Source organism: Salmo salar, chromosome ssa11 (assembly GCF_905237065.1).
Source record: "Salmo salar chromosome ssa11, Ssal_v3.1, whole genome shotgun sequence".
Lineage (NCBI taxonomy): Eukaryota > Metazoa > Chordata > Actinopteri > Salmoniformes > Salmonidae > Salmo > Salmo salar.
Genome location: NC_059452.1, coordinates 10,673,612 through 10,745,700, shown reverse-complemented (window position 1 = coordinate 10,745,700; position 72,089 = coordinate 10,673,612).

The following is a 72,089-nucleotide window of genomic DNA, read 5'->3' as shown; positions in this document are numbered from 1 at the left end:
TGGAGGATTCTAAATTGTTTGCCTTCATTAGACAACTTTGTTGCAATATTTCTGTAAATCAGTGATATTTATTCCCATAGTAATTCATTATAGATCCATAACTAAATCAACATCTGCATTTTGAAAGAGTATTTTTTATCTTTATTTTATTAATGAAATATGGTTATTTGTTTATTAGGCTACTGTGCAGTCTACAATACATACTGTAGTTAACATGGGAAAGTGCCTAATTCCTTACATAAGAGAGAGCAGGCCATGTCTGTACTACAGAATGCAGGGCATGCGAGAGACCGGAGTTATTTCATAGTTTGATGTCTTCACTATTATTCTACAATGTAGAATATAGTAAAAATAAAGAAAAATCCTGGAATGAGTAGGTGTGTCCAAACTTTTGACTGGTACTTGCGTAATTCATTTGAGTAATATTACGGTGTTTCTATTCCATGAAAAATGAAAAACCCTCTGGGTTTCCGTTAGGATGGAACAGAAAATATGGCGCTGTACAATGTGATGCTCATAAATTCAGGGCATTGTGAGATTGTCAGTTTGTAAATTCAGACCGTTTCGCTCTCAGAGCACACACTGGATGTTCAGGCCGAAGAGTAGGGTTGATTTGAGTGTTCTGGCCTTACAACAGCAGTCAAGCACCCAAGCAAAAGTTGGCTAACTACTTCCAGGCACAAATGAGACCACTCTGACCATTTTATTCACCCTAGCTTATCTGGCATAGCTGGTAAGGCAGTTTTCGTGTTAACCAGAGCGTTGGTGACTGTAAATGTGCTGCTGGAAACAATTTAATTCCACTTTTTTCCCGACATTTACTGACACTGGCCATATTCATTGGGTGTTGAGCGCTTGTAAAGTAATTATTCTGCGCTCTGGTACACACAGACAAGAGTGCTCTGTAATCCGTGTAGATACAGTTGAAGTTGGAAGTTTACATACACTTAGGTTGGAGTCATTAAAACTTTATTTTTCAACCACTCCACAAATTTCTTGTTAACAAACTATAGTTTTGGCAAGTCGGTTAGGACATCTACTTTGTGCATGACACAAGTAATATTTCCAACAACTGTTTACAGACAGATTATTTCACTTATAATTCACTGCAACACAATTACAGTGGGTCAGAAGTGTACATACACGAAGTTGACTGTGCCTTTAAACAGCTTGGAAAATTCCAGAAAATGATGTCATGGCTTTAGAAGCTTCTAATACGCTAATTGACATCATTTGAGTCAATTGGAGGTGTACCTGTGGATGTATTTCAAGGCCTACCTTCAAACTCAGTGCCTCTTTGCTTGACATCATGGGAAAATCAAAAGAAATCAGCCAAGACCTCAGAAAAAAATTGTAGACCTCCACAAGTCTGGTTCATCCTTGGGAGCAATTTCCAAACGCCTGAAGGTACCACGTTCATCTGTACAAACAATAGCATGCAATAAACACCATGGGACCACACAGCTGTCATACCGCTCCGGAAGGAGACACATTCTGTCTCCTAGAGATAAACGTACTTTGGTGCAAAAAGTGCAAATCAATCCCAGAACAACAGCAAAGGACCTTGTGAAGATAATGGAGGAAACAGGTACAAAAGTATCTATAGCCACATTAAAACGAGTCCTATATCGACATAACCTGAAAGTTCCCTCAGCAAAGAAGAAGCCACTGCTCCAAAACCAGCATAAAAAAGCCAGACAACGGTTTGCAACTGCACGTGGTCACAAAGATTGTACTTTTTGGAGAAATGTCCTCTGGTCTGATGAAACAAAAATAGAACTGTTTGGCCATAATGACCATCGTTATGTTTGGAGGAAAAGGGGGGAGGCTTGCAAGCCGAAAGAAAACACCATCCCAACGGTGAAGCACGGGGGTGGCAGCATCATGTTGTGGGGGTGCTTTGCTGCAGGAGGGACTGGTGCACTTCACAAAATAGATGGCATCATGAGCCAGGAAAATTATGTGGCTATATTGAAGCAACATCTCAAGACATCAGTCAGGAAGTTAAAGCTTGGTAGCAAATGGGTCTTCCTAATGGACAATGACCCCAAGCATACTTCCTAAGTTGTTGCAAAATGGCTTAACCTCTCTAGGGTAGGTGGCACCAAATCGTCCCACCTACGTAACAGCCAGTGGAATCCCGTGGCGCGTTATTCAAAAACCTCAAAAATGCAAAAACTTAAATTTTTCAAACATATGGCTATTTTACACCATCTTAAAGACAAGACTCTCGTTAATCTAACCACACTGTCCGATTTCAAAAAGGCTTTACAACGAAAGCAAAACATTAGATTATGTCAGCAGAGTACCCAGCCAGAAATAATCAGACACCCATTTTTCAAGCTAGCATATAATGTCACATAAACCCAAACCACAGCTAAATGTAGCACTAACCTTTGATGATCTTCATCAGATGACAACCCTAGGACATTATGTTATACAATACATGCATGTTTTGTTCAATCAAGTTCATATTTATATCAAAAAACAGCTTTTTACATTAGCATGTGACGTTCAGAACTAGCATACCCCCCGCAAACTTCCGGTGAATTTACTAAATTACTCACGATAAACGTTCACAAAAAGCATAACAATTATTTTAAGAATTATAGATACAGAACTCCTCTATGCACTCGATATGTCCGATTTTATAATAGCTTTTCGGTGAAAGCACATTTTGCAATATTCTCAGTAGATAGCCCGGCATCACAGGGCTAGCTATTTAGACACCCAGCAAGTTTAGCACTCACCAAAGTCAGATTTACTATAAGAAAAATGTTATTACCTTTGGTGTTCTTCGTCAGAATGCACTCCCAGGACTTCTACTTCAATAACAAATGTTGGTTTGGTCCCAAATATTCCATAGTTATATCCAAATAGCGGCGTTTTGTTCGTGCGTTCAAGACACTATCCGAAAGGGTAAATAAGGGTGACGAGCATGGCGCAATTCGTGACAAAATTTTTCTAAATATTCCATTACCGTACTTCGAAGCATGTCAACCGCTGTTTAAAATCAATTTTTATGCCATTTTTCTCATAAAAAGAAAATAAAGCATGGGGTCGACTCGGGCACGCGCCTAACCCCATAGTACTCTGATCGGCCACTTGCCAAAAGCGAATAATGTGTTTCAGCCAGAGGCTGCCTCGATATCGTTCAGCTTTTTCCCGGGCTCTGAGAGCCTATGGGAGCCGTAGGAAGTGTCACGTTAGAGCAAAGATCCTCAGTCTTCAATAAAAAGAGCCAAGATGAAACACAACTTGTCAGACAGGACACTTCCTGCATGGAATCTTCTCAGGTTTTGGCCTGCCATATGAGTTCTGTAATACTCATAGACACCATTCAAACAGTTTTAGAAACTTTACGGTGTTTTCTATCCAAAGCCAATAATTATATGCATATTCTAGTTACTGGGCAGGAGTAGTAACCAGATTAAATCGGGTACGTTTTTTATCCGGCCGTGTCAATACTGCCCCCTAGCCCTAACAGGTTAAGGACAACAAAGTCAAGGTATTGGAGTGGCCATCACAAAGCCCTGACCTCCATCCTATAGAAAATCTGTGGGCAGAACTGAAAAAGCCTCTGCGAGCAAGGAGGCCTACAAACCTGATTCAGTTACAGCAGCTCTATCAGGAGGAATGGGCCAAAATTCACCCAACTTATTGTGGGAAGCTTGTGGAAGGCTACCCGAAATATTTGACCCAAGTTAAACAATTTAAAGGCAATGCCACCAAATACTAATTGAGTGTATGTAAACTTCTGACCCACTGGGAATGTGATGAAAGAAATCAAAGATGAAATAAATAATTCTCTCTACTATTATTCTGACATTTCACATTCATAAAAATGAAGTGGTGATCCTAACGGACCTAGGACAGGGAATTTTTACTAAGATTAAATGTCAGGAATTGCGAAAAACTGAGTTTAAATGTATTTGGCTAAGATGTATGTAGACTTCCGACTTCAAATGTAGTAGGCTGGACACATTACATTTTTAACAATGTTCTTTTCTGATAAAAACTAGTTCATTGCACCCGCTGTGGAGCCCAGTTTCATAATATGACGATATTTCCCAGTTGCTTGAGAAATAGTAATCGCGAAAAAATAGGCCTTATCTTAGTGCATTTTTCACCCTACCAGCTCCTATTAGTTCTATTGAGCACCGTGGCACCAACTCGACTTCCAAATGTTCTTTTCCCTGCTTATTGTTCAACGTCACACTGCCTGCTTTGCTATTGTTGGCAATGAGACCTGCTCACCTTGTTTTATAGTTAAAATGTAATCAACAAAAATATTATTATCTTTCCTATGGGGGAATATAGGGATGTCTGTCTATTTCGCCAAATATCTTGCAATGTGTATATTTATATATTTTTCAAGTTGGACGCCATTTTAATCCTGAGAATCTCCTCTTTCTAATTATGTAAGCCTGGGCAGCGAGCTCAGTTGTCATCGATCGATGGACCAGAAATAGTCCGAAGTTTTTATGTTTTCCCTACTTTTTCTTTACGCAGACATAAGCACAGTTGACACCATCGAGGTGTGGATGTTCACTTTCTACACAAGTTGTTTTTTCCAGTTTCATCCAACGAACAGATTGTAATGGTATAATAAAAAGGGATACATTTTTAATGGAATTCTAAGCATCACTCCAGTCAAAACAGGCTCTGCGAACATTCGATTCCATTACTTTGCTATGGGTTCGCGCTAGTGATCCAGTCTAGATAACGTTCTAAAGCCGTTTTCAGCTTTGGGTGAATTTTGACTCGTTCTATTGTCCAGCCTATAGATAGCCAGAGCGGGCTGCAGACCGTCGTGGAAGACTCTGGGCTGGGGAGCGCCGCTGGGGGCTCCAGACTGAGAGCGTCGCTGGAGGCTCCGGACTGGAGGGCGTCGCTGGAGGCTCCGGACTAAGAAGCGTCGCTGGAGGCTCCAAACTAAGAAGCATCGCTGGAGGCTCCGGACTGAGAAGCGTCGCCGGAGGCTCCGGACTGGGGAGCGTCACCGGAGGCTCCGGGCTGAGGAGTGTCGCTGGAGGCTCCGGACTAAGAAGCATCGCCGGAGGCTCCGGACTGAGAAGCGTCATTGTAGGTTCCGGACTAGGGACTGTTGTTGCAGGCTCCATGCCTTGGATCATCAATACAGGTTCCGTGCCCTGGATTATCACTGGAGGCTTTGTGCCATGGATCATCTCTACAGGTGCCAGGCCATGGATTATCCCTACAGGCTTCGTGCCATGGATTATCCCTACAGGCTTCGTGCCATGGATTATCCCTACAGGCTCCGGACCATGGATAATCCCTACATGCTTCTTGCCATGGATTATCTCTACAGGCTCCGGGCCATGGATTACCTCTGGAGGCTTCGTGCCATGGAACATCCCTACAGGCTCCGGGCCATGGATCATCACTAGAGGCTTCGTGCCATGGATCATCTCTACAGGCTTCGGACCATCGATTATCACTGGAGGCTTTATACGTGGAGCTAGAACAGGTCTCACCGGACTGGGGAGACGCACTGAGGACCGAGTGCTCAAAGCAGGCACCGGCCGTACTGGGCTATGGAGGCGTACTGGAGGAAGAGTGCGAGGAGCAGGCACAGGACGTACTGGGCTAGGGAGGCGCACTGGAGGGAGAGGGCGCGGGGCAGGCACAGGACGTACTGGGCTATGAAGCGTACGATCACACCCGTGATCGTATGCTTCAGGGACCACTGTAGAACGATCATACCCGTGTGATGGTATGTGTGAAAGGGTTAATGTTTTAGGGACTCCTGAGAAAACCAGTAAACCAGGCTGTCGTCTTGTGAAACAGTGGATTTAAAGACTCTAGCTAGCTAAAGCATTTACTGCAAACACCCGTCTGATTAGAACGCACATTTAGAACGCTTATTTAGAACGGCCAGTTTCGAATGACATAACAATCAGCATTTGAGCTGGACACACTATTTTCAGAAACTGTTTACACAAACACAGTCCTTACAAAGTTGTGTCCAGAATGTGAGCAGGAGTTCTGAGTACAGGAGTTCTGTGGTAGCTGGAAGGCTGCCAGCCATTTCACCCCTCCTGGCCCTGCTGTTTGCCTTGATGAGTCCCAGTCTGGAGTGCAACGGCCCTTGCCATGTCCATCTGAGACAGAGTGCTTCAAGTTGTTTCTGACACAGGAGCTGGTGGGAGACATAGTAGAGACCAATCGCTATGCCTTGGAGCTACAGGAGAAGAGAGAGCCAGGAGACGGAGGGACAACCACAATTAGTGAAATGTTACCTTCCTGGTGACAGTCCTTCTCATGGGGATAGTAAAGAAGAACTCCCTAAGAGAATACTGGAGCAGAGATCCTATGTTTGCAACTCCCTTCTTTGCCACCCTCTTTTCCCAAGACTCCTTCCTAGTTCTGCTGCTATGACTGCATTTCATCAACAACGCTACTGCCATCCTAAATGACCTGTTATACAAAATAAGAAATGTCAACAGCTGGCAGTAAGGTGCCATGACAAGCGAGACGTCCATGTCCTCTCCACTGTCCATACAACAACCATGTCGGCCACAGGGAAGGTGGACCACCTGACGCGAGAGAGAAACATCAAACCAGACTGCGTGCTTGACTATAACCTCAAAATGGGGGCAGTGGATAAGGCGGACATGATAAACAGCTTCGTGGAATGCACTCAGAAAACAACCAAGTGGTATAAGATAATTTTCCAGGGTAGCTTCAAAATACAACAAGCCAATACTTCTGATGCAACTAGCATTGTTTTACAGAGCTAATAGAAGAATATAACTAGCTATATAAGCACGATTTAATATAACACCATAAAGGTTATGAAATGAGTAACGTTACCTTGCGTGTCCGGGGTTAAAAGGAATATACACAAATATATTATTATATAATATATAATAAGAACTAATATATTATATTAGAACGCCGCAGCCCGTCTGGTGTTCAACCTTCCCAAGTTCTCTCACGTCACCCCGCTCCTCCGCTCTCTCCACTGGCTTCCAGTTGAAGCTCGCATCCGCTACAAGACCATGGTGATTGCCTACGGAGCTGTGAAGGGAACGGCACCTCCATACCTTCAGGCTCTGATCAGGCCCTACACCCAAACAAGGGCACTGCGTTCATCCACCACTGGCCTGCTGGCCCCCCTACCTCTGAGGAAGCACAGTTCCCGCTCAGCCCAGTCAAAACTGTTCGCTGCTCTGGCACCCCAATGGTGGAACAAGCTCCCTCACGACGCCAGGACAGCGGAGTCAATCACCACCTTCCGGAGACACCTGAAACCCCACCTCTTTAAGGAATACCTAGGATAGGATAAAGTAATCCTTCTAACCCCCCCCCCCTTAAAAGATTTAGATGCACTATTGTAAAGTGGTTGTTCCACTGGATATCATAAGGTGAATGCACCATTTTGTAAGTCGCTCTGGATAAGAGCGTCTGCTAAATGACTTAAATGTAATGTAAATGTAATATTATGCTCCATACACACAGTGAGTTACAGTAGAAACGGTATAACACGACACACAGAAACTATTATAACGTAATAAGGCACTTACTTTGATAGAAACGCAGTCTGGATTTGAACATGGGTGTCTGCAGTGACGCCTCTAGCACTGAGACGCTGTGCCAGTTGGGAGTCATACCCAGGGTAGCTTCAAAATACAACACATGCTAATACTTCTCTGATGCAATTAGCATTGTTTTCCAGAGCTAATAGAAGAATGTAGCTAGCTACCTAAGCATTGAGTATAACACCATAAATGTTATGAAATGAGTAACGTTACATCGCGTGTCCGCGGTTACAAGGAATATACACAAAAACATTATGCTACAGTAGAAATGACATAACACGACATGCAGAAACTATTATAACGTAATAAGACACTTTGATAGAAACGCACACATTTCCAAAGTTATTATTGGTAACGAAAACAACTTTGATTGCGATGCAGGCAACAGACGGAAAATACGAACACATGTATGCAAGACGGGAGATGAGCAAATGTCTGCAGAGAGGAACTGCACAAACAATTGGGAAGTGTTTGGGGAATTTTGTCCAGGTCAGAAATGTCAAAAAATTAATTGGTCAAGAAAAAAGAAAAAATGACTACTTTTATGTGAATGAATGAGGCTGAACACACCTCAATTCAAAATGTTATTATAAAATAAAAAACAGGTTAGAAAATAATTTAAAATTGACAAGTTGAAATAAGCCTATAAACAAAAACAGGCTGTGTGCTTTGGAGAGAACGTTCTAAAATCGCATGCATAGAAAAACTCACGCTGGGGCGACCGTTAGAGTTATTTGGAACTCACGCATGAAAGGGTTAAACAACACGAATTACAAATTCATTCTCCTAACACTAGCTAGCTGGCTAATGTTAGCTAGTCAGATAACTTGCTAAATAGTGATTTTTTGTAAATTAACTTTATGACCAAAAAATATGCACAAACGTGTCTCTACATTAACTAACATATTCCTCTCAATTGTACATGTTTTGCTTGATTCGTTATGTCGTTAAAACTACTTAAATTTGGTTCCACCGTAATGTTTTGTCAGCCATCTTTGTTGAAGAACGCCACCAGGCAAGGGTGGCTCGCGTCAAAATCCGTCATTGGAACCACTTGAAATGATTGGTCATATAAAAACCTTGGGACCCAAATGCATAATGAGTGCTCTAATTCCCCCTTGTGGTGGTCTGGAGCAATGAAGCCATGACTCTGGGTACTTCTAAGTCCTGCGGTGCAAGCTCGCAACTTTTAAAGGAGGAACCACTGTACGTCCCACTTTTCATGTGTCCAGAATTAAACCTACTGTATGTCTCACAGCTCTTTGTCTCCTGTTTCCAGGCCCACCCCTCTCCCCTGTCTCATTGACAGCCAACTGGCGTACACGGTGAGGTGCCTCCTGAAGGTTCGACCTCGGGGCAGGGGATTCCAGTACCTGGTTGAATGGGAGGGTTATGGCCCGGAGGAGAGGTGCTGGGTCCCCGCTAGGGACATCCTGGACCCAGCCCTCTTTGCTGAGTTCCACCGCCGGCACCCCGGTCAACCAGATATGTGCCCAGGTAGGACGCCAGGTGGCATCCCTGGGGGTGGGGGGTGTACTGTCTTACACTGATCTGTTTCACCTGTCTTTGTGCTCGTCTCCAGCCCCCTCCAAGTGTCGCCCATCTTTCTATTATCCCCTGTTTATTTATGCATGTGTTCTCTGTTTGTCTGTTGCCAGTTTGTCAAGTCGTACCAGTGTGCTTTCCCACCTTTATTTCAAGTTCTGTTACCTAGTTTTCTCTGTTCTGACTATTCTGCCTGCCTGCCGTCCTGTACCTGCCTAACTCTGACCTGATCACGAACCCCTGCCTGTCCTCGGGTCATATCCTGAGTCGTTATACATTATGATTTCCCTGTTAAGTGGTGTGTTTTCTGTTGTCCTTTGCTGAAGTTTGAATTGGTTACCGTGTGCGTTTGTTTCCTGAGTGAGTTTTCGAGACTTAGTGTTTGTTGTTTTTCAAGTGTACTGTGATCCTGTTGCTACAGTTTCTCAGTAAAGTATTATGTTTATCCTTAACCACTGATTCCTCATCTGGTCTCTTCTCTGCACCTGGGTCCAACCTCAACACATCACACTTTCTAACGCCGCCCGTAACTTTTGGACTTTATCGCACTTCCAGAAGGCATGAATTTTTTTGGCATTGTTAGTTTTACACTTAAGACATGACTCTGCCGTTGGGCTGTAGAATTTGGGAATTTTGTTTCTCGTATAATACATTTTATACATTAGATTATGCTGGACTAAGCGTAGATTTTAGTTAAACTTCTTAAGGCTAGGGGGCAGTATTTTGACGTACGGATGAAAAGCATGCCCCAAGTAAACTGCCTGTTACTCAGGCCCAGAAGCTAGGATATGCATATAATATATAGAAAAACTGTTAAAATTATCTCTGTGAGTATAACAGAACTGATTTGGCAGGCGAAACCCCGAGGACAAACCATCCGGGGGGGAAAAAAAATTGAGGTCATAGGATTTTCTATGGGAAAACCTATTTATTAGGAACCTGGTTGCAGTTCCTATGGCTTCCACTAGATGTCAACAGTCTTTAGAAATTGGTCGATGGTTTTCTTTTGAGAAATGAAGAAGTAGTGCTGTTCTTTGTATGTGTCACTCTGAAGGTCCCTAGTCTTTTGTTGCACGTAAACAGGAGCGCGCTCTGTGTTATTTTTCTTCGGTATTGGAAACAGATTATTCTGTCTTAAATTTTATCGATTATTTACATTTTAGGATACCTGAGGTTGGATTAGGAACGTTGTTTGAAATGTTTGGACCAATTTTTCAGGTAACTTATTAGATACTTTGTAGTCATGTTGGGCGAGTCGGAACCGGTGGATTTGTGAATCAAACGCGCCAAATAAATGGACATTTTGGGGATATAAAGAAGGAATTTATCAAACAAAACGATCATTCATTGTGTCACTGAGACATTTGGGATTGCAAAAGGAAGAAGATCTTCAAAGGTAAGACAATTAATATATTGTTATTTCTGACTTTTGTGTCGCACCTGCCTGGTTGAAAAATTATTTTCATGTGTTTTTATGCGGGGCGCTGTCCTCAGATAATTGCATGGAGTGCTTTCGCCGTAAAGCCTTTTTTTAATCTGACACAGCGGCTGGATTAATAAGAAGTTAAGCTTTATTTTGATGTATTACACTTATATGTTCGTGAATGTTGAATATTGATATTTCTGTAGTTTGAATTTGGCACTCTACAATTTCACTGGATGTTGTCAAATCTATCCCGCTAATGGGATTGGCGCGTGAAGGGATCACTAAGAGGTTAACTATAATTTCGTTAGTTATGTTTCAACACTCTCTCCATCTTGTGCCAATAGCAGTTATTTTTAAGTCTTGTTTCCAATAGTTTATACATTTTGGTTCCAATAGGTTAAATTTTTTTCTAAGAGATTGTCAGTTGGCAAGGCTCTCTGCAAGGTTTTGTATATTTTATGCAGCAAAGAAGGGGGTATAGTGATAAATGGCAGATATGTGAGAGCAGAACTAATAAACGGGCTCTGCCCTCTCACTAAAATGGCCACCCTGATCAGAACTACAGATCACAAAATGGCCGACCACCAAAAGGGTAAAAGATAAGTCAGGACATAACTCCTCTATTCACTCGATATGTCCGATTTTAAAATAGCTTTTTGGTGAAAGCACATTTTGCAATATTCTGAGTACATAGCCCAGCCATCACGGGCTAGCTATTTAGACACCCACCAAGTTTAGCCCTGACCAATATCAGATTTACTATTATAAAAGTTTGATTACCTTTTGTTGTCTTCGTCAGAATGCACTCCCACGACTGCTACTTCAATAACAAATGTTGGTTTGGTCCAAAATAATCCATCGTTATATCCGAATAGCGGCGTTTTGTTCGTGCGTCCCAGACACTATCCGAATGGTAAAGAAGGGTCGCGCGCATGGCGCAATTCGTGACAAAAAAAATCTAAATATTCCATTACCGTACTTCGAAGCATGTCAACCGCTGTTTAAAATCCATTTTTATGCCATTTTTCTCGTAAAAAAGCGATAATATTCCGACCGGGAATGTCCATTTAGCTAAACAGAGGAATGAAAACAAACCTTTCGGTCGACGCGGGCACGAGCCTGAGTCTCACAGTACTGTAACCAGCCACTACCCAAACGCGCTACTTTGTTTCAGCCAGAGCCTGCAAAGCCACGATTCCGCTTTTTGCCGCCTTCTGAGAACCTATGGCAGCCGTAGGAAGTGTCACGGGACAGCTAAGATCCTCACTCTTCAATAAACAGAGACAAGAAGAATGACACCTTGTCAGACAGGCCACTTCCTGCATGAAATGTTCTCAGGTTTTTGCCTGCCATATGAGTTCTGTTATACTCACAGACACCATTCAAACAGTTTTAGAAACTTTAGGGTGTTTTCTATCCAAAGCCAATAATTATATGCATATTCTAGTTACTGGGCAGGAGTAGTAACCAGATTAAATCGGGTACGTTTTTTATCCAGCCGTGAAAATACTGCCCCCTAGCCATAACAGGTTAAAAGTGGAACGATGCGACACTAAACTTCGAGGGGTCACTCAGACTACCTCGCCTCTCACATTGAGAGTCATGCTGAAACTACACTTCCAGGACGTATCGCTCGTTCACCCTGTGTATGTTACCAGCCTCGAAACTGTAACCCTGCTACTTGGAGCAGACTTGATGGATCGGAAAACCAACCAGGTATGGTCACAGGCCACAGTGCCTTCTCCACTGACCACACCGTCTCCCCCTAACGCTAGCTGCAACGCAGTCCTTCACGAGGGGTATCTGTCGAAAGCACCCCTTGAGGAAAAGACGTTTAGAAACCTCTTGGTACAAAATCCGATCCACGGAGATAGTACGATATCTCGACACATTCCATCAGCCAACCTGATTGACCATTCTTTTCATGATTTCGAGCCAGCTGTCTCTGTGAATAAGCAACTTCCCTCCTCCTTGCAGTCATGTAATACGGTAGTTGAGATGAACTTTTCTTTCCCTTTGGACACTTCTGCAAGCACTGCGGCCGTCCCAGCAAGAAAAACATTGATGCGCAGAGTATACTCTGCTTCCGATGATACACCTTCCGCTTTGTTGGGGACTGTCACCCCTTACAATGACACTAATGGCGTCAGTCCAGCAACTGACCCGATGACTCCCACTTGTGAAACACTTTGCGATATCACAGACCGATATCCTCGTCTCAGTTCGCAGGTAATGAAGAGGTTGCCACACGCGGACGCGGTGGTGACTGACATGCCTCGACAGCCACTGAGCGTGTTGAAGCACAAACACCAGGAGATTTGGTTGAAAGGTTACAGCCACTCTCATAAAAACGCGGCCGCTGACAACTCGTACATAGGGTCCGACCTTTTCATTTGCGCATCGGACACCAACAACACCCGCTGGTGGGGGGGTCCCGAGGCACAAAGGGGGGGAATAGTAGCCCAGACCCATGATGAGCCTCATTGAGGCCGGTGGGGGGTTCAAGACTACGGACAACACCGAACGAGGCCGCCAGAGCATAAATCAAATCTAGTTGTAAACTCTCCTATGAGAACAGTGAGGAGCAGACAGGCCCCTAGACGGGGATTATCTTAGAAGACATCTAAGATAGTACTGAGGTGTACCACACTGGTCGTAAAGGAAGTCCAGTGGACTTGTCCACCTCCAAAACTAATGGCATCAATAATCATTCTTTGCCATGCGTAGGTTCAACTACAATACAACTAGTAAAATGCTCCAATCATGTGTTCCGGTAGATAATATTTCAGAATAAATCGGTAGGATAACTGGTCCCCTTGAGTACCAGTACCAATACTAGCAACAGTCAGTCCAGCTACAATCAGTAAGAAGGTTAGAGACTTAACCAATCAAATTACCATTGACAACAGCGACATAGGAGTCACTCAGAGTGCAGCACGTGGAGGGGAATCTCCAGTGCACTCTTCCAATGGTTAACACACGTCACTAATAAATAGGACCCTCGATTCAGGAGTAAAATTATTAGAAGTCATGAACCATGATCACACCACGTATGACTGGTCCAATACTTAAAGAGTACTTCCGTCGTGAGGTTAGCTCCTCCGTGGATAACATAGCTATGAAATAGACTTCATACCTATCGCCACTACAATAGTGGAAGACAGTGACTTGTAGAAAAACTACTACAGACTCCCTTGACACCAATTCTGACTGACCTCCAGGCATTGACCTGAAAATTACCTGACTACGTCAGACTCATTCTGAACAAGTTGTAATCTGCCCGGATACTTGGTTTTCTTCCCTTGACATGCGCGCTTGTGTAAGCATAAGCGCACATGCACAACGGAACATCCAATTAGGATTTATGCTAGGACCAATTAAGGGCCCAAGCAATATACCAGCCTTAGTAAAGTTGAACATTTACTTCTAGGGCTTTGACTCTACAGCACTCACCAGTTTTCTTCCCAGAAGTCCGTAGGTCATACCTGTAGACTGCCCAAAACTGGTGCATTACAGCTGTAGACTTATCATACAGTTATAAACTTAGGATAGCGCCTAAGCAACACACCAAGTAGGAAAAACCCTAGATATGGCATTAGAGACAATGCCATGATAATCATTTTGCCAGAACATTGGACGTATATAGAATACAGTCCAATTAGATGATTTTTTTGTGTGAACTATATTTTGTATATTTTTGTTTTGTTTATGCTTTCATTCCTTTTCGGTTCCTTTGACACTTAGGAAGTGATAGAGCCATAAACAAAGTCCCCATACAACCATCACTTAGTGCCACAACGCCGCTCATTGGGGAATGAATGTAATTATATATATTTCATGAGTGTGTGTGCGTTGTTAACATCTGCCTAAGTTACTGCCCAGATCTTCCAGTCTGGATGACGGGTCCGGAACGGCGACCCCAAATCCGGACACCCACAGCCTATCCTTGTGGCGGCATGCCCGCTGTCAGAGAGACTACCAAGGTAAACCACCAGAGGGGGGGACTGCAACGGCGATCACCAACCAGGACATCCCCTGGCCCTTCCTGGGGTACTTTACAGCTTCCAGGGAACCTACCAAGGTACACCAATTGAGGAGACCGCAACGGCGATCACCAACCGGACATCAACTGCCCATCCTTGTGGTGGACGGCTCCGCTTTCAGAGAGCCTACCAAGTTCAACCACCAGAGAGGACTGCAACGATGATCTACCAATGGGACATCACGTGGTCATGATTTTATGTTGATTTGTAACTTGCAGGATAAACAAGATCCAAACCACCAGGGGGGGTATGTCATGACGTTGGCCTCTTTTGGTACAGGGAGGACAGTTGACCCCCTCCCTTTTGCCCCTACCTTCCCCCCCAATCCACCCTGTGTGTAAAGGGTCGTAAAAACTCTAAAATTCCAGGAGAGTCTCTGGCCACATGGCCCATAGAGAGACACAGGAAATTCTTCCAACTCATAGAATTGGAGAGCCAAGCGACATTTTGTGTTCTAGAGAAGGTATGGAAGATTGGTGAAGAATCCAGCTACGAACTGATCCTCTTGGTACAATTTTGTGATACTCAGAAGAGACAATAGAGCCATATTACCATAAAACTGTTTATATAATAGCATCATAATGGTTGTATAGAATGTATTAATAAGGATAAAGCTTTTGTAAGACATTGAGATGCTATGTACTGATGTAATGTGATAGAATTGTATTTCTGTAACCAAATCTAACTCAGTCATAGGCACGCCCCCAGGGACCCATACAGGACCAGGCGTCATTTGACAAGCCTGTTCTATGGGCACTATAAAACACCCCTTTATTTACATTTCCCCAGACCAGGCCTCCACTCATGGCTAATAGGTTTTACCTTCCAATTCCTCTACTGAAAGTGAACCATACCACGTGGTTAACTTTTAGACTATTGATACCGACAGAATAAGAACAAGTCTTTGATATTAATTCTTAGTCTGCAGCTAAGTAAATTATATCATCGAACGCGAAGACCAACGAAACAACCATTCTATGACGACATTAATGAATGACGCTTTGAAAGATCCATTCTAACCGAGAGAGAGACTCTCCAACAGAACCGAACTCTCCAACAAAGAACGTCGACACACTGAGCGTAAATATATATTGATTGCAATTGTTCCCGAATGAGTGAGCCTTCAATTGTCAATTGTTAATATTAATGAACTCTGTGTAACTTCTCAGCAGACCGTTTATGACCCATTGTTCAACAGGCCGACCTGCCTGTTTAGCCCACAAGGGCACATTCCTCTACCAATCCTTTGTGACGATAATTACTGTTTGTATGTTTTTCTGTTAATTACTTAGTGTAGTAAATAAATGATTTTAAGACAATTGATGTATGGATGATTTTAGTAAAGACTGGGTTCGTGCAGATACAACAATTTACGACGTTTGGAATGAGACTGGACTAGAGGTAAAATACACCATTTAAACCAGAAGATAATCGGCCTATACTATCATAGAATATAATATTATAGTACAGGAAAGTTATATTAGGAAAATTATAGCTTTGTAATCTGAATATTCTCCTTGGTGCCCCGATCTCCTAGTTAATTACAATTAAACGATTAATCAATTTAATCGCGTGATAATAATTACAGGGAGCTAATTGATAAACATATCTAAAGTTTAATGGTACCCCCAAAGACACGACACTTCCATTTTTCAAACATATGACTATTTTACAGCATTTTAAAGACAAGACTCTCGTTAATCTAACCACACTGTCCGATTTCAAAAAGGCTTTACAGCGAAAGCAAAACATTAGATTATGTCAGCAGAGTACCCAGCCAGAAATAATCAGACACCCATTTTTCAAGCTAGCAGATAATGTCACAAAAAACAAAACCACAGCTAAATGCAGCACTAACCTTTGATTACCTTTGTTGTCTTCGTCAGAATGCACTCCCAGGACTGCTGGGAGCCACGATTCAGCTTTTTGCCGCCTTCTGAAATCCCATGGGAGCCATAGGAAGTGTCACGTAACAGCAGAGATCCCCTGTAATGGATAGAGATAATCAAGAAGGGCAAGAAATGGTCAGACAGGGTACTTCCTGTTTGGAATCTTCTCAGGTTTTGGCCTGCCAAATGAGTTCTGTTATACTCACAGACACCATTCAAACAGTTTTAGAAACTTTGGAGTGTTTTCTATCCAAAGCTAGTAATTATATGCATATTCTAGTTTCTGGGCAGGAGTAATAATCAGATTAAATCGGGTACGTTTTTTATCTGGCCGTGAAAATACTGCCCCCTTGCCATAACAGGTTAACAATGTTTTGATCTCCAAAAGATAAAAACATTGACATTTTGTGATATGAAACTTTTAAGTTGCATGTATTTGAAAATATCTACATTGGTCAGTCCAAAAATAACTTTTTAATTCTATCATGGAAATAATTGTATTTCCTATTCATTCAAGTCATTCTATGCCTTTAGTTTTCTATGTGGACTAATTTAGGATTGCTCCATGGTGGTGTGTCTTTTTGGAAGTGATATTGTTTTTTGTAGAATCCGTTTCATTTTATTCCATATTGTTTGAGTGTTCTTAACTATGAAGTTATTTATGTTGTTAGCTTTATCCTTCGAAAACGGACATGTGAAAATATTTGTGGGATGAGCATGTGCATCTTCAATATGTACCCATATGTCTCAAGTAAACTCGCGTTGGCTGGAGAATTGATACAATTCCTAGTCTGGAAGGTTAAACCAACCCTCAGGCGTAGGGAGATTTAAACTTTCCCTTTTATTGTATGAGTTTTATTTGCCCATATAAAGTCTGTTGTGGCAGAGTACAGATTTTTAAAGAATGTCTTCGGTGGGGTTATTGGTATTACTGGAGATAAATATAAAAACTTTCCGGGCCATACCATTCTGAAGATGTTTAGTCTACCTGTAAGATTTATGGGATGATGGTTCCATTTAATTAGATCTGCTTTCATATTGTTGAGTAATGGGATAAAGTTATCTATACAAATGTGTTTGTCACTTAAGCATCCTATATATTTTTTATTATATAATTTACGTATTTGTGACCCACCACCTGGATTCGGTCCTATGTAGTTACATTTGGAATGGTGTTTTCTTTTACATTGGATAAAAGTAGAGACTCAGAGCTAGAAAATTGTATATCATACACTGCAATTGAGGAACGATGGCAAAGTATGAACTTGTAACCCCACTTTTGAGAAAATGGCCTATGCTATGAATGTTTTGGTACAGATACTGGATGCTCTTCTTTGTCTACACCCACTCAGCATCGTTCACACCCTTTAAAGCCTTAGCCCCACCCATGTCTTTCAGGATTCACATGTGAGGCCATGTGCTAAACAGTGAATAGGGTAGTGTAGTAAGCAACCAAAGATTTTCAAGACTAAAAGTGTTGAAAGTAGAAGCAAAAATACACTTAATCTAGTCCTTGGCCTATATCCCAATCTGACGTTGGTGTAAGTCATGTTGTTGTTCACATTACCGTCTCAGATAAACACACACTATATCAAATAAAATACAGAAGGTGTAAATAGTATAGTCAAATGGTTACTTGCATAGTGGACTTTTGTTTAGACGTGTAGCTCATACTACCATGCACCATGCATGAATCTGCAGGTAGCTAAAGCTAACCTACTAGGTTCATTATTAGCTAGCTAGTTAACATTAGGCTATAACTAGCAATGCAAATGGATTTCTGAGATACAAATAATATTACTACACAGACTAAACACGTAACGTTAGCTAGTGAGCCAGCCAGTTAACGCTAGCTAACTAGCGAACAGTACATTTTAACTTGCAATGAAAACAACTTTCTAACAGAATTAGAAACCTATAATATCTGAAAATATAGCTAGACTCTTACCGATATACATGGATGAACACTTCTCCCTCTCTGTCAAGGATGCAATGGTTGCCCTTAGTTTGAAGATGTAATCCGGAGACAGGTGTTTTATATAACAGCCTTCTGTGTTCTATTTTTGACTCTCTCCGCATTTGGCAATCGTCTCTCTGCTTCCACCGGGCATTCCACTGATTTCAACTTCTACCAAGACAACAACACTGTTGATCGCCGTTTGTTCCCCATCCCTGTCATCAGAAGATTCTACAATATCTGGTTCAATGTTTTTACATTATTCAGGGATTTCATCATCGTCTGATACATCTTCAGAGTCAAAGAGAAGGGGCCGTGACTGGGAGACCCATGGGGCGGCTCACAATTGGCCCAGCGTCATCTAGGTTAGGGGAGGGTTTGTCGCGCAGGGATGTCCTTGTCCCATCACGCACTAGCGACTCCTGTGGCAGTCCGGATGCAGTGCACGCTGTCACGGTCGCCAGGTGCACGGTGTCCGACACATTGGTGCGGCTGGCTTCAGGGTTAAGTGGGCATTGTGTCAAGAAGCAGTGTGGCTTGGTTGGGTTGTGTTTCGCAGGAAGCACGGCTCTCGACCTTCGCCTCTCCCGAGTCCATACGGGAGTTGCAGCGATGAGACAAGACTGAAACTACCAATTGGATACCACGAAATTGGGGAGAAAACGGGGTATAAAAAAAGATAAGGATGGCATGATCGTCCTCCAAAAAGTAGTCCATCACTGAATTTTCCCACTGATCTTTGTCAATAGTGCCTATTAACATGGCAGACCAATCTGAACTCATCTCTCGGCATATCCAGCCTATCCATTATTTCAGCGGGAAGGATATTGTGTTTTTCCATGGCTTGACCAACTAGGCTCATTATTTAAATGTTGTATTCGTATTTACAGATGTCATACACGTTTGTTATTAAGGCACATGAAAGGTCAGATGTTCCAAAAGGTAGGAGGTGAGGGCTCTCGGAGTGTGGTGTCAGGAAAATAACCTCACACTCAATGTCAACAAAACAAAAGAGATGATTGTGGACTTCAGGAAACAGCAGAGGGAGCAGCCCCCTATCTACATTGACGGGACAGTAGTGGAGAGGGTGGAGAGTTTTAAATTCCTCGGCGTACACATCACGGACAAACTGAAATGGTCCACCCACACAGACAGTGTGGTGAAGAAGGCGCAGCAGCGCCTCTTCAACCCCAGGAGGCTGAAGAAATTCGGCTTGTCACCAAAAACACTCACAAACTTTTACAGATGCACAATCGAGAGCATCCTGTCGGGCTGTATCACCGCCTGGTACGGCAGCTGCTCCGCCCATAACCGGAAGGCTCTCCAGAGGGTAGTGAGGTCTGCACAACGCATCACCGGGGGCAAACTACCTACCCTCCAGGACACCTACACCACCCGATGTCACAGGAAGGCCAAAAAGATCATCAAGGACAGCAACCACCGAGCCACTGCCTGTTCACCCCGCTAACATCCAGAAGGCGAGGTCAGTACAGGTGCATCAAAGCTGGAACCGAGAGACTGAAAAACAGCTTCTATCTCAAGGCCATCAGACTGTTAAACAGCCATCACTAACATTGAGTGTCTGCTGCCAACATACTGACTTAACTCAAGCCACTTTAACTTCTTACATCTAGACGTTCCGCTAGTGGAACACCGCTCCAATATCCAATGATAGGGCGTGGCGCGAAATACAAACTCCTCGAAAATCCGAAAACTTCCATTTTTCAAACATATGACTATTTTACACCATTTTAAAGACAAGACTCTTCTTTATCTAACCACACTGTCCGATTTCAAAAAGGCTTTACAACGAAAGCAAAACATTAGATTATGTCAGGAGAGTACCCAGCCAGAAATAAATCAGACACCCATTTTTCAAGCTAGCATATAATGTCACAAAAAACAAAACCACAGCTAAATGCAGCACTAACCTTTGATGATCTTCATCAGATGACACTCCTAGGACATTATGTTATACAATACATGCATGTTTTGTTCAATCAAGTTCATATTTATATCAAAAAACAGCTTTTTACATTAGCATGTGACGTTCAGAACTAGCATTCCCACCGAACACTTCCGGTGAATTTACTAAATTACTCACGATAAACGTTCACAAAAAACATAACAATTATTTTAAGAATTATAGATACAGAACTCCTTTATGCAATTGCGGTGTCCGATTTTAAAATAGCTTTTCGGTGAAAGCACATTTTGCAATATTCTGAGTAGATAGCCCGGCCATCACAGGCTAGCTATTTTGACACCCACCAAGTTTGGCACTCACCAAACTCAGATTTACTATAAGAAAAATTGGATTACCTTTGCTGTTCTTCATCAGAATGCACTCCCAGGACTTCTACTTCAACAACAAATGTTGGTTTGGTTCCAAATAATCCATAGTTATATCCAAATAGCGGCGTTTTGTTCGTGCGTTCAAGACACTATCTGAAGGGTAGCGAAGGGTGACGCGCGGACGCGTATCGTGACAAAAAATTTCAAAATATTCCATTACCGTACTTCGAAGCATGTCAAACGCTGTTTAAAATCAATTTTTATACAATTTTTCTCATAAAATAGCGATAATATTCCGACTGGGAGTCGTTGTTTTCGTTCAAAGACTGAAAATGCTAAATGGACTCTTCACGTGCACGCACGCACCCGTCTCATTGTTCTCAGATCAACCACTATCCAAATGCGCTACTGTTTTTCAGCCAGAGACTGCAGAGTCATCATTCAATGGTCTGGCGCCTTCTGAGAGCCTATGGGAGCCTTAGAAAGTGTCACGTTACAGCAGAGATCCTCTGTTTTCAATAAAGAGAATAAAGAAGGCCAAGAAATGGTCAGAGAGGGCACTTCCTGTTTGGAATCTTCTCAGGTTTTGGCCTGCCATATGGGTTCTGTTATACTCACAGACACGATTCAAACAGTTTTAGAAACTTTAGGGTGTTTTCTATCCAAATCAAACAATTATATGCATATTCTAGTTTCTGGGCAGGAGTAATAAACAGATTAAATCGGGTACATTTTTTATCAGGCCGTGAAAATACTGCCCCCTATCCATAACAGGTTAATAATGGGAAAATGTATGTAATCAATTTATCACTAGCCACTTTATATTATTTATATTATATAATGTTTACATAACCTACATTATTCATCTCATATGTATATACTGTACGCTATACCATCTACTGCATCTTGTCATCTTGATGTAATTAGATGTATCACTAGCCACTTTAAACAATGTCACTTTATATAATGTTTTCATAACCTACATTGCTCATCTCATATGTATATACTGTACTCTATACCATCTACTGCATCTTTCCATCCTGATGTAATGTATCACTAGCCACCTTAAACAACGCCGCTTTATATGTTTTCATACCCTACATTACTCATCTCATATGTATATACTGTACTCCATACCATCTACTGCATCTTGCCTATGCCGTCCGGCCATCACTCATTTATATATTTTTATGTACATATTCGTATTCATTCCTTTACACTTGTTTGTACAAGGTGGTAGTTGTGGAATTGTTAGGTTATATTACTTGTTAGATATTACTGCATGGTCGGAACTAGAAGCACAAGCATTTCGCTACACTTGCATTAACACCTGCTAACCATGTGTATGTGACAAATACATTTGATTTGATTTCCGCCCCCCAAAAAACACATTTTACATTCAAATGCCTCTCTTCTGCCCAAAAAAACATTCAGATGCCTCTCTTGTGAAGTAGTGGTGTGTGACAAACACCTAGCTTCTTGAAATGGGTTACATTTAATACATTCCAGGTCTTGAAGATGCGCCTTGTTCAGTCTCTATATTATGTCGCTAAGTGTATTTTCTGTTGGTGTAATTAAGCATGATACAGGAGAACGATCCGATATCCATATGTCATGGATTTGTGAACCCAGTAATAAATGAAAAAAAGAAAATGTAGTCAATTCTTGAATATATTTTTTTTGTAGTTGGGAGTAGTAATCTCCAGGTGTCCTGTAAATTGTTTGTAGATATGACATTTTTATGGAGGCTGCTTAAATTTGCCTTTTTTATTGATGTGTCTGTCTAACTTGTCGAATGGTCACCTGCTAAAATAATAGTTCCTGTCTAGATTTGATCTAATATAGCCTGAATTCTATCTAAAAACACCAGATTTGCCCCTGGGGGTATAAACAATAAAATCAATGTATATTTTTCACCATGTAAGGTACAATTCAATATTTGAAAACGGCCTTCTTGGTCCTTGTGCTGGGATATAAGGGAAAAGGGTGTATTCTTATTTATCAGGATGCCTACACCTCTTCTGTTACTACAGTGGGTGGCAGCATAGGCCTCTCCAACCCAGCTCTTCATTAAATATTATATTTCCAATTTTTTTAAATGTAACTCTTTGCACGAAAACTTAATCTGCTGACAATCTCTTTAAAAACGTTATGCTTTTTTTGAGAACATGGAGCCGTGCCCATTCCATGTAATAAATTGGATTTTGTTGGTTTTTACTTGTACAGGATCAAAGTTAACCTTGTCTGTTCTGTCTATCGTTGAAGAACCAGCTAAAACATTTTAGCAGACATGTCATGTGAAGGCCGTGGACACTCCATGGAAAGGGAGAGTCATAGTATTATATTATTATATTACATATATAAAACTTGCGAACATGTTGGTTGAGCAGACATTTAACAGAGAACACGCAAACATAAAGAAAATAACTTCTTTGTACTTTGAAGCGCTATGCCTTTTTAAGGCTTTTAATAATAAAGAAATAAAATAGTCTAGATAAATGCTTCCTTGCCTCTCTCCCAGTCCAAACGTATGCCTCTCCTTGCCCACCCTTAATGGCACTGCATGGTCAGTTTGACATCTGAAGTGGCCATACAGCATTTACTGCGATGCAGCCTCCGCAGACGAATGGGCTTTCATACTTCTTGCACTTAGCAGAGCAGAACTATTGTTAAGAAAGTTGTCAAGGAAGTGAGTTTGTGTTTATACTGGACCTCCCGCCCCCACCTGCCGTTAAGCAATCATGTCAATGCGGAGGTATACGGAGCCCTCCGCATTGTCACAGAATTTTAGAGGTGCACGGCGATGCGGTACGGAGCTTGATTTGGACTCTGCATGCCTCCGGGGGCTCTGAAATTGTGTCACTCTATATGAAGCCTCCGACCACATTTTCGGATCAAGCAAAAATTGGCTTTTACCCAACCAAACCAAGTTTGTCCCAACCTCCCGTGTTTTTACCACCCTCCCTTCCTCTGACACACCTACACCCATCCATCCACTGACTTACTCATCCACTCTCATTATATTCCCACACAACATATACCCTATGTATCCACACATGCATTTTCTCATTTTCTCCCACCCTCCTACACATATTCATACTCACACTCCCATTCATATACACAGACACACACACACACTGGTTTAGCCTTTAACTGTTTATTACTCTCGTTTGCATCTCCAAGTTGCTCCTTGTCTTTCCTCTGGGGGAAGCCATGGCTTGTTGGATTTGTGTCCCTGCGCCGCTTTACCAATTGATTGATTCACTGTTGTACATAACTGATCGCTCACAGTCTCCCAGTTCCTTAGGGTTATGCTGATTTATCAATTTTAGAGGCTTGATTTAAACTTTGTTGTCTAGTTTCTACATATAACATATTCATCCTATCGTTACGCACATGAGCCTCCCATTCCAAAGGTCACATCCCAAAACATACAGTATATTGACCTTCTCTGTCATTCTGTTGTAACGGATATTGCAGTTGCACAAGCAGGACGCAGTCCTTACACTTTGGAGAAAAAACAATCAGCGTTTTGTGTGATGATGTAGGCTTATCTTTATAGTTGCTAACATATCGTAGTTCCTGAAAAAATAACACTACTTGACTGTCTGCCTGCCTGTCTGCCTCTTGGGCAACATCGCTAATGTTTGCAATGATGATGAAAAAATAACATTAAATAGCTAATTAGACTGCATGTCTGTGTCTTGCTGCGTTCCACCTCTGGGCAGCCGAACGTTCTTGGCAGCCGAGCTTGTATTCAGACCGGTGAAAAGAGTCTGTCAATGGGTGAGTTTGTTTTGCCATAGTTATGCCATACAGTTCCTTCAGAAAGTATTCATAGCACTTGACTTGTTCAACATTTTGTTTTGTTACAGCCTGAATTCAAAATGGACTCAATATTTTTTCTCTCTCTCACCCATCTACACACAATACCCCATAATGACGAAGTGAAAAGCAAAGTTATTGATCATGAAATACAGAAATATCTAATTTACATAAGTATTCACACCCCTAAGGCAATACTTTGTAGAAGCACTTTTGGCAACGATTACAGCTGTGAATCTTTCTGTGTAATTCTCTAAGAGCTTTCCACACCTGGATTGTGCAACATTTGCCCATTTTTCTTTTCAAAATTATTCAAGCTCTGTCAAATTGCTTGTTGTTCATTGCTAGACAACCATTTTCAGCTCTTGCCATAGATTTTCAAGCAGATTTAAATCAAAACTGTAACTCGTGCCATTCAGGAACATTCACTGTCTTCTTAGTAAACTATTCCAGTGTAGATTTGGGCCTGTGTTCTACATTTTTGTCCTGCTGAAAGGTGATTTAATTTCCCAATGTCAGGTGGAAAGTAGACTGAACCAGGATTTCCTCTAGGATTTTGCTTGTACTTAGCTCCATTCTGATGATGTTTTATTTGAAAAAAGATCCCCAGTCCTTAACGAATACAAGCATAACCATAACATGATGCAGCCACCACTATGCTTGAAAATATGGTGAGTGGTGCTCAGTACTTTGCAGTATTACTTTAGTGCCTTGTTGCAAACAGGATGCATGTTTTGGAAATATTTTTTATTCTGTACATCCTTCTTTTTTTCACTCTGTCAATTAGGCTAATATTGTGGAGTATCTACAATGTTGTAGATCCAGCCTCTGTTTTCTCCTATCACAGCCATTAAACTCTGTACCTATTTTAAAGTCGCCATTGGCATCATGGTGAAATCTCTGAGCGGTTTGCATCCTCTCCGGCAACTAAGTTAGGAAGGATGCCTGTATCTTGGTAGTGACTGGGTGTATTGATACACCATCCAAAGTGCAATTAATAGCTTTACCATGCTCAAAGGGATATTCAATGTCACTTTTATTTTCACCCAACTATCAATAGGTGCCCTTCTTTGCGAGGCATTGGAAAACCTCCCTGGTCTTTGTGGTTGAATATGATTTTGAAATTCACTGCTCGACTGAGGGACCTTACATATAATTGTATGTGTGGGGTACAGAGATGAGGCAGTCACTCAGAAATCATGTTAAACACTATTATTGCAGACAGAGTTCTTATGTGATTTGTTAAGCAATTTTTTTACTCCTGAACTTATTTAGGCTTGTCATAACAAAAGGGTTGAAAACTTTGTAAAAAATAAAACATAATTCCACTTTGACATTATGGACTATTGTGTGTAGGCCAGTGACACAAAATCAAAAATCTCTGAATTCAGGCTGTAACACAATAAAATTTGGAAAAAGTCAAGGGGTGTGAATACTTGCTGAATGCACTGTATATGATGATATTGTGCTGAGAGTAAATAGCTGCATCTGTCTAGGCAATCTATGAAGAACATGACATTTCTAGACTGCCTGTTTGTGTCATGCTTATGTTTGCAATACTGACAACAAAGTTTGTACAAACATGCCGATAAAGTATTTTGGGTAAAACATGTTAATAGCTGAATGTACCCTAACTAGCCTTCTGAAAAATAACATCAAATCAAGCTCATGCTTAATAACCTACTGAGGCATAGAATGCAATAGTTTGAACAGTGTTGTGTACAACAAGACGTTTTTAGGCTACAGCATTGATCAGACAAAGGCGGTCTAGGAGGGGGGAGTGGCAGCAGCGCACTCAGCAAAGCAACTACTGTAGGCAACTGAGTGGGCACTCAGCTACCTAAAAGAAAATCCTGCACATGCACAGAAATATCCAGATTTTTAGCCCGGACAACATTGAATACAGAAACTTCGTATCCATAGCTACTCCGTAAGATATATTACTATACACTACCGGTCAAAAGTTTTAGAACACCTACTCAAGGGTTTTTCTTTATTTTTACGATTTTTTACATTGTAGAATAATAGTGAAGACATCAAAACTGTTAAATAACACATATGGAATTATGTAGTAACCAAAAAAGTGTTAAACAAATCAAAATATATTTTATATTTGAGATTCTTCAAATAGCCACCCTTTGCCTTGATGACAGCTTTGCACACTTGGCATTCTTTCAACCAGCTTCACCTGGAATGCTTATCCAACAGTCTTGAAGGAGTTATCACATATGCTGAGCACTTCTTGGCTGCTTTTGTTTCACTCTGCGGTCCGACTCATCCCAAACCATCTCAATTTGGTTGAGGTCGGGGAATTGTGGAGGCCAGGTCATCTGATGCAGCACTCCATCCCTCTCCCGAGCTGACAAGGTAAAAATCAGTTGTTCTGCCCCTGAGCAAGGCAGTTATCCCACTGTTCCCTGGGCGCCGAAGACGTGGATGATGATTATGGCAGCCCCCGCACCTCTCTGATTCAGAGGGGTTGGGTTAAATGCGGAAGACACATTTCAGTTCAACAACTGACTAGGTATCCCCCTTCCCCTTTCCCTTTCCTTCTTGGTAAAATAGCCCTTACACATCCTGGAGGTTTGTTGGGTCATTGTTCTGTTGAAAACAAATGACAGTCCCACTAAGCCCAAACCTGATGTCATGGCATATCGCTGCAGAATGCTGTGGTTGGTTAAGTGTGCCTTGAATTCGAAATAAATCACAGACAGTGTCACCAGCAAAGCACCCCCACACCATAACATCTCCTCCTCCATGCTTTACATTGGGAACCACAAATGCAGAGATCATCCGTTCACCCACACCGTGTCTCACAAAGACACGGCGGTTGGAACCAAAAATCTCCAATTTGGACTCCAGACCAAAGGACAAATTTCCATCGGTTTAATGTCCATTGCTCGTGCTTCTTGGCCCAAGCAAGTCTCTTCTTCTTTTTGGTGTCCTTTAGTAGTGGTTTCTTTGCAGCAATTCAACCATGAAGGCCTGATGATTCACACAGTCTCCTCTGAACAGTTGATGCTAGGATGTGTCTGTTACTAGAACTCTGTGAAGCATTTATTTGGGCTGCAATTTCTGAGGTGCAGTTAACTCTAATGGACGTATCCTCTGCAGCAGAGGTAACTCTGGGTCTTCCTTTCCTGTGGCGATCCTCATGAGAGCCAGTTTCATCATAGCGCTAGATGGTTTTTGCGACTGCACTTGAAGAAACGTTCAAAGTAATGGTGGACTGTTGATTTTCTTTGCTTATTTGAGCTGTTCTTGCCATAATATGGTCTTGGTCTTTTACCAAATAGGGCTATCTTCTGTATACCACCCCTACCTTGTCACAACACAACTGATTGGCTCAAACGCATTAAGAAGGAAAGAAATTCCACAAATTAACTTTTAAGAGGGCACACCTGTTAATTGAAATGCATTCCAGGTGACTATCTCATGAAGCTGGTTGAGAGAATGCCAAGAGTGTGCAAAGTTGTCATCAAGGCAAAGGGTGGCTTTTTGAAAATGTCAAATATGTTTTTATTTGTTAAACACTTTTTTGGTTACTACATGATTCCATATGTGTTATTTCATAGTTTTGATGTCTTCACTATTATTCTACAATGTAGAAAATAGTAAAAATAAAGAAAAACCCTTGAATGAGTGGGTGTTCTAAAACTTTTGACCGGTAGTGTAGGTGTTATGTTAAAGCAAAAGTTGTACTTGCAGTGTCAAGTCATGAACATAAGTTACACACATATTTTAGCAGAGATTCTATACTGTAACTATTCAAGGTGATAGGAAAGTTGAGACAGTGACGAGGTTATAATTGGAAAGAGATATCACCTTTTTGTCCCACTTACACCTTGTCATAAGTCTATCTGTATGCCCTTCCATTATGGGCACCTTTATGCTCTCAAATGACACCCAGATTAACTGTCTCACTGAAAATGTCTCTTTCCTGTATGTCATCAACTTTCTCCCAGTACTACTCATAAGAAAATGACATTCTGACCACATAGACACACGCCCCTCTCGAACAATGAAAAGTGGATGTCCTTGAATAATCAGCTTGAAAATGCATAGCAAGATGTGCAAATTCAAACACAAGCAAGGCAAAGAAAGACCTTTTATTTATCCACTTTTTATTTAACTAGTGCCTGTCTCTCTTGTCCCTCCGTATTTGCGCTGTGTTTAGATGCATAGCGCGGTTTTTCTTTCATCTTCTTTCTCTTATTCCCCCGGATTACCTATGTGGCCAGCTGTGTCGGATCAAAGCGCTCACCAGGCACACAGACTGAGGACCATTAATGTCTCTACCAGATATAATATTGTGCTCATCAGGCTCGTCAGCTGTGACACACAGGCCATGCCAAAGCCAATGGACGGTAGATGAAAGGACAGTGGGAGAGGGGTGCAGGAGAGGAGAACCCTCCCTGGGTGTTTAAAGAGGGATGAGTTTATCATCCTTCGCTATGGTCTCTCAGTCAATGCGCCATTCAATCCCTCTACTTTAATTTCAGTGTGTGGCTCCTTTACCTCTATTAGACGCCCACACCTGAAAGTGTCATAGGCAGGAGAAGGAAACTGAAGAAAACAGATGATGATTATTTATCTATGTAGTGAACTTGTTTTATACTATTTGTTGCCGTGCAATTATTGAACAATATCCTGAAACTGGCCCAACATAGGGTTGACATTCTGAACCACAACAAACCCAAGCTTCTGTTTAAGTTGATATTCTATTTCTTCTTCTTTGTTTTATAGATTATTTGCAATCTGTTCGCTGCTAGCATCCACAACCACACTTAATTGAAAGACATCTGGGGTTGTCATACTGCAGAGATGCACAGCCATTGAAAATGGCATGTTTATGCCTAATAATTTTACAGTTGCTTGAGTTTGCGACTTACTCATAACACTATGGATAATATCCACACACACAAAAAAAAATGATGTTAAGAAACAGTATATGGAGGAAACGTTGTATGCAGACAGTCTGCACACTGTCTCGTTTGCTCTGCCAGCATCAACGCCTTAGTCACAAGAGGGGATTCAAAGTAATAAATAAAGATCCTTGACTGAAAGTGAGAGTCTTGAGAGTATGTAAAGTCACAATTACCAAAAGATATGACAGATTGGCATGTTTCGGCCCTCCCACTCATGTCAGAATTGAAACCAATGAAAAGGTAAACAAAATAATTGGAATGAATAATGGTGGAGCAGAAGGGGAAAGAAAAGGAGAACTCGATATAAAGGTTTGTAGACAGCTATTACCCACATGCATCGCTACAATGGCATAGAGAATGGAAGGCTTCTATTATTGTAGATGCATCTAAATGCTCTCCATTCATCTTAAGGATTTAAATGACCTACCAATGTCAGGATAACTCTCTCTTTATTTGTTGGAGAAAAAAGAGAATGTAAGAGGCAGAGTGGGTTTCTTGCCAAGTGTAATATCCATATGTGTAAACATACTGAATTATAATTGGATGCATTGTACCGTCGTATCATACTGTGCTATGATTGGTTAAGACCACCCAGAAGGTTAGGTCATGGTCAGTTGATCATGGTTGGAGATACGTGAACATGCCAGTTGTAGCTAGCTAATAAAGAGCTACGTTAAGAAATATCCTGTAGTACTGCATTTTATTATTTTGTACAAAGCGTGCAAAACAAGACATGGTGTCAGAGTAAAAGGTGGATTTTTCTGGAGTTCCTTCACCTCGAATGGACTGAGAGTCTACAAACTTACCCGATGCATGGCGTAAGTACAAACAGCATGTGGAGCTAATGTTCACGGGTCCTCTGAAGGAAAGATGAGAAGAGGAAAAGTGCAGCTACCTGCTCCTCTGGATCGGAGAAAAAGTGAGAGATTACAACACATGGACACTTACCGAGGCTGAATCAAAGGTACTGAAAACATACTACGATCGTTTTGAAGCATGTTGTGACCAAGACCAATACGATTTTCGCTAGGTACAAATTCCATGAGAAAGTACAGGGAGCTAGCGAGTCTTTTGAACAGTTTGTGACTGAGCTGCGTCTGCTTATGAAAGACTGTGATTATGCAAACAAGGGACCGTATTTTATTTGGAATACACTCATCGCGAGTGAGAGAGAAACTTTTGAATGTTGGGTCTGAGCTAACGCTGGACAAAGCTATCGACATAGCCAGATCTCACGAGCTAGCACAGGCTCAGATGAAAACCATTTCGCACGGCAGCACGAGGGCATCACGTGAACAAGCAGTGCACGCAGTTAGGCAGACATCAAAACACACCTCCGGTGCCCAGGGAGCGCGTTTTAGAACGGAGAGAGACATAACTCCAAAACAGAGCGACAGACTCAAAACGCCCCAAAACAAGTGGATATTGTGGATACAAAGTGCATGGCGAACAAAGAAATTGCCCAGCTAAAGGCAAACAGTGTACTAAATGTGGTAAATGGAATCACTTTGCAAAAGTGTGCAGAGCTTACCGTGGAAAAACAGTACACGCAGTGAGTGAAGATGAAATGTCAATCAGAGTCAAACGATGATGAACTGTTTATTGATTCAGTGACACAGAAAAGTCAAATAACAGAGACAGAGCAAGCCTTTGCTGACATTGAGACAGGAACACAAGGCACAGAGCTAAAGTTCAAACTAGACACTAGTGCACAAGTAAACATTATTCCTCTGAATAAGTACCGCAGCTTGACATCTGAGTGCGAGCTACAGCCCACCATACGCAGACTGACTGGTTATGGTGGTGAACAGCTCCCAGTAAAAGGCACATGCACTTTCAAATGCAAATACAAGGAAAGTGACATGATGTTGGACTTTTACGTTGTTGACACTAGAGCACCTGCAGTGCTAGGTCTTAAAGCATGTTTAGACATGGACCTCATCAAGCTAGTTTTATCAGTGACAGCACCAGTAGAGGCAGAAAATGTACTGGAGGAGTTTGCTGATTTTTTTACAGGAATAGGATTATTCCCAGGAGAATCTACCATTCACCTTGACCCAGACGCAACCCCTGTAGTCTACCCACTGAGAAAGATTCCCCTTGCTCTCCGTGCCCGTCTGAAGAAAGAGTTGGAGAGCATGGAGCAATCTGACATAGTCACCAAGGTTACAGAACCAACTGACTGGGTAAACGCGTTAGTGGTCTGTGGAGAAACCACGCACAGGCAAGCTCCGAATATGTCTCGACCCAAGAGACTTGAACAAGGCTATCAAACGCCCCCATTACCCTTTACCGATGCTAGATGGCATCACACACAAGCTAGAGGGAGCACACTACTTCAGTGTCATGGACGCTAGATCAGGCTACTGGGCTATCAAGCTCACAGAAGAGTCATCTAAGCTCACAACATTCAACACACCGTTTGGACACTACAGGTTCCGTCGCCTGCCTTTTGGGATTATCTCAGCCCAAGACAAGGTTCAACAAAAGATCGACGAAGTATACGAAGGCCTTGACGGAGTTGTGGCAATTGTGGACGACATCCTTGTCTATGGTCGAACCAAAGAGGAGCACGACCGAAACCTCCGCGCGATGGCTTCAAAGGTCCCGCGAGAGAGGAGTCCGGCTCAACCCCGAGAAGAGCACAGTCTGCGCTAAAGAGGTCAGCTACTTCGGATATCTTCTCACTGTGAATCGAATCAAGCCAGATCCACAGAAGATCTCAGCCATAAAAGAAATGGAGCCACCAAAGAACCGCGCAGAGCTGGAAACAGTGCTTGGCATGGTCAACTACTTAGCCAAGTTCGCACCCAGCCTCTCCAATGCTAATGCACCCCTGCGTCAACTGCTAAAGCAGTCCAGTGAGTTTCTCTGGGACAAGCAACACGACATTGCTTTCCAGAATGTGAAAGACTTGATCACGAGAGAACCAGGATCAATCCTTGCCTACAACGACCCCAACAAAGAGCTCAGACTCCAAGTGGACGCTTCGAAGTATGGACTAGGTGCAGTGCTACTGCAAGAAGGAAAGCCCATCGGCTACGCTTCCAAATCTCTCACAGACTGTGAAATCAACTACGCTCAAATTGAAAAGGAGCTCTATGCCATTCTGTTCGGATGTAAACATTTTCATCAGTACGTATATGGACGACGAGTCATTGTGGAATCCGACCACAAGCCCCTCGAGTCAATCATGAGGAAACCACTAGCCGCAGCCCCGCCAAGGCTACAGAGAATGATCCTTCAACTACAAAAATACGACTTCACTATCACTCACCATCCAGGCAAAGACATCCCTGTCGCAGACACACTCATCAGGAAGTCTCTTACCTACAAGCAGCCTCAGTGAAGGCATGGACATGCAAGTGCACACTGTATACAGCAACTTACTAGTTAGTGACACAAAACTGAAGGAGATCCAAGCAGAAACAGAAAAGGACTCACAACTCACACAGCTGAGGAAAGTCATACAAGATGGATGGCCTGAGGAGAGGAGAAAATGCCCTCGGAGCGTCTCAGAATTCTGGAACCATCGTGATGAACTATCACAGATCAACGGAATCATTTTCAAAGGAGAGAAAATCATTATTCCTACCAGTCTCAGAGAAGAGATTTTGAAAAAGATCCATGCTGGACACATGGGCATGGAAAAGTGCAAACAGAGAGCACGGGACATTTTGTTTTGGCTCGGAATGTGCAAACAAATAGAGGACATTGTTGGTAGATGCACCATCTGTCTTCAACGACGCACCTCAAACACCAAAGAGCCAATGTTACCTCACTGTAACGTGGGTCGTATAAAGGGGACCAAGGCGCAGCGTGTAGAGTGCTCATACTTTACTTTAATGAAAACACTCAAACAAAAAATAACAAAACGACAGCCAACAGTTCCGTCAGGTAACGAACAAAACGGAAAACAACTACCCACACCAACACAGGAAAACCAGGCTGCCTAGGTATGGCTTCCAATCAGAGACAACGATAGACAGCTGCCTCTGATTGGAAACCATACCTGGCCAAAACATAGAAAACAAAAACATAGATTGCCCACCCACCTATCACACCCTGACCTAACTAAACAGAGAAAACACAGCTCTCCTAGGTCAGAGCGTGACAGTACCCCCCCTCCCCCATAGGTGCGGACTCCCGGCCGCAAACCTGAACCTATTGGGGAGGGTCCGGGTGGGCATCCATATTTGGCGGGGGCTCTGGTTCCGGGCGTAGAAACCCCCCGCCCACTGATCCCCCCGCTTCTGTGTGTCCGGAGGAACCAGACCGTGGGTCACCGCCGAAGGCTCTGAAACGCCAACCGCCGCTGAAGACTCTGAGCTGAAGGCCACCGCTGAAGATTCTGGGCTGCAGACCGCCGTTGAAGACTCTGGGCTGCAGACCGCCGTTGAAGACTCTGGGCTGCAGACCGCCGTTGAAGACTCTGGGCTGCGTACTGAGGAGCGTCGCTGGGGGCTCCGTACTGAGGAGCGTCGCTGGGGGCTCCGGACTGAGGAGCGTCGCTGGGGGCTCCGGACTGGGGAGCGTGCTGGAGGCTCCGGACTGAGGAGCGTCGCTGGAGGCTCCGGACTGAGGAGCGTCGCTGGAGGCTCCGGACTGAGGAACGTCGCTGGAGGCTCCGGACTGAGGAGCATCGCCGGAGGCTCCGGACTGGGAAGCGTCATTATAGGTTCCGGACTAGTGACCGTTGCTGCTGGCTCCATGCCATGGATCATCTCTACAGGTTCCGTGCCATGGTTCATCACTGGAGGCTTCGTACCATGGATTATCTCTACAGGTGCCGGGCCATGGATTATTCCTACAGGCTTTGTGCCATGGTTTATCCCTACAGGCCCTGGACCATTTATAATCCCTACAGGCTTTTTGCCAAGGATTATCTCTACAGGTTCCGGGCCATGGATTACCTCTGGAGGCTTTGTGCCATGGAACATCCCTACAGGCTCCGGGCCATGGATCATCACTACATGCTTCGGACCATCGATTATCACTGGAGGCTTTATTCATGGAGCTGGAACAGGTCTCCCTAGACTGGGGAGACGCACTGAGGACCGAGTGCTCAAAGCAGGCACCGGCCGTACTGGGCTATGGAGGCGCACTGGAGAGAGAGTGCGAGAGGCAGGCACATGCTCACCACAATAAGCACGGGGAGTAGGCTCAGGTCTCACCCCTGGCCCAGCCAAACTACCCGTGTGCCCCCCCAAACATTATTTTTGGGGGACTGCCTCTCGTTCTTCCCCGGTAGGCTCCCATATCTCTCTATTACCTGGCCCCAAGTCCAGTTTCTCCTTTCCGTCCACTCCTTATGTGACCAGGTGTCCATTTCTGCCTGGGCACGCCGCTTGATCCAATCATGGTGGGTAGTTCTGTAACGCGGGTCGTATAAAGGGGACCAAGGCGCAGCGTGTAGAGTGCTCATACTTTACTTTATTGAAAACACTTAAACAAAAAACAACAACACGACAGCCAACAGTTCCATCAGGTAACTAACAAAACGGAAAACAACTACCCACACCAACACAGGAAAACCAGGCTACCTAAGTGTGCCTTCCAATCAGAGACAATGATAGACAGCTGTATCTGATTGGAAACCATACCTGGCCAAAACATAGAAAACAAAAACATAGAATGCCCACCCACCTATCACACCCTGACCTAACTAAACAGAGAAAACACAGCTCTCCTAGGTCAGAGCGTGACACTCACTGTATCCCAGACCGACCCTGGCAGGTTGTGGCAACCGATCTGTTCACCTGGAACAACGAGGACTACATCGTAACAGTGGACTACTACAGCAGATACTTCGAACTCGACAAGCTTCACAGCACCACATCTGCAGCTGTGATACACAAGCTGAAAGCAGCCTTTGCCAGACATGGCATTGTAGAGACTTTAATATCTGACAATGGGCCCTGTTACAAAACAAATTAGTTTGAATCCTTCACAAAAGCATGGGAGTTCACACATGTCACCACAAGCCCACATTACCCTCAAAGTAATGGCCTTGCTGAAAAATCTGTGCAGATTGCTAAATCACTCATGGACAAAGCAAAAGCAGACAAGAGAGACCCCTACCTCAGTCTCCTTGAATACCTGCAACACCACAAGAACTGTTGACTGACACAGAAGCATGCTCAGCATCATATCGCACAAGGTCAGGAAGAGAGGTCAAGCCCAGAGCTGTCCTACACCTGTGAAATGTCAAAGGGTGTAGGCGGATCACTGCCCTAAAAGAGTTCCAGGCTGTAAACTTGTTATTGAAAGTTCACTTGAAATGCTTTGGTATTGTATTTGTTTGAAATGTTAAGATGTCATTTCTACAGTGAAAGCTGAGTTGCTGAGAATCCCTTGTTCAAAAAGTAACAGTATGTTGTAACAGTAACATACTGAATTATAATTGGATGCATTTTACCGCCGTATCATACTGTGCTATGATTGGTTAAGACCACCCAGAGGGTTAGGTCATGGTCAGTTGATCATGGTTGGAGATACGTGAACATGCCAGTTGTAGCTAGCTAATAAAGAGCTATGTTAAGAAATATCCTGTAGTACTGCATTTTATTATTTTGTACAAAGCGTGCAAAACAAGACACCAAGTGTGTTTCATCTGACCCTGACCACTGTACTGCCAGCTGAGCAGCTCAGCTTGCCTCTATTTATAAGGGTAGTAAGCTGTAATATATGCCATTTAGCAGACACCTTTATCCAAATCAACTTCAAACAGTCAAACATGCATACATTTTACATATGGGTGGTCCCAGGAATTGAACCCACTACCCTGGCGTTACAAGCACCATGCTCAACAAACTGCCCTACAAAGGACCACAAGATGTGATGCCATAGCCAACCAACCCATCTTAGCTCTCTCACTCTAATCACCTCAGCCATGGACAAACCTACCGCCGGAACTGCATAGCTCACGTGCCAGACCCAGCCTCCTTTATTTGGAAGGCCCTCACTGTCCAAACTGAATTTGTCAGGCTATTGTTGCATCTCACTAAGGATATTTCCCTCCCTTTCCATCTGCCCATGGGTGCATAGTTAGCTCTGGGACACATAGCACCTTGTATCTACAACCTAAACGGTTCTTCGGCTGTCCCCATAGGAGAACCCTTTGAATAACTATTTTTGGTTCCAGGTAGAACCCTTTGGAGTTCAATGTAGAACCCTTGCCACAGAGGGTTCTACATGGAACCCAAAACAGTTCTACCTGGAACCGAAAAGGTTTTTTACCTGGAATCAAAAATAGTTATCCTATGGGGACAGCCGAAGAACCCTTTTGGAACCCTTTTTCTAAGAGTGTAGAGCTATTCCTTCTCAGGAAAGGGTTCTCCTTGGAACTCAAAAGCGTTCTACCAGTGTTAAACCTGCAGTTAACTAAATGTATTCTGAAGAATCATAGACACCACATACACATTATTCAACAATCTGCAGAATGGGTTTATTCTTTCTTTGGGGCAGTTATATCTGCCTGATGCAATATTCAGAACTTTTGCACAACACAATTTGAATGCACTTGTTTTTAGCTTTCAGTGCAAATCCATTGAGTCCAATTAGTTTTGGACTATGTTGAAATGCTTTAGTTGGGTCAATGTGAAAACAATTATTATATAGTGCCAAAGCTGATGTGTCAGCCCTGATAAGCACAGTGTGTATGTGATGTCTATGACTCTTCAGCATGCATTTAATTCACTGCAGGTTTGATACCGATATGCGTGGAGATTGCCTTGCTGCACATCAGCCGACATTGAAAAATCTGCCATTAACCCATAATATACATGAGTGAAGTTCTGATCAGCACTTTAGAATGTAAATCAATGCACATCAATCATGTCAGCCTCTCACTGTTGTTTTTTCCAATATATCTTACTTTAATATTGGTCCTTGTATGATATATGACTGTATCAGATCTGGGCTTTCATAGATTCTAGTATATTTGTAGATCACTCTTCCTATTGTCGTTCTTCCTGAGCACTGAGTCTGATGTCCTAGTAGGAACAGGGAGGTATTAGGGGATTTCCAGAGCAGGGAGAAACATATGGTTGGAGGTGTTCTGTTTTGGGCATTATACTGAGCTGATCCTGTAAGCTGCTTTCATCGTGGCCGAGGCTCAGCTGGAAGAAGCATCAGTGCTTCTCTAATGCGTGGTGTGCCCACAAAGGTGCCCGTCTTGTCTCAGCACAACTGCTGCTGGGCGCACAGGACTTAGGACGGAGTCGAGCTGGACAGGAACCATAGCTGGCATTTAACTAAATGAAATGAGGGTTGTTGCCAGTGTCTGTATTTACTGAACAGGCTATTAAGTCCACTTGAGTCTTGAGGTGCTGTTGATTAAGGTAAGAAGGAGCCATGACAACTAGTCTACTCATTGGCCATTTGGTGTGTGAAACATGGAGGCTTTGTCACCCACTAAATGTCAGTCAGTACCAATTCAATTACTGCACATACATGATTGGAATATCTTGGCGATTAAATGCAATAATAATCACTAGATTAATATTCATTGATAGTTGCTGTTTACGTACGATTCCATCAATCCATCTTTTGAATCCTCATTGAAGAAGTTTACAGTCTAAAAATGAAATGCTGATGTCTGACAGTGAGTGTCATTTCTGACAACCAGGCAACTGGCATAAATACTTCCTCTCCCCATAGAAGCTGTTAAAGAAAGACAACAGGGAGCAGATCCTTTCTGATCAAAGGGCAGAGACAGCATTCCATCAAGCTTTCCACCTCCACATTCACCTTCCACTGTCTTCTCCATCATAGCAGTGAAAGCAAAAAGAAGCTGTTCCAGATACTGTACAGGTATTACCCTTCCCTTATTACCCTTCCCTTCCAAATGATCAATACTTCCAGATAAAATATACAACTCATTTCTCTCAATATAAAGCTGCCAGTATGCACTTCCACCTATTCCTTACCATTGCATTATTCAACATTGATTGTTCCCGCACATGTCCATTTGTTGGCAATGGACACACACATCAATACAATAGTTTATCCAGGTAATTCCACCCACCTAAACTTTGATGAGTTTAGGCCATAAGAATGTCCTTCACTGTATGAGGGAGGTAACATTGCACAGCATGTGTACAATGTACAGTTTGGAGAACTGTAAGGTTACCTACAGGAAGTGATATTTCATTGCAGCCTCATATGTCAGATATTGACCTCGTTCAACAAATATCGTCATATTTCAACAAAAATACAAACCAAGGTAGAAAACTAATGGAATAATAAAAACTATTGCGCATGGCAGGTGCTTCTCACACAGCATTATTTTGTGAAATAAGAACACATCTTGCCATTTAATCAACACTAAGCTGCCTATTAAACATAACACGGTTGTTCTTTCCCCACACTGCTGAGAGAAACACGAGAAAGCCTGATTGAACCTTGAATGCAAAAACCCACCTAAACAAGCCTAAATCCTGGGGAAATTATCAGTGCTATGTTCACCGACAATCAAATGAAGCATTAAAAGAAAATGACACCTTCCCAACAATCAAACATGAGGGAGGTTTGATAATGCTGTGAGATTGTTTTGCTGCCTTTGGTACTGGGGGCCTTGAACGTGTAGAAGGCATCATGAAATCAGCAGATTATCAGTGTATTTTGAAGTCCAATATTCAACCCAGTGTCAAAAAACTGGGTCTCTGTTAAAGGTCATGGTTCTTCAAGTAGGACAACGACCCCAAATATGCGTCAAAAAGCACCCAGGAATGGTTCAAGGAGAAACACTGGACTGTTCTGGAGTGGCCAGCAATGAGTCCAGGTCTGAATCCCATCAAAAACCTACTGTATGACGAAGAGTGATTGAGGCACCCTTAGAGAGTGAGCGAGAGCAAATTGCCAGTAGAAAGGTGCAGCAAGCTCATTGTCTGCAGTTATCTTGGCCAAAGGCTCAGCAAACCAAGTACTAACTCCAGGCTGCCAATAATGTTGTCAATACCATTGTTTTGATTTTCTAAATCGTTTTGTTTTACTTAAGTTTCCCCCATATTAAGTTTCAATAACAAGATGTGGAGATCTTTCAAAAAGTGCAAGGGTGACAATATATTTGGCCGTTACTGTTTTTGATGTCAAACAGGGAGAGATATACACTATAATAATTATATAGAATAAATTAAGGCAATTTAGCTGACAGAAAAATGAATCCCCTCTTAACGAGATATAATCAATCCCCCGTATAGACTCAAGATCCAAATGCAAATTATGTTTTTTTCTATTGTACTTCAACCTATTAACTAGAATATATATAGATAACTAGAAAGTAGAGGGGGAAAACAAATATACAAGACAGGCAGACACATCATACATTTTATTTTATTACCAGTATTTAGTCAAATGAAATCATCAACACTTATACAGACTGTGCCTTGTTTCACTTATTTTTTTTGGTGTGGGAATGTTGGTTCAAAGCTGTCTGTTTTCATTTGTTAGATGTGTTAGTGACCCTCTGTATCTACAGAGTGGTCTTCCCTACCCTGAACTCAAGATTGATTCTCAGCCTGACTAACCAGAGGTGTGATTCCTGAGGAGTTGTGGTAATTGCTCCTCCTCCATTTATCAGATGACCTCTCCCTGTCTCTAGCTGCTCCTCTGTGGTTCACTGCTCCACCCAGCCATGCCTGCTCTCACTTCTCTGGCTGTCTGCTCACCTTTGATATCCCCCCGCCACCTCACTCCTGTGTTCACAGGCATCAAAGCTTCCACGTCGTTGCCCAGCTGTGACGGAACCTCTCAGAAGTGGGACCTGGTGCCATGGTCCTGGAGCCACAGGCACTGCAGCCCCAGAGCAGAACAACCCAAACACCCACAACCCTCTCTGTCTCTGTGCTGTAGCTGAACGAATCTGTGACTCACTGACACTGAAGAACAACGACAGAAAAGTTTCTGGAGTAAACAATTCCTGCAAAGTTTCTATAAAGAGGATCAAAATGGCTGTCATTGTGGGAGGGGAATGCTGTATTACCCTGTGAGGAATAGAGGCACAAAAACATTTAAATCAGATTCAGAATAAAATAGACAATTTGTTTACAGTCACATCACACACCACATCCTTAGTCCAATGAAAGGATAATTAATTTGGGTTTTGGAGTATTTTGTTAATCAGTGACTCAGGCGTAGCCACATTGCCAGTGACATTTATGTTGCAATGTGGAATGAGACCACCTTAGCTATAACTAATTAGCGTTTCAAAGTAGTCAGAGGATACACTGTGCTTCCAAAAGGCAAAGGCCTTATTATCATCTTGTTTATTCTCAGTGGGACTTTGCAATTGACTTCTTGTCTTTCTCTATCACTCCACATAGATAGCAGTGCCTTCATTGGAAAATTACATGCCAACAGACAACCATGTCACAAATGTATCAGATGCAATCCAATCAATATATGTATATATAATCACAAGGAAACCATCTCAACGAAATGCTGGGTTCACGACAGAGCTGTTGCTGTGTTTATGAGATGTAATTATCACCCTATGTTGCTGGTTAAATTCGTTGAAACGGTTCCCAGACCTTTTTTTCCTCTAGATAATGTGCTGTTTATTTCCTGAGCGTATAATGAACCTGTTTCTCTTCTCTCACCACAATATATTCTCTTCCCCAGCACAGTGCTGTGAACTCTGTCTGGTATCAGCAGTGGTGAAGGCTGGGGTGAGCCCCATGACTGGTCTGAATCTATCAGCGGGCATCTCCTTCACAGGGGACCAATGGGGCCTGTGCCCAGGCACTCCCGCCGGTCCCTCTGTCACCTTTCCACCTGACTGGTCTCTTTAGTAAATATACTGCCAGAGTTGGGCTCTGCCAATATATTTACACAACTGGGTGGTAGATCACCTAGTGCCTTGTTCAATTTATTTTCTTTCTCCCAACAATGGCGATGCAGTGTCTTTGTGATTTGCCTAGTGTGGACATGGGCATTATTGATGCTCTGCGCTTTGTGGGGGTCTTACAGCCCACAAAGTCATAATGCTGTCAGTGGTGTTGTCCTTGGTGGGACGTTAAGAGTTAATCTGGGATCCAGGATCAGGCCCCTGTGACAACAGCCATCCTTTACAGTACATCACACAGGGAGGCAGTATTAGATACTGGTTACTGGGGCTCTATACATATCACTATTGAAGCTTACGGAATAGTAAAAGATGACAGGAAAAGTCCAGTGTTTTAAAACTTGATCCCCAAAAAGATGAGTTAATATACAGATTGATCTCAAATAGGCTAAAATAAAGAGTACAGGGATTCTTCCAGTTCATTTTAATCAATCTCCGTCTTCAATCCATCTTCAGAAATGTATCAGAGGTTATAGCTAACCAAAGGGGTATTATGCAAGTTTCCAGCTAGTGGTTCTGATTCAACTTTGCTTGTCTCTCAGGAGACCTAACTGAAAACCTAGCTATCACTCATTCTACCTGGGAAATAAACACCATAGGTTCCACATGTTCATCATCATTTGATGTATAAATGATTCCTTCTATGAGACAAGGTGTCCACTTTTGACGACAACTTTATATTATGCTCATGCAAAATAGGTTATTTTCTCTTCGTTTTTGTTATTTTCCTCCAAATAGCTGTGTGAGTAATAGTATGACCTTACCCCCAAAACATACACAGTTGGTTTAACTCACATACCAGCTAGTTCCACACAGCAGTTTATATAACACATGTACTGTAGCCCAGATAGTGTACACCAGAGGTGGGACCAAGTCATTGTTTTACAAGTCACAAGTGCGTCTCAAGTCTTAGCACTCAAGTCCCAAGTCAAGTCCCAAGTCAAGACAGGCAAGTCCGAGTCAAATCTCAAGTCAAGTCTCAAGCCCTAAACTTTGAGTTTCGAGTCCTAAACAAGTCATAATGTGCTCTTCACCAAATGTAATACCATTTCATATTTAACAAGAGTAATGGTATATTAAATTTACGCAAATCATGAACGCTTTTAAAAATATATATATATTTATTACTTTCCAAATGAACTTTATATTTCCATGGAAATACATGGGTAGCCATGAGAAAGACACATCAATATGACAACAAAAACAAAATATTGTAGTGCTCTCTCCAGATATACTCTAGACACCTAAAACAATCCTGCCATAAAGTTACAACCATTTAATTAAAGGTACATCAAAACAACTGATACTGAACTTCAAGTAGCCTACCATTTGAACACTGGCCTGAATGTCTGAGAAAAAAATACAGATCCCAAAGATGGGAGGTAAAACCTGATCATGGAGACTGTGTGTGTGTGTGTGTGTGTGTGTGTGTGTGTGTGTGTGTGTGTGTGTGTGATGCATAAACAGTTTAATTTTTTTCTCTTATCTCAGGGCCCTATTATTGCATTGCATTTGCAAAAGACCAAATTCGATAAAAGTCTGTCAGTCATTTGTACACGATGAGGCCGCAGTATGATGCCACCATGGCTGAAGACTGGCTCCACCGGAGCACTGGAGGCAGGCACTCGGGACAGTGAAGAAAGAGCCTTCCTGTTCATTGCCCAGAACAAGAGGGCATTCTGTCCTTCGCATATGTCAAGGTAGTGACTTAGCTGTAGTGCTGGAGTGGTCCCAACAGCTTTCTGCCTCTTACAGTATGCTGCAAACAGCCCTTATTCTTGGCCAAGACTGTGGTCCTCTCGCTCTTCCTCATCAACAAGAGACACAGCTTGCTCAGTTCCTGTAGCATCTTGCAGAATCAGTTCTGGCAAAACATGTAGAAGCAGAAACAAAAAGGCCAGTATTAGAGTAATGGTGATGCAGTGGGTTAAACTGAAAAAAATTATTATTGTTGCAGTCAATTGGATTAAATTATGAGAAGTTGCATTAAACTCAATAATGTGCCACCTCCTCGACCAGCACATGGTGCTCCACCCACATCAGAGAAATAGCCAGATCCAAGGCAGCTGCTTTGAGGTAGACTGGATCTGAAAAGTGATTCCATCTTGCGTCCTGGCCATTTTCACATTGATGAAGATTCCAAGAAATCTTTTGTTCAGGGATACCTGGAGACTTCTGACCAGCCCGCTCAGGAAATGGACTTGAGGCAATTACATTTTAGTCATTTAGCAGACACTCTTATCCAGAGCAACTTACAGTAGTGAATGCATACATTTCATACATTTATTTTTATTTTTTTGTACTGGACCCCCATGGGAATTGAAACCACAACCCTGGTGTTGCACACACCATGCTCTACCAACTGAGCCACAGAGCTCCATCTTGTGTTGACAGCAGCAGGGATGCCTCTTTCCCCAAATTCAGCCTCAATCACCTCATTGAATGTTGTGCTTGTATGTAGCAGTGAGCTGATTTTTGATAAATTTGAAAGAGAAGGAGTCATCACTTTTGTTTCTTTCAAGCCATCTCCCACCACCAGCTGGAGAGTGTGGGCAAAACACTGCAAGTGCTGTTTTTTTGCAATAGCAGCATCCACTGTTTGCTGGTGTTCCAGGGTTAGGTCATTCCAGAGCTCTGGATCATCCAAGTGATCTTCGTCATGTACTTCATCTTCTTGTTCAAGGGGGAAGCACACCGTGAATGCTTTTCTCATGTTGGCAGCATTGTCACTAATGATATAGTCCAAATTATCTTTAACCTGTTGGGGGTAGGGGGCAGTATTGACACGGCCGGATAAAAAACGTACCCGATTTAATCTGGTTACTACTCCTGCCCAGTAACTAGAATATGCATATAATTATTGGCTTTGGATAGAAAACACCCTAAAGTTTCTAAAACTGTTTGAATGGTGTCTGTGAGTATAACAGAACTCATATGGCAGGCCAAAACCTGAGAAGATTCCATGCAGGAAGTGGCCTGTCTGACAAGTTGTGTTTTATCTTGGCTCTTTTTATTGAAGACTGAGGATCTTTGCAATAACGAGACACTTCCTACGGCTCCCATAGGCTCTCAGAGCCCGGGAAAAAGCTGAAGGATATCGAGGCAGGCTCTGGCTGAAACACTTTATCGCGTTTGGATAGTGGCTGGTCAGAGTACTGTGGGCTTAGGCGTGTGCCCGAGTCGCCCGAATGCTTTATTTTCTTTCCTCTGTTTACCTAAATGCAGATTCCCGGTCGGAATATTATCGCTTTTTTACGAGAAAAATGGCATAAAAATGGATTTTAAACAGCGGTTGACATGCTTCGAAGTACGGTAATGGAATATTTAGAATTTGTTTGTCACGAATTGCGCCATGCTCGTGACGCTTATTTACACTTCGGATAGTGTCTTGAACGCACAAACAAAACGCCGCTATTTGGATATAACGATGGATTATTTTGGACCAAACCAACATTTGTTATTGAAGTAGCAGTCCTGGGAGTGCATTCTGACGAAGAACATCAAAGGTAATCAAACTTTTGTAATAGTAAATCGGAGTTTGGTCAGGGCTAAACTTGGTGGGTGTCTAAATAGCTAGCCGTGATGGCTGGGCTATGTACTCAGAATATTGCAAAATGTGCTTTCACCGAAAAGCTATTTTAAAATCGGACACCTCAATTGCACAAAGGAGTTCTGTATCTATAAATCTTAAAATAATTGTTATGTTTTTTGTGAACGTTTATCGTGAGTAATTTAGTAAATTCACCGGAGGTTTGCGGGGGGTATGCTAGTTCTGAACGTCACATGCTAATGTAAAAAGCTGGTTTTTGATATAAATATGAACTTGATTGAACAAAACATGCATGTATTGTATAACATAATGTCCTAGGTGTGTCATCTGATGAAGATCATCAAAGGTTAGTGCTGCATTTAGCTGTCTTCTGGGTTTTTGTGACATTATATGATAGCTTGAAAAATGGGTGTATGATTATTTCTGGCTGGGTACTCTGCTGACATAATCTAATGTTTTGCTTTCGTTGTAAAGCCTTTTTGAAATCGGACAGTGTGGTTAGATTAACTAGAGTCTTGTCTTTAAAATGGTGTAAAATAGTCATATGTTTGAGAAATTGAAGTAATAGCATTTCTAAGGTATTTGAAAATCGTGCCACGGGATTACACTGGCTGTTGCGTAGGTGGGACGATTTCGTCCCACCTAGCCCAGAGAGGTTAAACAGCGGTTGACATGCTTCGAAGTACGGTAATGGAATATTCGGATAGTGTCTTGAACGCACGAACAAAACGCCGCTATTTGGATATAACTATGGATTATTTTGGACCAAACCAACATTTGTTATTGAAGTAGAAGTCCTGGGAGTGCATTCTGACGAAGAACAGCAAAGGTAATAACATTTTTCTTATAGTAAATCTGACTTTGGAGAGTGCTAAACCTGCTGGGTGTCTAAATAGCTAGCCCTGTGATGCCGGGCTATCTACTTAGAATATTGCAAAATGTGCTTTCACCGAAAAGCTATTTTAAAATCGGACATATCGAGTGCATAGAGGAGTTCTGTATCTATAATTCTTAAAATAATTGTTATGTTTTTTGTGAACGTTTATCGTGAGTAATTTAGTAAATTCACCGGCAGTGTTCGGTCGGAATGCTAGTCACATGCTAGTCACATGCTAATGTAAAAAGCTGGTTTTTGATATAAATATGAACTTGACTGAACAAAACGTGCATGTATTGTATAACATAATGTCCTAGGGTTGTCATCTGATTAAGATCATCAAAGGTTAGTGCTGCATTTAGCTGTGGTTTGGGTTTATGTGACATTATATGTTAGCTTGAAAAATGTGTGTCTGATTATTTCTGGCTGGGTACTCTGCTGACATAATCTAATGTTTTGCTTTCGTTGTAAAGCCTTTTTGAAATCGGACAGTGTGGTTAGATTAACGAGAGTCTTGTCTTTAAAATGGTGTAAAATAGTCATATGTTTGAAAAATTGAAGTTTTAGCATTTTTGAGGTATTTGAATATCGCGCCACGGGATTACACTGGCTATTGAGTAGGTGGGACGCACCTAGCCCATAGAGGTTAATGCTGTACTCACCACATATGGCCTCAAATTGCTCACAGATTCTTTCGGCCATGTGTGGGCCTTTGAAGCGGTCACAGGCCAAGAGATTGGACTTGAGAGCTGTATCCTCTCTCCATCTTTCTCCATACAGTGCACAGTGACACCAAGGAACCCCCTCATCTTTCGGTCGGACCAAATGTCCACTGTGACTGAAACATGGTCTGTGTTGCTCAACTGAGTTTTCAGTTTTGAACGTCTCTCTGTAGCGAGGTTCTCTACTTTTGATGTCAATGTTCTATGACACACTGGGCTGTGTGTCATACCACTGACAGAAAGTGACAAACTCTTGTTTTCCACAATAGACAGAGGCAAGTTGCAATTGATAACCAGGTCGGACAGTATTGCATTGTTGATAGCTTTCTGTTGTGGATGATTCATGCTGTACTGCCCTACATGGGTCTCCATGAACTGTGAGATTGGAGACTGTTGTGGTTCACTTGTGACACTTTTGTTCATCTGGTATTGTTCAAATCTGTAAGCATATAAAAAAATTATTGAGCGGGGCAGTAGCACAATTTTGCCCGGTCTCAATCTTGGGTGCAATGATCACGTTCCTGCACTGGCTGACTGTGTGGAGGCTCATTGATTTAACGTTATGTTAGCCTACATGCTATACTAGCAAAATTATATATAGCTGTCGGCTATATTAGCCACGACTTACCGTTCTTTGTGCAGCTTCAAATGTCGAACAGAGTTGGAAGTTGTTGCGCCTCCATCTGTAATTTTCTTCCCGCATGTTTTGCAAGTTGCAATCTGTTTTTTGTTGACTACAGCGTAGTCTGTCTATCCAAAAATAATAGTTTTGGGTATCATCTTTCCAATGTCTCAATCTGAATTCACCCACCGACGTTCCTCTGCACTGCCACGCGCAACTCTTTCTCCACTGGCACAATTTGATTGGCTGCTGTCCGATTCAAACTTTAATCCGTTAAATAAAGAGTTGATGCGCTGCACACTTTTTTTTTATAGCATAATTTTTTATATTTGGGCTTGGGGAGGGTATCAAGTCAGGTCGAGTCATAAGGCTCAAGGTCAAGTCACGAGTCATTGGTGTTAAAGTCAAAGTTGAGTTGCAAGTCATCATATTTGTGACTCGAGTCTGACTCGAGTCCAAGTCATGTGACTCGAGTCCACACCTCTGGTGTACACACTCCAACACATAAGAGTGTAAGAGGTACTATAATCAGAGAAAATGGAGTATAGAAGGATTATTGTGGATTTTATTAGTGTGGTTTTATCTATGCCTACTTAGGTATCTACTGTACTAAACAGTATTATTTGATATGAACACATCTCTATTATTTGAAAACCCACTTGATATTTGTATGAACAAATAGCACATATTCAATTTGGTTCACATTATTCCCTTATCCTTGCTTTGAGAGAGAGTGAAGATAAGTGCCACAAGAACCAAATGGGGGGAAAAGCCTTTAAAGTATCCTGTTGAATGTCTTAGTGCGCCCTCTCCTTTCGCCGTCTCTCTCCAGCTCCAGCCTTGATGGTCGTTTCATATTCATGCTCAGTTTCAGATGTACATAATTGAGGAGGATGCGTCTTGGGGGAAAGGTTTTGCCCAACAACAAAACACAAATGGATGAATATTACAGGACTATACAGTTTCCTGCTGAATACACAAAACATCCTGTTCCATCCCACTTTTTGCCGCCTTCTCTCCTGCATTAAAACATAGCAAGTGCATGCGACTGCACTACACCTACTACACCTTTCACTATGAGCTGTGAGAGCATATGCAGCCAAGTCTCCTTTGACAATATGTGTTATGAGTAGGGTTGCAAAAGGTCGGAAACTTTCCGGTAAATTTCAATTCATTTTTTCAGAAATGTTCCATGTGAAGTTAAGCCCTGGCATTTGGGGAATTTTGCTTAAATTCATCAAAAAGGTTAGCTTATAACAGTGAACCTTTTTGTGGGATACACATAAGGCAATTCTTGGTCTTGTGGCATATTTTTGTTAATTCAATGGAATTGCAACCCTCTGCATGCACAGTGCATTCTTCCATCACATGTGCAGTGCACTCTTCCATCACATGTACAGCTGATTCTCAAGATCTGCCACAAAAATGAGACGCTATTGAACCCACACTACTACAGTGTCTGAGCCAAAGACTACATGCTTTCTGGTAAGTTTTGATTACAATACTGGGTGTGGTGAATATATTTTATATGACATACATGATTTTTTGTTAACTAGTAAATTGTAGCCTACAGCAAAGTATGTTTAAATCATTTCAAAAGTGTTAACACTCCTCAATTAGCGGGCTCAATTAAGCTAAAACCCACATGGTAGCAAAAACTAACTAGCAGAAATTGTTTACTATTTATCTGTACATGGAATTGTATTTGTTTTTTTTTACAGGAAAATGCCACAGGCACTATCTGGTATGTGGAGACATTTCACTGCAGCTAATGTAGAATGAAAAGTTGTGTACGTTTGTAAATAATGTGCCAAATCATATGTGAAGAATGCAACAAAGATGCTGAATCATCTGGCCAAGTGCATAAAGTTCCCTCAGCGCTTACAACAAACAACCTTTGACAAAAGTCCCTCTACTTATATGTGAGGTGAAAATGATGAATCAGACACCTTATTGATAGCAACAGATAATGGTCCTCCTGGAATCAGAAGTTTTTTTGACTCAGTGGAGGAATGTAGTCAGAGAAATGCTGATGAATGTCTTGCTTGAGCTGTGTATGCAACTGGTTCACCTCTGATGCTCACAGGCAATGTGTATTGGAAGAGATTTCTGAATGTTCTTCGCCCAGCATACACCCCTCCAACCAGACATGCTTTATCTACTCGTTTGCTGGATGCAGAGTTCAACAGAGTTCAAGTTAAGGTCAAGCAAATCATAGAGGAAGCAGATTGTATTGCAATCATCTCTGATGGGTGGTCAAATGTTTGTGGGCAAGGAATAATTAACTACATCTCCACCCCTCAACCAGTATTCTACAAGAGCACAGACACAAGGGACAACAGACACACTGGTCTCTACATTGTAGATGAGCTGATGGCAGTCATCAATGACCATGGGCCACAGAAGGTATTTGCACTAGTGACAGACAATGCTGTGAACATGAAGGCTGCTTGGTCTAAAATGGAGGAGTCCTACCCTCACATCACACCCATTGGCTGTGCTGCTCATGCATTGAATCTGCTCCTCAAGGACATCACGGCACTGAAAACAATGGATACATTCTACAAGAGAGCCAAAGAAATGGTTAGGAATGTCAAGGATCATCAAGTTATAGCAGCAATCGACCTCACCAAGCAAAGTGAGAATAATAAGAGCACCACATTGAATCTGCCCAGCAACACCCATTGGGGTGGTGTTGTCATCATGTTTGACAGTCTTCTGGAGGGGAAGGAGTCTCTCCAAGAAATGGCCATATCACAGTCTGCTGATATGGACTGCCCCATCAAGAGGATCCTCCTGGATTATGTATTTTGGGAGAGAGTGGTAAGCAGACTGAAACTCCTGAAACCCATAGCGGTAGCCATTACATGGATTGAGGAAGACAATGCCATCCTGTCTGATGTTCAGACTATGCTTGCAGATGTAAGAGAAGAAATCCGTACTGCCCTACCCACTTCACTGTTGCTCCAAGCAGAGGAAACTGCAGGTCTGAAATAGATCAAAAACCGTGAAGACTTCTGCCTGAAGCCCATACACGCCGCAGCGTACATGTTGGACCCAAAGTATGCTGGCAAGAGCATCCTGTCTGGTGCAGAGATCATCAACGCCTATGGGGTCATCATTACCGTGTCTCGCTACCTTGGCCTGGATGAGGGCAAGGTTCTTGGCAGTCTGGCAAAGTTCACTTCCAAGCAATGGCTTTGGGATGGAGATGCAACATGACAGTCGAGCCAACATATCTCATCAGCCACCTGGTGGAAGGCTCTTTCCCCTGTTGTCTCCATCATCCTCCAAATCCTACCAGCATCAGCTGCCTCAGCGTGCAACTGGTCCTTGTTTGGGAACACACACTAAAGCACGGAACAGGCTGACCAATACAAGGGTTGAAAAATTGGTGGCCATCTGGGCAAATTTCAGGCTTTTTGAGCCTGACAACGAGCCATCCTAAACAAGGTTGGAAAGTGACAGTGAAGATGAGGCCTCAGAGTCTGATGTTCAAGAGGTGAGATATTGAGGAGGTCCAGGGAGAAGACATGAAAGCCTGAGAGGAAGACAACCAAAGCTTTAGTTTCTAGACTATTATTTTACAGATGTATGTTGAAAACGTTTTTGGGAGATGCGATGGATCATTGGGGATCATTCAATATTCCCTTTCTTTTGTTGTTCAGTGAAATCATCCCATGTGAAGAGTCAACTCATTTAATTAAAGTTCAATTCATAACTAAATTGTTTTTTATTTCTATTGAAAGGATTTAATAATTTGCAATTATGTCTACTTATGATAAAGTAAAAGGTTTCTGTCTCCATATGTTATGGTAAATATATCCAATGCAAAAAACATCTACATTTAACCTGTTAGAGCTAGGGGGCAGTATTTACACGGCCGGATAAAAAACGTACCCGATTTAATCTGGTTATTACTACTGCCCAGAAACTAGAATATGCATGTAATTATTGGCTTTGGATAGAAAACACCCTAAAGTTTCTAAAACTGTTTGAATGTTGTCTGTGAGTATAACAGAACTCATATGGCAGGCAAAAACCTGAGAAGATTCCAAACAGGAAGTACCCTCTCTGACCATTCCTTGGGCTTCTTGGCTCTGTTTATTGAACATTTAGGATTTTGCTGTAATGTGACACTTCCTACGGCTCCCATAGGCTCTCAGAACCCGGGAAAAAGCTGAATGATTTAATTCCAGCCCCAGGCTGAAACACATTAGCGCCTTTGGTAAGTGCTCAGGCGCGTGCACGAGTCGAACCCATGTTTTTATTTTCTTTCGTCTTTGAACCTAAACACAGATTACCGGTCGGAATATTATCGCTTTTTTACGAGAAAAATGGCATAAAAATTGACTTTAAACAGTGGTTGACATGCTTCGAAGTACGGTAATGGAATATTTAGACATTTTTTGTCACGAAATGCGTCGTGCACGTCACCCTTCTTTACACTTCGGATAGTGTCTTGAACGCACGAACAAAACAGAGGATATTTGAACATAACTATGGATTATTTTGAACCAAACCAACATTTGTTATTGAAGTAGAAGTCCTGGGAGTGCATTCTGACGAAGAACAGCAAAGGTAATAACATTTTTCTTATAGTAAATCTGACTTTGGTCAGGGCTAAACTTGGTGGGTGTCTAAATAGCTAGCCCTGTGATGCCGGGCTATCTACTTAGAATATTGCAAAATGTGCTTTCACCGAAGAGCTATTTTAAAATCGGACATAGCGAGTGCATAGAGGAGTTCTGTATTCTTAAAATAATTGTTATGTTTTTTGTGAACGTTTATCGTGAGTAATTTAGTAAATTCACCGGAAGTTTGCGGGGGGTATGATAGTTCTGAATGTCACATGCTAATATAAAAAGCTGGTTTTTGATATAAATATGAACTTGATTGAACAAAACATGCATGTATTGTATAACATAATGTCCTAGGTGTGTCATCTGATGAAGATCATCAAAGGTTAGTGCTGCGTGGGTTTATGTGACATTATATGCTAGCTTGAAAAATGTGTGTCTGATTATTTCTGGCTGGGTACTCTGCTGACATAATCTAATGTTTTGCTTTCGTTGTAAAGCCTTTTTGAAATCGGACAGTGTGGTTAGATTAACGAGAGTCTTGTCTTTAAAATGGTGTAAAATAGTCATATGTTTGAGAAATTGAAGTAATAGCATTTCTAAGGTATTTGAATAACGCGCCACAGGATTCCACTGGCTGTTACGTAGGTGGGACGATTTCGTCCCACTGGCCCTAGAGAAGTTAAATGGTATTAATATTCATTTGTATATATTTCCGATAATTCCCATATATTCCCGTTAATTCGCACAGAAAGTTTCCACCTCTGAATATTCCCCAAAATATGCAATCCTAGTTTTGAGAGATTTTTCTTCAGTGTTGAACAAATCCCAAAAATGTAAGCTAACTTGAGACTAAATTAGGGAAGGTGAACATAGCTTGAATTCAGTGTTGGTTTCTGACGTTGCATTGAATAAAGCCGGTCGGAAAACTCTTAGAAATGTCAGAATCGTGCTGGGAAGTAAGCAGTACTTTTAGAATAGATAAAGGTGCAGAGTGAAACAGCACCATTAAGATAAAAGGCTGGTGACGCAGATGGGGAGGCAGGGAGGTTAGTGTTGATGTCTACATTGCAGACCATGGAGACAGAGACACAGATCTGTAAGAGAGCGGGCTATCACCTTATTGTGGGAACCATAACAGTAGCCTCTGCTTACGAGGAAGTGGCATGTTCTAATCGTTGCTCAAATCCCATCTGAAGCAGAGCTTGGATATAGGTGGGGACGTGGGAGGGCTATGTAGAGGTGTTGCTGGACTGGTGCCGTGGTGTGATATGGCTCAAGAGATTCTTCCTGCTTCATGAGAGTGCTATTTATCCTCTAGTGGATTCAACACCTCTGCTCAGACAAGCACTTTCCAAAGGGGCACTGACTCAACCTCGGCCGGCAGTTCTGATAACAGAGTAGGGCCAAGTTAATGGGGGTCTGTGTCAGCTATTTTAAAATGGGAGCCTGGTAAACCTCGATATTCATTTATTTTATTTAACCTTAATTTAACTAGGCAAGTCAGTTAAGAACAAATTCTTATTTACAATGACGGTCTACCCTGGCCAAACCCGGACGATGCTGGGCCAATTGTGCGCCGCCCTATGGGACTCCCAATCACAGCCAGATGTGATACAGCCTGGATTCGAACCAGGGTGTTTGTAGTGACACCTCAAGCACTGAGTTGCAGTGCCTTAGACCGCTGTGCGATGAGCTGCTCCTTCATACACCATTTGTTTAGCCAGCAAGGGGGAAGTGTTTTAACGATCCCCACAAAATACAAAATAACATGTTCTAAACGCCTCTTACAGTTATGAGATACCATTGTCCTCTACATTTATTTTCTGTCCTCTGATACAGAGTAAATAATGCTTTCGCTGAGGGCAATTTACCAAGAGTGAATTGAAATGCCACGGTATCCAATTATTTTGTCACAAGACATCTCAAAAAATTGGGCGAGTAACGGTTGACTCTCCAGAAGCCAATGAATGGTTATTGTGCTAGCAGTGGATTGTCTGAGAGGCCCTCCCTTCTAAGATAGGGAAGGCCACTGAGGATCGGCGTAGAGCCCCATAAATAAAACTCATCACTTTCTTCAGCTCATTACCCTGTCATCCCAAATAAGGAGCTCTCATTTCCCCTCAATGATAACTAATACCGGAGCGGGGAGGGGGCTGCAGGGAAGATGTATGGCAAAGCAATTAGTTAGCCTCAGACTTACAACACATCATCTCTACTGTATGTATAAAAAGGCAATCCCAAACAAAGGGCATTGGCCCTGCATTTTAATATTTTAGACGTTTTATGGTAAGACATTACTATCCCGGGACAAAATCCCTCTCCGTTCTTTGTTGACAGTCTATAAAATGTGGAACCGTGTTCCATTTAGCTAAACAACCTATAAATCTTCAGCAACAGCCCCCATTAGTCCACTCCTACATTCTACAGCAGCCTCTTATCGTAGTGTACCGAGGTTATGCCGCATGACCAGAGCATGTGGCTGTGTACTGAAACATTTGTTAGGATCCTTACTACATCCTTACACAAGAGAACATGTTTTATTTTCTTTCTTTTTAACCGACAGAGTTGTTAAAAAACATAGTTCATTGTGAGATGCCCTTGATACTGTTCTGTGCATCTTTACTGTCACATTTTCTTTTCAGTATCTGAAAAGGTAAAAATGCCTACAGTAACACTACAGTGATACTGCGAGTTGTCTGGCAATTGTGGATACCATTTGTATGTCTCTGCGTGCAGTATGAAGGAAGTCAGAGGTAGTTTCGCAACCCAGTGTAGAGTAGCATTAGTGCAATGACTGGAAGTCTAAAGGTACGCCAGCGTATGTTACTATCCACAAATTCATCTGACTCTGAGTACAGTATGTACAAAAACGGCTTAATTGACAGAATCTCACAGTATCCCTTTAAGCAACTGATGTAAATAAAGCATCAACTACACAATTCCAATATTTTCATGGGGAAACACCATGCGTCCTACTCTATTTCTTGTTAGTATGAGAGGGTGAATTTGTACCAACAAACAAATGAGGTGAATAACTACTTTGAGCCTTTGTTGGCCCATATCCAAGCGTTTATGTTCTCTTATGAGAGTGATGTCAGATAGAAAGCTCTAGAGAAGCATCAGTTGGCTCTACCATCCTAACAATAAAGGCCACCTTGTGCCTAAAACATCAAGGGAAATCTTGCTCTTCATCCTTGGACAGTATGATGAATAAACAGCTGCTACCGAGTGTTTCTTTAAAATTGCCTTTAATACCTTTAAGGCCTTCTAAATCATATGTTCTTCATTGCCTCCATATCTTTTTAATATGTTGTACGAAGTATGGATGTGTTTTCCTATCGGGCCATTAAAGGAAAACGTCTACTTGTGCATGTCCTTTTACAGTACTGGACCCTTGCCTTTAGCCTGTCGTGATTGAAGTGCAGCAAGTGCCTTGAGGCTAAGATAGGCATCGCTCCTCTCCACTAAAGCATCTTTGAAGATAGCCAAGTAGAGGCTACTGCATGTGAATTGTCACTCTCTGTGACAACACTGAAAACAGATGAAATATTAAATACAAAATGGCCTAGAACATTCTTCCCTTGGTCCATAGGGGATTGTCGCTATTTCATTATATATCTAAAAAAAAGATAAAGTGCCACTTCTAAATCATTGCACAACGTATAACAAGCCCCTTTGCTCATCCAAAGACATGTCACGTCAGCAGTCCGGGCGAGGGGAAAGTCGCCATTAAGCCAGCTTTTAAAGTTGTTTTGTTGTTTTCCTCCCCTGCAGAACTAACAAGGTGACATAAAATGATATACATTATTCAGCCATATGTACTTCGTTTAATGGAACAAAGTGAGTGTCTTCCTGTTCCCTTCTTTACCTCCATGTAAAAGCGGACCATGTGATGCAGTCACAGGGACTCCAACAAGTGTGACATTCACAAAAGTGAGGTTCCAAAGAATGTCAGCTACACATTTCCCCCTTTCTGCCAGAATCAGCACATTCCAAAGTCCATTAGAGTTGCCTCTGAAAGGTAAAGATATGAACTTTTGCTGATGGAACCCAACGTTGTGCTTTATCGCCATCACTAATAGGGCCATGGGTTCAGTCAATGGATTATATTTAAAAATATATATATAATATCCACTGAAAAGATAGTATCATCCCTTGGACATCACAATTCTTAATGAATCTACTACTTTAAGACTGACTTTGTACAATACAGTTGGATAATGTGTTTTATAAGGAGGAAAGCACTGTTCTCTATGCTCAGTATTTCTGATGCTGTGTCTATGCTGTAATGTAATTCAATGCCTGTTACAGAATCTAACCACCACAGGTGAGATCCTGTATCAACTAAAAGCCTCACGTCATTATGTAAGATGCTAATTGGGTTGAATTGTACAGTATACTAGATGATACTTCAGGGGATTTGTTTAATTTCTATTATTCCCTTTGCTATTGCACAGGTTGACAGGTATGTTTTGTTAGGTTAATATTGCGTGTAGGTGTGATAATAAGCTAAATTCCCACTGAGCTAAAGATTGTGTGATTATATTTGGCTTCATTCAGTGTGTGTTTATGTCACCAAGGTTGACAGACTTTACAGATAGATAACCTTGGTTAAGGACAGACGCTGGGAGACGAGAAGCAAGTACAGGGAGTGAACACTTAATAAACAACGGACAAGGAACCAACAAGGACAGCATCTAGACAGGGGAAAACACAATGACAATAGTGCTGACATCGGGATGAAACTGAGGAATTGACAGATATAGGGGAGGGAATCAATAAGTGATGGAGTCCAGGTGAGTCCAATGAAGCGTTGATGCGCGTAACGATGGGCCGGCTGGCGCCCTGGAGCGCCAGAGAGGGGGAGCGGGAGCAGACGTGACAGTGTGTGGGAGATGTGTTCTTTATTAGTATAGTTCTGGGCTCTTAATATCCTATTAACACCCATAATGCCCCTAAATGCAGATGAATACATTTTAAGCAGTCTTCATCATTCATACATGACAGTAATATGTTACATAGGCATGAAGGACAAGATGTGTGTACTTTACTCAATTCTAAAGACATGTCTTCATCAAAGACATTCATTGAAATTCATATTATTTATTTTTAATAAAAATGTTGAATTATTTGGTTTACTTATTTCCTGCCCTTCTTACCAAATAGTTTAATTTCTACTATTTTCCTCCCAGTGGGACACCGATGATATTGATTTCCTAGATAAGTATGCAAATTGACAATTGACTGTACAGTTTTTATGGGCACACCGTTATTATTATTATTATTATTATTTGATTTGATTTATTTTGATTAACTCTGTGGTCTGTGGATGAACCCCAAATTATATATTGGTTAAACAAACACTTTGGAGTGAACTTGACGAGGAAACTGAAATCCAGTACAAATCCTGTATTTAAATAACACTGGTCACACGCACACGCATACACACACACACAAGAAAGAGAAAGGGCAAGAAACCAGAGTATGCATGGGGACAGATAGGCCCTGTGGCCTCCCTCTTCCCCCCTGCTGTACAGGTCTAATCACCTCGAGCACAGAGCACCCTTCACACTCTTATCAGAGGAGATCAGAAATTATGTTCCTTTAGCGATTCTGAGCGCTGTGGCTCATTCCAGTTATCACTTTATTTCTCTAGCTTGGCTGTCATTGTCAGATTTGGACTTCTTTATTAGCCTGGTATTAACAGGTGGAGGGATTCATATCACTACTCACTTTTCTGATAATTTGATTCCAACTTTCTATGTAGTTAATTCCCCTCTGCTTGTGTTGATTTTCCATCTATTGAATGACATGGAAAAGATCCTCACTGCACAGTTCTTTTGCTGTGGAGAAATAGAGCAATGTAATGTCCCTGAGTGACATATAGGTAGGCTACAGTTTGAGTAGTGGCGCCTGTTTTGTGGTTCACACACATCCCTGTGTATTAAACAGAAGCACAACATGAGAAATGCATGTGTATCTGTGTGTCATTCAGTATTGATAAGTGTGTGTGTGTGTGTGTGTGTGTGTGTGTGTGTGTGTGTGTGTGTGTGTGTGTGTGTGTGTGTGCGCGTATGCGTGTGTGTGCGTGTGCATTCCTGCGTGTGTATGTCCATGTGTTGAAGGCATAGGGAGAAGGGAGCTATTGGAGTGTGACGGCTTTCCAATCAGGCAGGATGACATGCAGGGCCTGTCGACCGGTCATCTCTATGGAAGGCTCGGTGGGAAGGCCAACACCTCTGTGTCAGAGGAGGGAAGGACAAAACAGCCTGAGAAATTAAATTGTAAGAATCCATAATTTCAGGACTGGTTGTATCCATTAAACCACAAATTGGATGTTACAGCTTGTCTGACTTGTTTAGTGAATGCTGACAAAAAATAAAAAAAATAGGAAAGAAAAACACACATTATCTTTGATTTTTGCTTAACCTCCCCTAGCCTTGGTGGAGGTTTGAGAGAAATGTAGTATTAGATGCAGGACCTATGTGTGGCTTAGCCACCTCAAGGTACACTTCATTTTGTGTCACATTCTAATTGGTAAAGAGTATAGTGGGATATTGATCATGCTTAAACTGCCTTCATTTATTATGTTGATTTGTAACTCAGTCTATCTGAACTGCTTTATGACCAGGAGGAAATCTATTGAAAATACCCCCTCTGACAGGACAACAAGTATGTGTTACTTTTTGGTAATTGCCTCCTTATTAGTTTAGTCCAGGTAATACCTGCCAACATATGAACCCTTGCAACGAAGAACCACATACGTGTGAGCGTTTAAAAAATTATGATATTGTGAAATATATATATATATATTACTTTTGGAATGTGTTTATCACATCAATAGTGTCATTTTTAAAAGATCATGCCTTCACACTTCAGAATTATACTTGCTAGTTTTTGATTTCATACTTAATTTCCATACTTTTTATAAACATTCATCAAGTCTATAACAAAAATAATCTAAACGCACATATGGTTCTCCGTCTGTGGGATGCATATAGTATGTTCTCAGATTTTATTCAACACTACATGGCTCAGTGTTTTTTTAGAAAGAGGCTTGACAAAAGAAAACTGTCACAACGGTTATCTGAGACCCATATTATCTCTAGTTCTCAGAAATACAACATTCTTCACTTTTCCAGTAAGACTTAAGTGTTATTTTTTTACAACTGCGTTAGTACTCAGTACTGCACAGATGTGTAACGTCGTCATTCATTGTGCTATTCCTTTACCCAACAAAACCTTATCCTTAAAGTGTGCTGTTCAACCATTATGAAGAAAAGGCTCAGAGCAGCTGCAGGGTTGTGTTTCAATATCCTTTCAGAGGCGACAGAAAGGGAGGGGGTGACTATGGTGAGTGACTAGCAGGCTATAGATCACTCTGCCACATTCAGATACTGAGCCTAGCCTGCTAGCATCATAAAAAATGAAGTTACCTTTCAATTACACCCGGGCCAAAGTGATTTATGTTTCTAAGTTTTAATTTCAATTAACCAACCTGTTTAGCCAATGTCCTGTTGTATACTCAAGTTAACAGCCAGGGAGAAAAACTCAATTACAGCTTACAACATGTTGATTTGGAATACAAAAAAAATGGCTAATTCATTCTTGTCTGGACACATTTCTTCCTCGCTCTCGCTTACAGCTCATCTGAAAATCTACTTACAATTTCCACTGGGCATTGCAGGTTCCTTCCACCCACAAATAATTATCTTTTGGAAAAGAGGTTTTTATTTACTAAATTAAACACTTTATGTATTGAAAAGAGACAGGAACATAATGAGTGAAATAAAAAATGAAATTGTCTTGCTATGGGACACGTGGCTATTAAAGAGAATGATAGTAAGCAATTGAGTTGTCTGATCCTCTGCACGTTGTGGAGAGTGAAATTGTTTTTCTCTTTTATGTGGAAGCCAAGAGTATCAAATAATGCTGAGCCAATAGTGATGTGCATAATTGTAATCCAAAAGGCTATCAGCCTAGGAAATGATATTATTGAGTAGGTACCAATGGGAGTTATGTAATCAACTGAATTCAGCTTTTTCACTTACCTTAGGAAAAGGAAAACATGGATGAAATTATAGATTTACCTCCTGTATTTTTGTCCCAATCATTTACAGACACTACATCCCTGGAAATATGACAGGTAGGTAGTCATATTTAGATACACTTCACAGAAGTGTGTGTTTAAGTAGGTGACTGAAACAGTTACAACAGAAGTATTCAACACATGATTAATCATCTCTCTCAGTCAGACACCAGCAGGTGACAGTGATGAAGTCCACCAAGCCATGCACAGTTGAAGTCGGAAGATTACATACACTTAGGTTGGAGTCATTAAAACTCGTTTTTCAACCACTCCACAAATTTCTTGTTAACAAACTATAGGTTTGGCAAGTCGGTTAGGACATCTACTTTGTGCATGACACAAGTAATTTTTCTAACAATTGTTTAAAGACAGGATTATTTCACTTATAATTCACTGTATCACAATTCCAGTGGGTCAAAAGTGTACATACACTAAGTTGACTGTGCCTTTAAACAGCTTGGAAAATTCCAGAAAATGATGTCATGGCTTTAGAAGCTTCTGATAGGCTAATTGACATCATTTGAGTCAATTGGAGGTGTACCTGTGGATATATTTCAAGGCCTACCTTCAAACTCGTGCCTCTTTGCTTGACATCATAGGAAAATCAAAAGAAATCAGCCAAGACCTCCACAAAAAAAGTATAGACCTCCACAAGTCTGGTTCATCCATGGGAGCAATTTCAAAACACCTGAAGGTACCACGTTCATCTGTACAAACAATAGTACGCAAGTATAAACACCATGGGACCATGCAGCCGCCATATCACTCAGGAAGGAGACTGTCTCTTAGAGATTAACGTACTTTGGTGCGAAATGTGCAAATCAATCCCAGAACAACAGCAAAGGACCTTGTGAAGATGCTGGAGGAAACAGGTACAAAAGTATCTATATCCACAGTAAAATGAGTTCTATGTCGACATAACCTGAAAGGCCGCTCAGCAAGAAAGAAGCCACTGCTCCAAAACCACCATAAAAAAAGCCAGAGTACAGTTTGCAATTGCACATGGGGACAAAGATCTTATTTTTTGGAGAAATGTCCTCTGGTCTGATGAAATAAAAATAGAACTGACCATCGTTATGTTTGAAGGAAAAATGGGGAGGCTTGCAAGCTGAAGAACACCATCCCAACCGTGAAGCACGGGGGTGGCAGCATCATGTTGTGGGGGTGCTTTACTGCAGGAGGGACTGGTGCACTTCACAAAATAATGGCAACATGAGGCAGGAAAATTATGTGGATATATTGAAGCAACATCTCAAGACATCACTCAGTAAGTTAAAGCTTGGTCGCAAATAAGTCTTCCAAATGGACAATGACCCCAAGCATACTTCCAAAGTTGTGGCTAAATGGATTAAGGACAACAAAGTCAAGGTATTGGAGTGGCCATCACAAAGCCCTGACCTCAACCCTATAGAAAATTTGTGGGCAGAACTGAAAAAGCATGTGCAAGCAAGGAGGCCTACAATCCTGACTCATTTACACCTGCTCTGTCAGGAGGAATGGGCCAACATTCACCCAACTTATTGTGGGAAGCTTGTGGAAGGCTACCCGAAACGTTTGACCCAAGTTAAACAATTTAAAGGCAATGCTACCAAATTCTAATTGAGTGTATGTAGACTTCTGACCCACTGGGAATGTGATGAAAGAAATAAAAGTTGAAATAAATCATTCTCTCTACTATTATTCTGATATTTCACATTCTTAAAATAAAGTGGTGATCCTACGCTGACCTAAGACAGGGAATTTTTACTAGAATTAAATGTCAGGAATTGTTTAAATGTATTTCGCTAAGGTGTATGTAAACTTTCGACTTCAACTGTATGTCAAGATAGCCATCAGGAGAACCAAGGCACTAGGTTTAAGGTTTTAAGGAATACCAATTTAAATGATAATAACCAGAGGAGATGGGGCGTGTGGATGATTATACAACGGGTGGGACTGATCCTGGATGCTGATTGGTGAAAACCGCATTTCAGCCGGTGTCTATTCCACAAGTTACCACCGGCTAAAGCTATGATATTGAAATGCCTATTTACTCTGGTCCATCTTACTGCGCAATCCACTGTCTCATCAGCCCAGCCAGACAATTTATAAACAAGTTATTCACTATGAAAAGCATCTAGACATTATCTTCCATTTCTTTCAGACTAGCATTTGGTTTTCAACAGCGGAGATTAGTATAAACCTTGCTGTCGGTCTATCCGACATTTGCAACACTGTTTCAATATTGAAATTTAATCTCCAGATGTCCCATAGTAATGAACGTGTCGGGAGTCATGTCGAGACTGACTGGCAGACAGTTTTTCTCAGCCTGTCGAAATCATGAAACAACTGGCATCATTTTTATGGATATATACAAAGAAGTGTAAATAGAAAACAGGTCAAATTAAATGAAATGTTGCTAGTTTGCAGTCTTTCCAGCTTCAGATTGAAGTAATTGTGTTAGCTGTTGTTGGCTAGCTCCTCTGAACAACAGGGTCTTGATGAGAGAGCACATTTTCTGTGACAGGCGAAATCGTGCATCATTAGCTCATTGTTATGGATGTATCCAAATAAATTGTTACTTTAAAACAACTTAAACAAATGCAAATGCAGCTACTCTGCTGTTATTCTGGCTGCACTGTTTGATGTGACTGTAAGTTAGCCGTAGTTGGCTGGCTGGCTAGCAAGCAAGGGATAATAATGTTACCCAGCATGGCAATGGAACATTTCGAACAAACAACTGTCCATAAATACAGAACAAAAAGACTGACCAACTGGGTCGCGTCTCTGGCAACCAAATCGATAGAACAAACGACCAGCCGGCTTGGGTAGCAACCCTAGATTTGTGTCGGGACTATATCTCGTGGAAGGATGAAATAGTATGAATACATTCGTCAAAATAACATTCTAAATGATAATATGTCACTCATTATTTGAATATGTTGGTAACCCGTTGTATAAAAGTGATAATCCCCTCGGAAACCGGTGTTTGGAGGATATATTTGCACGGTTTGCCGGCCCTCGACTTCATCTCGGGCCTAACAACACCCGTGCCAATATATCCTCCAAACACCCGCTTCTCGGACATTATCACTTAAGTAAGTGAGTGTGAGTGAGAGAGTGTGAGAGTGAGAGAGTGAGACCCAACGGCTGAAAAATACCTGTCATCCTATTTCAGTTGTGCGGATTGCGTGTGGGACAGTGGGAAAAATAAGTCAGACACATTGAGCTTTTGGCTTCATTCGACAACATGTCATCACCTAAGGAGGAAAATGAAGAAAAATTGCCCCAACTAAATACACGCTTCAGGATTATTCTGGCTGCATCTTGTTTTCAAACCATCTGTGGCTGCTTCATGGCCTCCTCCTCCAAGCTCAAGATGTAAATTCAAGTGTTAGAGATTGTAGTCATATGGGACATTCATTACATTCTAGTCATTTAGCAGACGCTCTTATCCAGAGCGACTTACAGTGGTGAGTGCATACATTTTCATACTTTTTTTGCCCCGTACTGGCCCCCTGTCGGAAACGAACTCACAACCCTGGCGTTGCAAGCACCTTGTCTACCAACTGAGCCACACAGGACCCATGATTTATGAATCCTGTAGGTGGGTGGGTAGGGGGCTAAAGGACTGTTTTGCATTACATCTGAGGGATTGTGAATCATGAGATCAGAACGTAAGAGAGCTGCTTTGTTCCTACAGCTTCTCTCGCTTTTCGCTACCTACACAAATAAATGAGGTGGCAATTCAGACAAATCCATCTGCTGTCTGTGACTCAGGTCAGACACAAAGCACACAGTGCTTGCATTAATAAACACACATGCACACACATAAAACACACAGACACAGAAACAGATAAGGGAACAAACATGAGTACACGCCACTGGCATTCATGTTATAAAATGCAAATGAAGACTCACACTACATGTGCAACAAAGAAGAAGAAGAAGAAGGCCTCCACATAGGGCATTCTCCAAGTCTCCACCTGTGCATCGAGCAAGCATACTTGTGCTAGTTTACATTTGAATCGAACTCCCACTGCAGTCTTACCCCACCCAGGTCCAACATCAATTTGCTCTTTCATTAATTTCCCTCAGAACAAGAAATAAGAAAGTGTGTGAGTTCAGAGGCCTGCCCTGGGGGTTGTTATTTCAACACCGGCCCAATCCCCTCGCTGACGTCGTCCCACTCTGTATCACCTTCCCCATGTGGAATTCCATTTACTATCCATTAAACATCACAGCACCGCTATGTAGAGAGAGAGAGAGCACCGCCCGGGATTCCACCAGCACATCCAACTGTGTCAACAATTATTGGGACTTTCTAAGCAAAGGGCCCTGTCTCATAAAGTCAATAGATATTTTACTGAAGGCTTTGTCGGTGTATAAAAAAAAGAGCAAGTGAAGGAGAGGCATGGTCTTGTGTTGTGAATCATCTAATTGGCTGTGGGTTTCAACTGCTCTAAGTATCAAACTGCAGGAAATGGTGTAGTCTCTGCCTTCACATTTAATCCTCTTGAAACCTGTCAATAATAACTGTTTATGAGCAGACAGTGAAGGGCTGAGCAGACAGGGGATGTTATCTCTCTCAGAGAGTTGAAGCATGAAAGATGACTGACAGGTCTCTGGCTCTTGGTATCTACATCTCCCAGAGGGTGATCTGGCATAGCAATAACAACCATAAATACATTGTATGGAGGAGGTGCCAGGCAAAGGATGGGTCCCTCAGGAGTTTCTCCCTACTCCCATTGTGCTGTAGTTTACCTCTCCCTCTATCTATTGGAAAATAAAGGCAAATGTTGCATTACTGCGGGGCCATGGCAAGAGAATAGGTTCAATGGGGTCTGACTAACCCAATAGAATCTGGGTCACCTCCCATGCCCCTGCCACACAAAGATACACAGCCCAATGAAGGAAACACACTTTTGTCAGTCACACTTAAGTGTACTTTAGTGATGGTCGGCCTATGAGGTGAGTGCCTTGCTCCACTCTCTCTGTGTCTTTTTGTTGTTGTTTTGTTTTACACATATCTGCCGATTTTGACACATTTTAAGTGCACTTAAACACAGAACCCTAAAACAGATTGTCTCTGTGTGATAAATAAGATGTCGACATATTTGAAAAAGACCGAGACATACAAATCTAATAAATACCATGTCGGTTAATGCTGTGCATCACTAAAAGGTTCATTCAAGATGAACTTTTGGGATTAGTAAACGGTTATCAGATTTACGTTATTGACAGCTTTTTCATTCAATTAATCTGACTTATTTGAAATGTCGACCTTTTACACAGTCCCCATGTTAATAATGTGCAGCATCGATCATTAGATCTTTGGCACCTATCTCATTATCTGGCCTAACTCAAATGTTCTACTGGTTGGGTTTAACGTACTGTCAGGGAGATCTTCAAGGTATTCTCCGCTCACAGCTGGAGGGAGGCAGCAATTAGATTCCCTGTGTCAGATTGTGTTAGTGGCATCCCACCAAGGAAACAGGGGGAGGATCTCCTTGCTGCTCTGTTCAAATGAGAATCTCTGTGTTCCAAGTGATAACGTGTCACCCTGATGGCTGGTAGTGACAGGTATGGAGGAGCTGCTCACAATAGTAACAAAACATCTCCTGCAGCAGTCTCTTCAGATGGAGAGTCATTCACAGTAAGGCTTGTTGACCAGGGACGGCCTCTCTACACTGACAGCAAACAATTTTGCTCCTTTCTCCACACAAATAACATATATTCAGAACAAGTCAATCCATCAACAAATCAGCATGTACTTGGCTTCCCGGGATGTATTGGCCATTTGGCAATTCTGGCAGATGCCAGATGGGCTAGACAATTTTTTTGTTGGGTGGGCTGGTCGAAATTGAGACACACAAAAATAAAAAGTAAAGATTTTTACTTTTAAAGATTTACTTTTAAAGATTTTTGTACAATTTCTCTTTTATACTAATCTGTATTGAGCTTTTGGTCCCCCGAACAAGATCTGCAGGCCAGTTTTTCTGATAGCCTGAGCTGAGGTCACACAAACTCACATTCAAAGTCAAATGCGGCCTCAGCAAAGAGACCTGCTCTGACTCTGTCAGACAGCCAAGATCATGGATCGTAAAAACGGAAAGGGTGCCTATAAACGTAGAAATAGCATATTCCCCTCACTCAAAACGTCCTGTTTTTGGAGTGGCTAAAACCATGATTTGGTCAAACAGTAAATTGCATTATTCTCATGATTCCTTTAATGAAAGTGTCTGCCCTGCCCCTGTGCCTGTTTTGCTGGGGCCTGTGATGAGGGAGCTACTCTCCTCTCCCCCATGCACTTGAGAAACATGTGTTCTGATCATATAACATTTAAAAATGCAACTGGGAAAAACACAGCTTTGGTTGCCTCATTCCCTTATCCCTGTCAAAGAGAGGATGGTTTCAGCATTTTTATTTCTCAACTCTCAATATTCAGCTCAATAGCAACTTTTTTTACAACCAAGATATTTGATATGGCTTTGAGATATGGAAAGTGGTAATTTTGAGGGCATATGCCTATGGGTCTCATGGGTAGTACAACTACAGTTTTTTTAGGACATTAAATGTACTGTTGGATGAATACATGGCTACCAGCAGTGGGTATTATATTTCGAGTTAACCATCTATTTAATGTGTTTTCAGTTTCCACTACCTCAGGTGTTGAACTCCAAATTAATTAGCCTTTGATTAGACAGGACAAACCCTTTTTTCACAATTTCTGATATATCATCAAAATAAATAAATCACAGCACGTTTTTGGACTCATTCAGCAGTTTTTACCTGATTAATTAGAATACTATTGGAAATGAATGTTGAAAGTTCAATTTTACTCCTGAAACATAAGTTGAAAATGATGTTGTCGCCGCTTCCTGTTGACAATAAATAACTTTTGATAAATAGCTCAATGTCAAAACACCGTTTTGAAGTGTCCAAATCAATAATCAATATGCCAAAATGTTATCAAATCAAATTTTATTTGTCACATGCTTTGTAGACAACAGGTGTAGACTAACGGTGAAACGCTAATTTACAGGTCCATTTCCAACAATGCAGAGCTAAAGATAAGATTTAAAAAAAGAACAAAAATGGTGACAGTTTGTGATATATTGAAAACCTAAACATAACATTTACTACCTATACATACAGTATATGCCATAGGCTGGGGAACAAGGTAATCAACCATCAATGGTCTACATCTTGAATCTTCATAACCTACCTGTCCCTCAGCGTATTTCTCCACATGCTTTGGCACAAACAGCCTTGACAATCCCATTACACAACATAAACATCATGAATGAAAGCAATGAAAGAGACTTGTATGAAACGAGCGGTGCTTGGGCTATTGTTTGTGTGTTGTTCTCTACAGACAGGCACATGTATGATTAAGGTCACTTGTAATGACAACACCTCCCCCAACACCACCTCTGCCCCCACTCTGTGGCTGTTTAACTTTTCATACATTATCCATTCTGCATTATTTATATTCCTCAAACAGCGCCCAGCCATCATGCACCAGTGTACTGTAGCAGTGCTCCAATGCCACTGTAACCTTGCCTAGCGTCGAGGACACAGAGACGGAGTGAGAGAAGGAGGAGGGGGCTCTCCACTGAAGCTGTAAAAGCCAAATCCCAGCTGCCCTCTTGTGAACTGGGTCGCTTAATGCATTTTGAGTGTTTCTCCATGCCTACAAGTCCACATGGCGGAGAATGCTCACAATGGGCAGGTCAGAAGCCTCAGCTGACATCCCTGAAAGAGTCTTCACTGATTTGATCGCACCGGGGATAAGAGGGGTGCAGCTATGTCACTTTGGTTTGCTTTTCCCACTCTGTACCACAGAAATCTAAATCCACATACGGGCCAATTCAATAATCATTCACTGTTATAAACTACATAATTTCGAGACAATTCCATCACAACTGTAGCATAGAATTTTATCACCATCTGTCAGTGCCCAATGCCTGTTACTTTCCATGTGGATTTTTTGTAATCCATGAATTCAATGTCCAATACATGAATTCACGGTGAAAGTGCGTTACCCCAACCCTGAAACTAAACATTCTGAAAGTCTGTATTGTTTTCTTTACAGTTTTTTTTTGGAGTTGATAACATTGGCCGTGCTTGGAAAGAAAATCAAGACACTTTGGCTCCTAATCACGCTTCTACTTTATACTCTCATAATGAACCTGTTCATAATCTCATCAGTCATCTTTAATCCTGCAGGAAGGTAATAAGGCGCTTTATTATCTCTCATCATATAGCCCAACACTGTTCAGAAGTCCTGGGTCTTTGTGTCCTGTCTTAGTCAGATATGAGTCATGCTGCATTCTGGTTGGCTGTTGTCTTGTGGTGACTCACAGGGTCACAGATCAGAGCGATTATGAGTTGGCCTGATTTCAAGAGGCAGATCGTCCTCTAATCTGCCGCTTTGTGAAAAGCCTTAAGATAAAATTAATCAAATGCATTTAATATTACCTTTATCCACTCGCATTTTCCCAACCATAGACTGACCTGATGATTAGCATTTGAACTGGTGTCCTTAAGTGTATCTGCACTGTGCCTGTCGAACAAAATATCAGTTCACTAGGTGTGACAACAACAAAAAAGCATTTGACAGAATTAAGCATTTGCAAAGGAATTACTTAAATCCTTCATGGAAAAATGAGTTGCCACAAGCCCTAATACAGCAGCATAGTGGGGAGATCAACAGATGTAATCATACTGTTAGTTACAGCAAACCTTGATTTAGGGTCATGCAAAAAGTTCAGAATTAAAAGAGAGGCCGGAGTCTATGATCAAACATGTTAAACAATTGGGTTGCAGATACTCTGTCTGTTGTGACCCAATTCATACCATAAACAAGAGGTCAATGTCATTTTGAGAACAGAATTATTGAGGAATCATTTAGGATAATGTCCTCATGTATTTGGTACCTCACATGGTGCAAAGATAATAGTTGTTTTCTTCTCATTCAAATGTAGACTGCACGCTGTAGTTTGATGTTTTAAAATCAGGCAGCAGTGTTTTGCACTGAAAATGACAAGCCATATTACTCACAATACACGTGTTACCCATACTGAATGCTCTATTTTTATTTTGGTGCTGCTCTTTGTGTGTGTTATTGTCAGTTGCATTTATCAGAATGGGAAAGGAGCCAGACGGAGGGCAAAAGCCATAGAGAAAAGTAAAATATTACTTGAATGTATGTTATAATTGCTTTGTACATGCTCAGGTCATTGAACCTCTCATCTGGTTCGCCAGCTTCCCTCCAATCAGGTTGATGGTTTCTGTGTCTGAAAGGCAGACTTTTGGCCTCCATGTGGAGAGACATTATCTGCACCTCAATGTGACCTTTCCCCCACACCTTTCCTCTCAACGCTGCCTCCAAACAGGAGGGCAGCACAGTTTGAGGCCAGAACGTTAATAGAATCAGGCACAGGCTGAAGAAAACTGCATCCGCCCACACCACTCAGGTCCTCACAAGGTTAAAGTGAAAAGAAGTTAACTTTTGAATTTGTTGTTACAGCTCTGTATGAAATGTTGCATGAGATGATCTAATGAGATGATCTAATTCCCCCAGTTGATTAAGTAGTTTAGTAAGTCAACTAATAATTGGATGATAATGACTATCCATGCATATGATCAGAAACGTATCATTTGCTTTCAGTCTCCTTGTTTCAGTATCTAGTCAGTATCATAGCTAGGATGAACATTCAGAAGTAGAGCTAGTCAACTCTTCTTTAGTTAACTTGTAGAATGAAAAGCCTAAATACATACACTCACCTGTTTAGTTTGCACTGTTGGTTTTGATAAAACTATATGTTCCCCCAGCAGGTAACAAGGAAAAGGTTATCATAAACTGCCTGTAAGTGCAAAGAGAAAAAGCAGTAGGGGAAGTGAAAGATCGATGTGTGCTATTGAGTTTTTCTATTTCTGTCAGAAAAGCAAGGCAGTATTTTGACATCCTCCTCAAAACAGAGGAAAGGGGGAAAGCAATTGAAGGTCTCCTTCAAGCACTGGACATTGCTTTTATGTGTATGTTAGTTTGTAAAGGGGTTCCAAATTGAATTGTACTAATGTTTACTGCAATAATGGATTAAAATGCAATACTGGAGCCATGCAATAGAAAGGTGAGTGCTAACAGTATTGTAGGTTTGAGGGGTTGTGATTCTTATGCCAGTGGGGGATCATTAATATCATGGACATTTTCCCACTATGTTCCAATCAATCAACACCTTTTTCCCGCAGCTTTCATCCACAGGCCTCCCATTAATCGAAGGATATTTTTCTTTCTTCTTTTGTAAGACAACTTTTCACTTTTTTCCTCTTCCCTTTCACTAAACACTTTCTTTCAAAAGTATACAAAGCCATGTCTACTGTATTGTACTCAGAAGCCTGCATGGCTAATGCTGTTCTTGTGGTACAATACAGTAAGTATCCATACCTGCGAAGTGGGTAGTGTAAAAACTGAAGTTGCATTACAGATTGCAGGGAAGAGTTTTACACTAAATCAATGGTTTGGTTTACTCAGCTGAGAAGCAAAAGTTTTGTGCATGATCAGCAACGCGAGCCCTCTGGAACTAAATGTTTGTCGTTTGTCTTTTGTTTGCAAGTTGTGCTGTCTAACAAGCAGAATAACTGTGAAATTGGCATGGCCCGTGTTAGACTGGACAGGTACCATTTGTCATGCTACACCCAACAAAAGCACAAAATCAATTGGGTCCAGCACTAAACACAGCTAATGAAGAGGCTGTACATACACCGTGTTGACCTCTACTATACAGTCATCTTACAGGAGCATGTCTTTTTACAGGCCTCACCCCTTACACACGATGTTACATGTGAGCATGCTAACCATTACATGTATTCATATCTGTTCAGAACATACTGTATAGGAAAGTGCATGACAATTAGGTATGATGATGATTGTTGTTGTAAATGGCATTCCTGAGTGCTCTTTTCAATGACTTGACGGTATCGTACTGTCTATCTCCTTTAGTCATTGCTGCCAGCTAGATGTGAGGTAAGCAATGGCTGTATATATGAATGGACAAAGCCTTTGATCACGTGACACCATTCATTCCTATTTGAAGACTCAATAGCGCATTGAAGTCGGTTTAGATGGCGTTTCATTGAGACACCACGTGCGCAGTTTGAGCTACTCCAGGAAGTGACATTGCAGGCTGGCTCAGTGAGTTTTCAGCTGTTATCGTGACTGTTGTATACATTCCACTTCAGGACAAGAAAAATAACAAGCTGGCATTTAATGAACTGTATGAGGCTATAAACAAGCAAGAAAACTTACATCTGGAGGCTGCTTTTCTAGTTGCCGTCAATTTTAATTCAACGTCATTAAGACACGTGATGCCCAACTTCAATCAACAAGTCTCCTTCGCCACTAGATAATGTCCTAGAACACTGTTATTCTACCCACAAGCAAGCATACAAGGCCCTCCTTCGTCCGCCATTCGGCAAATCAGATCATGACTGTACACCTGTTCACATGCAGAAGCTCAAATACGAAGTACCTGTGACTCGTGCCGTTGAGAAATGGTCACCAGAATCAGAGATAATGCTACAGAACTGCTTTGCTAGCGCTGATTGGAATATGTTTTGAGACCACCTCCGTCACCGGTAAACTAAAGGACAGGGCTACCACACAGAGGCTACAACTGAGGACAGGAAGAAATACAAGAAGTCCCGTTATGACCTCTGTAGAGTCATCAAACGAGCAAAAGGGCAATATAGGAATAAGGAGGATCGTATTACACAGGCTCCAACGCCCGCAGCATGTGGCAGGGGCTACAGTCCATTACTAATTACAAAGGAAGACCCAGCCGTGATCTGCCCAACGATGCCTCTCTACCAGACGAACTCAATGCAATTTATCCACGCTTTGACAATAACAACATTGTAATGGGTGTGAGGGCCGCCACCGACCCAGAGGACTGGGTGATCTCGCTCTCCGAGGCCGACGTGAGTAAGGTCTTTATTCAGGTCAACACCCGCAAGGCCCAACGGTATTCCAGTGTGCGTTCTCAGAGCATGCGCAGAACAGCTGACAGGAATATTTACAGTCTTTTTCAACCTCTCCTTGTCTCAGTCTGTAATCCCCATGTTTTAAGATGCCCAAATCAAATCAAATCAAATGTATTTATATAGCCCTTCGTACATCAGCTGATATCTCAAAGTGCTGTACAGAAACCCAGCCTAAAACCCCAAACAGCAAGCAATGCATGTGAAAGAAGCACGGTGGCTAGGAAAAACTCCCTAGGAAAAACTCCCTAGAAAGGCCAAAAACCTAGGAAGAAACCTAGAGAGGAACCAGGCTATGAGGGGT